Source organism: Dermacentor silvarum, chromosome 8 (assembly GCF_013339745.2).
Source record: "Dermacentor silvarum isolate Dsil-2018 chromosome 8, BIME_Dsil_1.4, whole genome shotgun sequence".
Taxonomy (NCBI): Eukaryota; Metazoa; Arthropoda; class Arachnida; order Ixodida; family Ixodidae; genus Dermacentor; species Dermacentor silvarum.
This window is the reverse complement of record NC_051161.1, coordinates 18,810,582-18,881,227: the sequence shown is the minus strand read 5'-3', so window position 1 is coordinate 18,881,227 and position 70,646 is coordinate 18,810,582. Positions and strand designations below refer to the sequence as shown.

At 45.2% G+C, this 70,646-nt stretch overlaps 5 protein-coding genes across 8 annotated transcripts in view; all 5 read right to left on the bottom strand.

Annotated features, from left to right (window-relative positions):
• Window positions 1-902, bottom strand: part of LOC119460740 (ADP-ribosylation factor 4) — a 19,819-nt gene extending 18,917 nt beyond the window's left edge. For both annotated transcript variants that reach the window (XM_049672714.1, XM_037721814.2), the window contains exons 1-2: window positions 687-902; window positions 149-339 (exon numbers count right to left, since the gene is read on the bottom strand). In XM_049672714.1, coding sequence (XP_049528671.1) covers window positions 149-339; window positions 687-753 — 258 coding nt within the window. In that variant the 5' untranslated portion in view covers window positions 754-902. The remainder of the gene's footprint in view (window positions 1-148; window positions 340-686) is intronic.
• Window positions 903-13,637: 12,735 nt separating this feature from the next.
• LOC119460737 (ras association domain-containing protein 1-like) lies at window positions 13,638-30,740 on the bottom strand. Of its 2 annotated transcripts, none has more exons than XM_037721809.2 (9): window positions 30,397-30,740; window positions 29,845-30,019; window positions 29,268-29,520; window positions 28,053-28,174; window positions 26,234-26,335; window positions 24,322-24,506; window positions 19,847-19,959; window positions 19,422-19,531; window positions 13,638-15,545 (listed from the first exon to the last, which is right to left on the bottom strand). In XM_037721809.2, exons 2-9 carry the CDS (start codon window positions 30,016-30,018, stop codon window positions 15,327-15,329), a joined length of 1,278 nt encoding a protein of 425 aa, XP_037577737.1. In that variant the 5' UTR covers window position 30,019; window positions 30,397-30,740; the 3' UTR covers window positions 13,638-15,326. The 2 variants fall into 2 exon arrangements, with proteins under 2 accessions (XP_037577737.1, XP_037577739.1); XM_037721811.2 differs by having other exon boundaries at window positions 30,533-30,740.
• A 1,307-nt stretch (window positions 30,741-32,047) lies between these two features.
• LOC119461974 (phosphate-regulating neutral endopeptidase PHEX-like) lies at window positions 32,048-34,348 on the bottom strand. The gene has a single exon (XM_037723334.1). It carries the CDS (start codon window positions 34,346-34,348, stop codon window positions 32,048-32,050), a length of 2,301 nt encoding a protein of 766 aa, XP_037579262.1.
• A 1,289-nt stretch (window positions 34,349-35,637) lies between these two features.
• On the bottom strand, window positions 35,638-55,924 carry LOC119460736 (medium-chain acyl-CoA ligase ACSF2, mitochondrial-like). Of its 2 annotated transcripts, XM_037721808.2 has the most exons (16): window positions 55,609-55,924; window positions 52,162-52,330; window positions 50,921-51,049; window positions 49,657-49,710; window positions 48,723-48,841; window positions 46,345-46,392; window positions 44,964-45,081; window positions 44,390-44,482; window positions 43,968-44,116; window positions 40,817-40,908; window positions 39,199-39,275; window positions 38,316-38,423; window positions 37,045-37,190; window positions 36,243-36,384; window positions 36,028-36,138; window positions 35,638-35,765 (listed from the first exon to the last, which is right to left on the bottom strand). In XM_037721808.2, the coding sequence occupies exons 1-16, from the start codon at window positions 55,707-55,709 to the stop codon at window positions 35,646-35,648; spliced, it is 1,776 nt and encodes a 591-aa protein (XP_037577736.1). In that variant the 5' UTR covers window positions 55,710-55,924; the 3' UTR covers window positions 35,638-35,645. The 2 variants fall into 2 exon arrangements, with proteins under 2 accessions (XP_037577736.1, XP_049528159.1); XM_049672202.1 differs by lacking the exon at window positions 46,345-46,392 and having other exon boundaries at window positions 55,609-55,923.
• Window positions 55,925-58,323: 2,399 nt separating this feature from the next.
• The window catches only part of LOC119461973 (medium-chain acyl-CoA ligase ACSF2, mitochondrial), a 27,203-nt gene continuing 14,880 nt past the window's right edge, over window positions 58,324-70,646 (bottom strand). Inside the window, exons 5-11 of the mRNA XM_049672361.1 lie at window positions 69,249-69,296; window positions 67,906-68,044; window positions 66,521-66,769; window positions 61,382-61,527; window positions 59,091-59,232; window positions 58,869-58,979; window positions 58,324-58,623 (exon numbers count right to left, since the gene is read on the bottom strand). Coding sequence (XP_049528318.1) covers window positions 58,504-58,623; window positions 58,869-58,979; window positions 59,091-59,232; window positions 61,382-61,527; window positions 66,521-66,769; window positions 67,906-68,044; window positions 69,249-69,296 — 955 coding nt within the window. The 3' untranslated portion in view covers window positions 58,324-58,503. The remainder of the gene's footprint in view (window positions 58,624-58,868; window positions 58,980-59,090; window positions 59,233-61,381; window positions 61,528-66,520; window positions 66,770-67,905; window positions 68,045-69,248; window positions 69,297-70,646) is intronic.

Sequence of the window (70,646 nt, the reverse complement as noted above, 5' to 3'; positions counted from 1 at the left end):
GAAACGCCGCTATTCCGAGTGTTTCCAGCAATGAAGTCAAAACTCGAAGCGACGGACGTGGCGTCGCGCGGCAGATTCTCGACCCGGAATCAGAACTCGGTTGAGATGTTCTGACCAACGGAGTTGGCGAACGCCGCCGTCAGCTCACCTGCGTGTTTTGGAAGTAGTGTCTCCACAGCGGCCGGATCTTGTCCTGTCCTCCGACATCCCACACGGTGAAGCAGATGTTCTTGTACTCAACAGTCTCAACATTGAAGCCGATGGTAGGAATGGTAGTCACTATTTCACCGAGCTTGAGCTTGTACAAGATAGTCGTCTTTCCAGCCGCGTCGAGGCCAACTGTAAACAACCGAGCGACACAGTAAAACAACAGTTTTTAAAGCACACACGCTCAGATTTAGTTTAGTGCACGGGCAGCAAAAGGAAAAGTTATATCGCCGCAGCGGCAGCACCACAGTCTACTTTCCATTTTATTCATTCAGCAAGTATGGGCCTTCGCCGGTCTAACATTGTCAACACAACTAGCTCCGTGGGCTTGTTTGAAACGCTAAAATCCATGACTGACGTTAGCTGGCAATAAGCGCTTTGAACGAACTCACTGGTAGGTGACATAAATGTGTTCCTTAAAATTAAGGAGCCTACAAAAACATTAAATCCTTTAGGCCTAGAACACTGGCGACACTCACCCATCAGTATACGAACTTGCTTCTTCCCGAAAAGACGTGAGAACAAAGATGATAACGTGAGTCCCATAGTTGGTCGGTTATCCGGGCTGACCGTATGCACTTCACACAACAAACACCACAATTAATAAGGCAACCGCTTGAAGATTTGATAGAAATTGTTGGTTGCCACGTCTCTGTCGGGGCAAGCGAACAGCGCAGGTGTGACGTCATGAACGTACCATGAGCCTCAACTTTCTCCTCGACAAAACGGCCAACACTTTGGCGGCGCTGCAAGCCAGTACGTTATAAGACCCCTAAAACCTTTATTATTATTATTATTATTACCATAGAGTTTCATAAAATAACGTGTATTACCACTTTGCAATAAGCCAGATACATAGAGTTTTGTTATAGTAATATGAAACTCTATGGCCAGATAGGTGCGGTCGCCATAATCGTCTTTCAAAGAAATAGTATGCAAGTCTATTTGTGCCATATATAGTGTGTACTAGAACGTGGTCACTCTAGCCATAGCGTTTCTCACTAGAACTCTTATGATTTATACAGCCAAAGCACAAGGCTTGAAAACAAAACAAAATTCACCGACGATTATGATACTTCCTAATGCGAAATTTGAGCGCAGCTGCATACGTGTTTTCATTTTTGGCGCGGACAATCCGTATCGTGTGACACGTTGCAAACGGAGCGAAGTGTGGCGCGACTGCCTCGCTAATCGGGAGGGTGACGCGTGGGCAAGATTCACAGCATCCGCCGCAGACAGCAAAAGCCAACGGTTAATACCTCCGCTCACGCAGCGCTGTTTTCATATATGGTATCGGTGGCGTCATACTTGAACAGACGACGCGCGCTACTCTGTCGCCATCTTGTAGCCATGGTCGCCGCACAGCCCGTCTTTCGCGGCACTACGATTTTCTTCTCACGCTTTTTCCATACCCTCCTCCTCGCGCCATTTCGCTATCGCTGTCTTTCATCCCCGCTGAGCTCCGTGTTCGCTCCGTCATCCTTCGCTGTGCTCGTTCGCTCGGTTACGCCGAGAGACGACGCGAAACGCAGGAACGGGCGCCAAGAGCTGCACTGTAAAAAAAGAAATCAGGCATTCCTATTTTGTTCGCGCCAGTTAGCGCCCACGCATTTAGGCACTGAAGCGAAGCTGGAGGAAAAAAAAAAAAAAACAATGCGAACAATGACGGCTGGTTTTATATGTTTATTGCTTGATTCTATAAATATAACCCAACTCAAAAAACAAAGAGAGAGGAAGGTTGCTTTTTTTTTTTTTCTCCCTTCCAGAATAATGACGGAAAGGTCATATAACATTCGTGTTCTGTCACGCGGGAAATTTTACTCCTCCAAAGGAGTAATGTCAGTGTCGCACCAGACAAATCTTCCACAATAAACCATTAACACAGGTCAATCTTTGCATCACAAAAATAACTGGCACAGGTTAACAGTGTCCAGGCACAGTCTCTGTGACACAAATAAAAAAAAAAAAGCACACTAGCTAACAGTAACAGCTTTTGTTATACATCACCTATAAGGTAAACAAATGTCAACACAACTGCACATCACAGGGATAAAACAACTTCGTGAGCAACATCACACACCAACAGCAGTCATGAAATGGTAAATATAAAATGCAGCATCCTGACTAGAACAGAAAAAAAGGGGGGAATAAAGAAAAGAATACCCAGCACATGCCCGAAGCCAACTATCAATCAAACCAAGTGAACATTCAACAAGTCCACTGAGCAGTGTGTACAAAGGACTCCAAGTCATTTTGTAAATTTCACTGAAGAGAAAGCTTTAGCTCGTGACCAGCAAAATACATCTGAAAAGCTGAAATGCTCTCATCAGTAACTGCTGTTGCATTTCATGGAAAAACTCAAATTGATGTGAATCTTGTAAGCAGACCTATTACTTTGGTCCCGAAGTTTTTTTAAAACAAAAATTGACAAAAATATAGAAAAAAAAACATTAAAGCTAGAAGCTTGACTATACAACAGAACTAGATATAACAATTCTTCAGACTGTGTGAGAAACTAAATTGTATACACTGGAATTATTTTTCTTTTGAATGTATCTAGTTTCATTCAAATAACTCCAGACATTGCATAACGGGAACATTTCAGCTTTCCTTATGTATATGTGCACTAAGATTAGAGGTGGCTTCAAATTAAATGTTCTCCCAAGAAATTTCACTCCATATTCAACAATAACACTGTCGCTATACACAGCCATCACATGGCATGTCACAATAAATAAATGAATTAAGAAAGCAGAGGTATAAAACCCATGTAATGCTAGTAACAATATGAGGCAGAAATGCTACACAGTCGACTTTCAATAATTTAACCACAGCAGGGCAGGTCAAACTGGTTTGCATTACCCAAACTACGTTCAAAATATACATCTCACAAAGGCTTATTCACTGGAAAATCCTTGTGATGGCAGCCAGTATCCATGCTTGCAAGCGATGTGCTGCGGAAGTGATCTTGGTGGATTGATGTGCACTGTGAAACATATTGGGCACTCTTCTCTACATGTGACAAAAAAAAGGAAAAGAAACCTGTGGCACGCAGCACTATTTGCACTTTGGCAGTGACTGGCCAGTGTTCCTCAATATCTTTTGTCAGATTTGCTGCTTTCATCCAGGGGGGGGGGGGGGGGGGGAAAGAACCCCCTAGTATGAAGCTGACGAAAATAGCACGTTCGTGCTTTGCACACTTTTACATTTACTCAAGTGCCAACACTACACAAAACCAGTTTACGTATTTTGATGGGTTACCATTAAAACAGGTTTTCTGCATTAACAGCATCGTACATTCATCGTGTGAAAGCACATTTCATGTATGACAGTACTCATTTTGGTATTTTGATGGGTTACCATTAAAACAGGTTTTCTGCATTAACAGCATCGTACATTCATCGTGTGAAAGCACATTTCATGTATGACAGTACTCATTTTGGTGGTGGTCTGAGTGTTTTACCATAAAACTCAATCACTTTCTCGGCCAATCACTTTCACAGACATAATTTAGTGTGAACTCACTTGAATAAGTCGGCAGACAGGATGCCCACTGCTCCAACAAGGCATTGCACTGCACGTTAAATCATGCAAAGGTGACAGTATCCCCAAAAGTGATTGACCAAGAACACATCTTCAGTGATACATCTCCAATGATAACTGCCGACCTGCTTCAAAGTTATCTGTCCCTCAGTGTATAAAGTGCAATAAAGCGCTTTATATTCACCTAAGGAAAGCATACTCAGCTTTCAACACAGTTGAACATGCTGGAAATTAATGAAAACTGATCCTGCCCGACGTCAAATGAGCGAAAGTCGACTGTGGTGGAAAAGAATGTTAAATGTCAACATTCATAAGTGAGCAGACGGTGTGTCAAACAGCATATAGAATGCAGGTATTCTAGAAAAGTGCACCAAATCTTGATTACAGTTAGCTACATCTCAATGCCAGCAGCAATACATACTCTACCTTATTCCTTCACAATACCCAACCACAAAATACCCAAAACCAAAATCCTCTTGCAGTTTGGCTAAAGCAGCAAAACAGCCTAGTGTCATTACGACACACCAGTCTACGAGGAACATTTAGTAAGCGCACCCCAAGTTCGCCACAACACTTCGCATTTATATGCAGCAATGGCACTAGAGTCGTTATAGAGAGAGCAAACGAGAGAGGAAAGTCAGGGAGTCGTTAGAGTCTATACAATGCATACTAAGCAGACAGTATCTTGGTTTTCACCACTGAAGCCATGACAGTATCGCACGTTTTCACTTACTGACATCTGAAAGGGGTACCTGACCCATTTAAAGACTAGAACCATTTTCAGACTGTTACAAACACCGAGTTCCATAAGAACCTAATAGAGGGACGTATGGCACTGCAATCACTCAAACATTACAGGAATAATGATATGCAAACACAACTTTTGAAAGACTGAAAACTGAAAGACTCACAAAAACTATGTGATAATTTCATTAACAAAATCTTATATAATGACAAAGTTATCTTCTGTTTCAGAACAATTTATTGCATGTCAATGTTTTAATCAAGCATACTAATATGTCTCCTCTCTCAAGCACGACTCTCCTAATTTTATTTTCCCGACTTGATTTTTCTTGCTTGGGCTTCATTTTCCCGTGATAGCACATGACTCACTGTGATAGCACATGACATTTTCCCGTGATAGCACATGATGCACATGAATCTGTTGACTTGTGAATAGCTCATTCCAAATATTCAATCTTCTGGCCTGATGGCATACTCGCTTCTGAACTAATGCTTCCCACATTGTTTCAGCTTGGTAGCTTTGGTGCAGCATTGTCACTTTACAGTTGTATAGTGCGGTAAAAGTTTCTTCTCAATTTCATAAAATGCTCCACACAACACTTTCATAATGGCATGGTGGTACTGTCATCAATACTCACCACCACTGGCTAAACCCTTAGTGTAAGAAAGTAGCTCTGACAAGCAAATCTCGACACAATGAACTACACAGTGTCTTATGTTGTATAGTACAATAATAGCAATAAATTCTGCATAGCAGGCACAAAATTTTTTGCATGTGACATCGTTGTTTCGACACCAGAAAAGGTGGTTACAAAGTTGTAGTTGCTATGCATGTAAGCCGCATCCGACAACTGTGCTTTTCATCATTCCCATGCTAGATGAAACGTCTCTCTAGAAAACCCTGTAAAAACTAGCACCGTATTTCCCTCTAGTGGCAATCCAGAAAAAGCAGAAATCGAAGATGCTATAAATTTTCAGGCCATTTTAGGCCAGACATGTGTCAGTATTGATTTCTCATCGCATCCCTGTAAAGTTCACTGACAGATTGACAGACACCCCGAGCTATGGCAAGGCATGATGCCAGATTTCATGTTACGCGAAGTTAGAAGTATTGCTGAATGCGACTGTTGCAGAATACAGCCCAGTATCAGTTCCAGGGCTCACTAATAGATCAGTAGTCCACTATCAGAACATATCCCATAATGGAATACAACATACGTTACACAAAAGGTATAGGTGTTGCTAAAAGTGAATTCTCCACAGCACAGCCCAGAATATTAGATACAGAAGTCAGTCTCAGGTCTACAGCCCCATTTAAGGATACAGCTCAGCACAACTCCCACATACGGCCAACTCCCACATACAGCCCAGCGATAGGCTCCAGTACCAAACAAATAAAGGTTTTCAATGCAAATCACAGCACCTGATAGCCAAGTTAAAAATGTTTTGCTATATGAAACACCGCTCAGCATAATGCGGCATAGTCACCGTGATGTAATGTCTCCAAACTGGCCGCTGTAGATACTGAGCAAGTCAAAGAATAGCGTAAAATTCCTTACAGGTGCTGTAGCAACATTCAGGCATCAATATAATACCAAAAGGGAGTTTTAGCATGCTACTACCATTCCTATCGTTGCCACTGCTGCTTTGGTCACCTGCCAGCTATGCCCAGCCTCAGTTAACCCACACTACGCACACACCTGGTGCAGTTTAGGTAGCACGCAGACATGTGGAAGAGATGGTAATGCTAATGATAATGCATTAGTAAAGCATTATAACTCTCTAAAAAATCTTCAATGACTATAGAAAGACAAAGCGCTGCTAATGCTAACACACCGAACACAGCAAACCTTTCATAAAAATAAGTTGTGAATGTTCAGTCTACAAAGATGGTACAGTGCTAGGCACTAAATGACATATTGAAGAATCTGCAGCTTCGCAGCCAAGACTTTCATAGCAAAAGAGAAGAATGCTGGCTCTCCCGTAATCGAGAGTAGATGTAGGCATGAAATGACTACCATATGGCGTCTTTTGCTACCTGTGGTGCCACCGCCTTCAACCGCTTTTCTTCTTCCAACAGTGCAGCGCGCTCAGTGTCTGTCACTACTTTTTCTTCTTGTCGCGGACCGCTCACGACTCACGGACTGCTGGCGTTCAAAAGAGCACAGGCAACCCTGTCTTAGTGCCAAAAGATGTATGATGCCCTCTATCTGCCTTTTGAATGTCGCTATTGGAAATGACAAAACTTCAGCGTACTAGAAGTTACATCTTGAGTGATATTGTGAACAAACATTAGAAAGAAATTGGAAGCAATATTTTTTGTAACTTGTTTGGGAAGTAACTAGCGTACAAAGGGTTGTACAAGGGATTGGGGGCCAGAGACCGCATTTTCTTAACTTTTGACTGGTTGCCTGGATGATCTCATTTTGGTCTCGCAACGATGCCCGGATGTTCTCGTTTGAGTGCCCGGATATTCTCGTGCGAGTGCCCGGATAACGGCTCTGACTTTTGGCTCAAGGTCACTTGAAGGTCGCCGACAATGGGAGCTAAAAGCATTTCATGCTTCATAATATTCTCACATATACTGAATGTCATGTCCCCACTGGAGACACGTAAGAATGCCTCAAGCGTCTATTTTATTCAGTAGATCCTCTTGAGGCAAATATGAAGGGACCTCTAATAATCTGTTACTCATTCCAGAAGTTCACTTTAGGTGAAAAACACTGAATATAATAAAAGCTAGACAAGGATATCTGAATGATCATCTTAACAAAGAATTCACTTAAACAATTCTTCTCAAAGGAGGTCATTTGCCCCAAATACCATTCTTAATGATGTGATGACACCTCATCCACCTCATCAATGAGTCCTCGAGCAATACACATAGGACATCATCTCTTGTGTAAATTCTGTGAAACTATGAAGTCTAGAAAATTTTTGTGCTGGTACCTTAACCTCTTTTATCACCAATTCTCTTTCAGTAGCTCACGCTGTCTTGGTGCTTGTAACATGTTCCACTGCTTTCCTCTACAAAAAAGCATGTATATTCAAGCACTCGGCTGTTATGTGCAACACTCAAGACAGGGTAAGGGCTCAATTTTTGATGCAGTACGTGCCCAGCAGTACAAGCAAACGATTAGCAACAAGGTCGCCTACTTTTTACAGTGACAGCAGTTATTAGCTAGGAAACGGTTTTGCACCATCCTTTCTGTACAGTTAGTGTCAAAATCTGATGGACCACGGGATCTGAGGAAGACCTTAATATTTCTGCAGCTTGATCACGCAGCCTGGTATTTGGATTTCTAAACTGTACTACTGTATGCAAACAACATAATACTGTATGCTTTTACTGGCTAAGGTCCCAAACTGCTTGGAAATTCATAGTTTTTTTTTTTTTCTCAGATCCCACGGTCCATATACTTTTGATGACAACTGTAACAAATGCACCAGCTGTACCTCTGCTTCTAAGCCTAACCCAATATTCTGGTTGTCTAAACTACATTTATATAAATTAAAATACATTTGGGGAATTTGACTTGCTCATGGTTTGACTTTTGCCATACACTGACCTCATAAAATTGAAAGGAACAGATAGTTCAACAGTTACAAATGCAGGCAAACCTGGAAATTAAACAATACCATCTATTCGTTTCCAGCTTGCTCATGTTAGAATTTATACTGATAGTAAATAAGCTACTCCATATTGCTGCATATGGTCAACAATGCCCATAATGGAAAATTTCACACTGGAACCACAGCCGACTAAACACTTAAAAGTTGACAAATAAAAATTAAAGATCCAATTTTTTTTTTTGCCCAGCAACACAAAGCATATAGTAGCCAAAATAATCTAATCAACGTTAGGATGGATAGTTGGGCGTGTTGGTTAAGCATGATCTGAAGTGAAGGCGCGAAAACGATGACGGACGAAGAGAGCACACACACACAGGGCGCCATGTGTGTGTGCTCTCTCTTCGTCCGTCGTCGTTTTCGCGCCTTCACTTCAGATCACGATTAATCTAATCACATCCAGCAATTATACTGAAGGTGCTGTTAACAACATTATGTTCAGCCTGCAAAGCTTTCTTTTGTATTTGTAATTGCAGGACGCTGAACATCCTGATAGTTAGGAATTAAAAGTAATTGAAGCCTCCAATCGAATGAGCACACAAACCATTTAAGACATATTGCTTCTGAGGCTTGCAACACTGTGCAGAATATCCACATCATGGCAGATTGCTCAGAGGCCGCACAGCTATTACATGATGTAAGTGCCCCATGTCAATGTAAAGTCATTTATGACAGGAAATATGTTTAAAGGGCTGCTAGCAGTAATGAAAACGGTGAAGAAAGTTTCATCAACCAAGAGATGTGATGCACTTAACCTAGATAAGGCATCCAGAATGGTACGTGGACATGCAGTACTAGCGCCTACTCTTCTACTGGGTACCAATGTTCATAGTTCTATGCAGCATTCTTCAATTTGAAAATAATTTTGGTTTGCCTACTTATGTTGCGCTAGACTTAAGCCAATGCAAATGGGCATCCTTCCTTAATTTCCTCGACTATATTGCATTTGGTCAGTTGCTGGTCCTCTCAAGACTGCAAATATAAAATCAGAAGATAAGGACTGATGCTACCGATGAGAAGCTACTACAGACCTCCTGCATGTTTGCAAGAAAGAGCACTTTACTAAGCTTGGTGACAACTTAAGAATTCAGTACTTCCAGAAAACTGCGCAGCACCTGTGCACCGATATTGAAAGAAGTTCGCCTCCGTGGCGACATCATGGAAATGAGCAAACGTGATTGGCTTGCGCATCTATCGAGTTCGACAGAGGTGTATTCATTGGTGTATTCTTAGCTTGTCACCGACTACAGCCACGGCCGGACTGGACATGCGCGCGCGCGCTTTCTCCTTACGGCCTTCTCGGTCGACCCGTGAACAATGGCATTCCCCCTCCATGAGCAGTTCGATGACCTGCCATGTGGTGGCGTCGCGCGCCCACCCTTAGGAGCGCGCGCAGGTGCCGCGCTCAGTTTGGAATGTTCGAGGAGGCCGCGACGTTGGTGCTCAGCCAGTCGCCATTCTGTGCCATGTGTAGTGCAGTTTCGTCATGCACAGAGAACTCATGTGAAGTTTTTCCGTCGGACATTATTTTGTGAAGTGATGTTAGACGTGGACTCAGCAGGGATGAACTCGTTGCGGTGAGTCCTTCATGAACGTTCGCAATATTATACGTAGACCGTGACACCACCTCCAAGACAATGGTCTACTGCTGCGTGCCGCTTTGCAAATCCCGGCCTGGGAAGACTGTTGGTGTTTCATTTCATCAATTTCCGGTCGACCAACAGCTGTGTTCAAACTGGAAAAGAAACATTTCTAGGGAAAATCTTATAATTAACGACAAGTCGGCATCAACAGTAGTCTGCAGCAGGCACTTTCTTCAACGCGATTATGTTGAAGGGTGCCGTATCAGAAAACTTCGTTCTGGCGCCGTGCCGACAGTCTTCGAGGATTATCCTTCTTACATGGCACTAAGCTCTAAAAAGCCTCGCAAAGAACCAACGGCTAGGGATTCTCCACCGCGGTCTCAACAAAATAAACGAAAAGCCGATGAAGCAGAGTCATCCCAAGACGTTTCAAGTGTGGAAGACCACACTAATGAGCGCACTCGAAGTGTTTTTACCCAGACCACCAACAACGACCGGCAACGAGTGAGTCATTACGTTTCTCTGGTAGCGAGGCTCCGTGCTCAAAATTCCTACTACCGCTCAAGGTGTGGCAGCCTTGCTCAGCAAGTAGCAGAAGGACAAAAACAGTTGAGCGCTTACCGTGAAGACAAGAATTGCGGCTTGGTGCGAGATATCGTCGAGGATTCTGACAGAGGAGAAAAGAAGGCGGCTTTCCTTTTGCATCAAATTCGATGTTATGGCGTAAAGCGCCCAAGCTACCCTGAAGACATCATAAGGGAATGCGTCATTTGGCGCTTTGCATCGCCGAAAGGATATGACCATGCAAGGGCATTTTTGACACTGCCCGCCAAGTGCACAATACAGAAATACGTTGGCCCTAGACCAACATCATCAGGAATGAGCGCTGCCATGAAAGAAAGACTGATTCTCGAGGCGTCGATGTTGAGCAGCAAGCAACACATGGCGTCATTGATAATTGATGAGGCTTCAATAAAGCCAAAGTGCTTGTATGAACGAAAGGCTGATACCATTTTTGGATTTAAAGACAGACCGAACGACGGCGCGCCCTGCAGCGCAGATGGGACCCTGGCAAATAGAGTATTGTGCTTTGTTCTTCAAGGTGTGACCAGCACATACAGAATTCCTTGCTCGTATTATTTTACCAAGCAGCTGAGTGGGAGGGACCTCTTCGCCTGGGTGAAAGAAGTCATAGCATCAGTGGAGTTGTGCGGATTTGTCGTAGTGCACATTGTGACCGACAACTACTCCGCAAACAAAACTATGTTCAAGCTGCTGAGAAATGGTTGTTCTTCTACAACCGTGAGCCACCCATTGGACAACGACAGAGTTATCTTTCTGAGTTTTGATCCCTGCCACATTCTGAAGTATATCCGCAGTCAGTTCCTTGAACGGACCCTTACTGATGGCTCGGGCACGATCACTGGAACGTTTGTCCAGCAGCTGTACGAGTTTCAGAAACACAAAACGGTGAAACTTGCAAGAAATTTGACACGAAAGCATGTGTACCCGTCAAATATGGAGAAGATGAATGTGCTCCGAGCCGTACAAGTATTCTCGCCACAAGTTATTGCAGCGTTGCAGCATCTGCAAGCAAATTTTCGTAGCGACCCAGCTGCAAGAACCTTCAAGGAAGCAGGCCCTACTATTGATTTTATGAAGAAAACAGTGGTTTGACATTCATGATACAACTTACAGCGGAAGTGACTGCAAGACGCCCATTTCACAGCAGGACGACTATCGATTGCTCTGGCTGGAAAATGAGTTTGTAAATTTTATGAAGAACGTCCAACAAAGATCGCTTGCGTCAGGAGGGGATGCCTTCACGGACGAAACGTTTCATGCATTGTTATTCACTACGTAATCTGCTGTGCAGACGACACGGTACCTCCTGAGCAGGGGGGTGTCTGATATGTATTGACCAGAACGTTCGATCCCATTGAGGCTGTCTTCGGGCGACTGAGGTCCATTTGTGGAGGCAACGACGCACTAGATGCAAGGGCTGTCACGACAGCACTTGACCACATTGTCAAGGAAAGCGGATTTTCAATGCAGCTCCATGCGCCAGACGTCGACGATGCCGAAAAGATGGCTGCACATGTACCTCAGAAGGTACTTGATCAACTGAATTGCCTAAAGGAACAGCAATCCAATATCTCACCATCGGTTACGTACTCTGGCTTGGCCTACGTTGGTGGCTACCTCGTGAAGCTCATCAGCGAGTATGGGTGTGACGCCTGCGTGATGCTGCTGTCAACTACCAGCAAAGATAATGTTTTGTTTGAGTTGGTGAAACACCAAGATAAGAGTGGCCTTCACTATCCCAACCCTAGGTTTCTTGTACTCTTGGACAATATCGTAAGCTTTTTTGAGAATGCTGTGCAACATCTACCCCGGAAGAACATGCACGAAGTGCTGAATTTGATTGTTACACCTTTCTTGGAAGATTCTCCCGTGCTCAGTTGCCCAGAAAGCCTCGACAACTGCCATGGCAGGCGATCGGCACATTTGATTGCTGACAAGTTCCTTCGGCTACTTCTGGTCAACCACGCAAGGTCTGTCACCGACAAAAACGACAAACCATCATCATACTCGTCCAAGCCAACGAGAAAGTATATTAGACTGTAAGTGCATGAAAATGTCCTATTCTTTGTATATAATACTCAAATAAAACATCCGTTCTTTTATGGCTATATGAGAAGACTCGATTTCTAACCTGCGGCAGTGTGTTCGTCCACCTAAGGCACAGGAGTAGGGCAGAGTAATCAATCAACGGCGTGACTGATAAGAGAATGTGCATCTGAAAAATTATCAGACCCCTTATATGACGGTATCTCTGCATTGAGTATGTAAATAAATGAGCAGCATTTTCAGTGATCCTACAGAAAAAAAAATCTTTTCCTAATTTAATTTCATTCACCACAATTTCTTCCTCGCAATACGCGGGATTTCGATAGATGTCATCATACAGAATTAAGAAGTCATCGGCGGATGCTACAACACTCATATGATTTCCTAAATTACACAGATCAGTGACTTCATAAGTAGTAACTATTCTAACGACAAGAGAAAATTCTTAGCCGACAGAATTGGCGGTAACTGACGCACGCCGCCTTGAACGAGCTTCAGTGCAAGGCGAGCGAGCGGCTGGGCAGGGGTTGGCCGACAGCGCCGCCGCGGAGCGGCGGTCGCAGATGGCAAACAAGCCCTTTCACAAGGCCGTAAGGGGAGAGCGCGCGCGTAGTCCAGTCCGGCTGTGCTACAGCATGCTGATGCCTGCCGTCTTGCCTGCTGAAATCACTTCAGCTGCTGGCTTGCACTGATCTGTGGATAGGGGCGATTTTTTGCTACCATAAGAAGGCTGATCATATTCTAGGAAGACTCATGAGAAGACTGTGATAGGTATATTAGCACAGGAAAATATTGCACACCATTCGAAGACACACCTTCTTGCTTTTGCTGAAAGTGCAATGTTCAGCACGATAAATTATGACCTTGGAAACTTGTAAAAGCGTGCCACTGTTGTGTCCTTCAAACTCCAAAGCTCATTTGCTTTCACTTATTCCAAATGTATTGCCCAACCTGGGAGATTTAAGGAAGATGAAAAACAGCTGACAAACTGCTGGTAGTGGTTGGCGACAATGGGCAACAATACTTATAACAGGTATATTCGAATTAACGAAGTTTCTCTACACGTATTCACACACAGTACGCTGCACCTAGGCCGTCGATTCTATGAGGCACAGTGGCACCCCCTGTGCCTCGGTCCTCGATTGCACGGGGTGCAAGGTAAGCTTGCAGTAACCACAATGCAATGAACCCTTGAACCTTGCAGTGAGTGGGCGCAGCTCGGCACACCACAGTCTGTAGCACCTGCACCTTTTCTACATCAAACAAATCTAACACTGCAGCACAGAGGTGGTCCATATGGAGAGGATTACGTGAGCAAGAAAATCATGCTTACTATTGCTCATATATTTCCCGAGAGATTGCCAAACCACCAATATCTTGCAGAGCAAATAGTCATTGTTGAAAAACAATGCTATGAATGGCTGCAGTAGAATGACCTACATTGCATTGTGGTTACTACCATGCATTGCGTCGATTAGTGGGTGGAATTTATGCTGTTTGCAGCACTGTATCGAAATTACATTAAAAAAAATAATTCTGAGGTTTAACGTCTTGAAACTTCACCTGAGGGCCGCTGTACTGGAGGGTGCCAAATTAATTTTCTAATTTACGTAAGGCAATGGTTCATTTTAGCATATCAAGTTTTGTGAAGTTCTGTTCGAACAGCACTCAAGCTACTTTATGGCACAAAGTAGCACATGCAGCATGAAAATTTTGCTCCAATGTTCCGCGGTAATTTTGTAAAATACCATAAGATCCTTCTCGGTATCTATTCTAGGCTTTAGAAACTTCAGAAACTTCAGTTAGTGACAAAACAGTGTTCATCACAAGAAAAAGAAGATCAATTACTATATATGGCATATATGGAAATGTACCAAAAGTAATGCAAAAGTGAGCAAGACATTTTAAATTAACTGTCACCGGTGATTAAATGACATGTGTGGGGAACACAAAACCGTGTTCTGATTAGCCGAGACTGTTTGATTGCAATTTCAGCTAAATAACATGTCTCTATTACTTCACAATACCATATTTGTGATCCTCCTATTAAAGCTTACATGTATGTAATGAAGGAAAGTTGTTTGCAACAACTATTGCATTACACAAATGAGATAAAAATGACACATCAAGTTAACTTCCTGTATTTTAGTAGTTTTTAGTGGTTTGCATGTTTCCTTGGCATTATATGACCAAAAAGGCTGTGTATTCTGTTTCTCTTATACACATATAAACATCTCCTTATCATAGCCCCAAAACCTTCCACTGTACTATTACTCAGACTAATATAACACGCAAGTTTTTGCAGTACTCTACCTACTTGTGGCAGCTAAAGATTAGGTCAGTAAAAAAAAAAAAAAGTAACAAAGGAGAAGGCTGTACTCAATTTTGCACTACTTGCAGTACAATACTCGTAGATCAGGCGCCCAAATTCATTGCAAATGAAGACAACATAAATGAAGAGCCAACGTAATGGCTTTTCAACTGTGCATGTAGATGATGTCAACATTACCTACTGCTTTCACACACACACACAAAAAAGAAAAGAACAGAAGGGCATGTCAATGCACTAGGCACAAACAATATTGCATGCGAGAGTTTTGAAGCCCTTTTGCTCCAGTCCATCATCATCATAAAAAAAAAAAACTACCTCAAGCAAAAGGAAGCAAACTGTATGCAAAACGCAGGTACTACTATGATGGACTATTAAAAGGCTGAATGCACACACATAAAAAAAACAAAAAAAAAACACCGGGACTTAGTCTCACAAACGCCGAATAATGGTGCCAGTAGTCCTTGCTTGCAAAGTGTGGAACACTGCACGGAGAACGCCAAGTTAAAAACAAGTGCCAACCATCACCTTCTGAATTGGTGCAAGTGATAGCTGGATTGTACCATTCAAATTTCTGTCAACAATAGTACAACTTACTTGCCTACTGCATGCAAGAAAACTGCACAGGTATTTTTAACATTCTAGCTCAAACGCCAAAATCAAGAGCTTGAAGTGTTTCCTGTATACTCGGGCTCGTGTGCCTCAGAACTTGGGGCCTCAAGAACTTCAGTTCCGGGCTTTGGAAACGAGTCCATTGCCTCCTGAATTTTGGAACGCACAAGGTCATACTTCAGCTTCAGCTGGGTCAGGTACTCTTCCTCTTCGAGCTCCAGGATCTTCAGAAAGTTCTGCAGCTCCGGTATTGCAAAGTCCTCCCACTTCAAGTTCACAGAAGAAACAACAAATGCTTGAGTCAGCCAATAAGGTAAATTGGAAGGCCATCATTGCACGATCAAATCATACACGGCAAGATTTAAGTAAAAGTGAACTGCAGAAGTTTCCACTGGAGCTTTCTTATTCAGCCCCATTTCCTTTCAACCATTGAACATAACACTGCACAATGTGAAGCCAGAAATAGATAATGATTTGTATGGGAATACAGCATTTGCAACAGTTTCCAAGATACTCTGACACAAGCTGTGTTGTGAATCGTACATAACAGCCGCTTTCCACATGATTTGCACGAGATTCTGTAAAGCAGCTTCTATTTTCAACATCAAATTACACGCTTGTAATCCACACAACAAAAGCATGAAGCTACAAAAGGAACCCATACAGGCTACAAGCTAAAGAAAACCCATAACACAGAGACAACAAATTCCCTGTCCCTGTAATGTGCTAGCCTCGTAGTTATCCCAGATAACAGAGTGACCACCCCAAAAAGGCACTGGTCCTGTGTTCTATCCTCAAGCCACGACAAATTTTTCTTCAGCTGCGAATCTTTCTGAGAAACCCACACGGGCTTCCTTTGTAGCTTCGTGCCAAAGTCGGGTGGATGACAATTCTTCCTTTTCATAAAGATTCCACCTTGCGGATTTCTGTAGAACTAATATGCCGTAACACACCTGACACGTGCAACGTCATGAATGTCATCGTCATGTGGTAACAAAGCGACGGCACCCATTTATTTTAATGCAATGCAGCCCTACGTTCATAATGGCAGGCATGTTATGCAGGATCATTAGTTCAGAAACGTTTGGCACTGCAAGCATTTAACCACTGTAGAAATTATGAGTGGCAGTGCATCACTATTAGAGGGGCCCCGCAACACCCTCACAGTGAACAGCAGTTATGAGCAAAGATGCGAGACGATTTTGCATTTGGTTGTTTTTATGCCTTGGTTCAGATGTGACACATTAAATTGACATAGACATTAAAAAGGCAGTTAGTGGCATGACAACACTTGACAGGCATCTAAGACAGCAACAATGTAGGTTTATCAAGATCATGTACAATTTTCTAAAGATATTAGTATGTGCTAAACAAAAAGTAAAGGTCTCACAAAAATGTTTGCGTTTCACTACAAAATCTTTTTTTTAAGGTGCATTTTATGCTGTTAAAGGAATTCTTGTACACTGCACATAACAGCTTCAGCATATACAGCACCATCTGACACATGAAGGCCAAACTCTGTGGTAACTATTGAAAAGGGGTGCCTAACAGTGCTGCCAAGTACGCCTGAAATTTGAGCGAGAATTGCGATCAGTGAACACAGCAGATGGCTATGTAACCGTTGAATTTTTACTGTGCCGGTGTAATTCTTCCAAACAATGGAGCTTCATGCCTTCTATAGAATTGCTCCAAATCAGCCACACACAAGGTTTTTATTGCGATACCAATTATATGGACACTCCAAGCAAATTTTCACTGTCATCATCGTCGTCGGCGTTCGTGTCGCCTTGGGGCTCCGCTTATATTTAAGTATATGTATGCTATTTGCTTATCCATGCCGTATATGCAGGTTATATTGCTACACTATTAAATTACTGAAGTTGCTCATACCAGGTCTTATGTTCACTACATTATTCCTCAGAATTTAGACAACGGCAGCCCACAAACAAATGTCATGAAACATAACATTCACGGTGCATGCCTTTTACCTTAGATCTTCTCAACCTATTAAATATTAAAAGTGCAAAACAATATCAGCACTCAAACCCAAAAGTGATGTAATTTTACTTGTGCAGCTCTTTACAGGCAGTGTATGAGCATGTCATTACAGGCCCTACAGGGTGTGTTGAAAAGCTTTTTTAAGGGTGCCAGAAATTTTGGTGCACCCGCATATGCCGCATCCGCGTTAGTCAGGCCCGCGTATAGTTACACGATCGTCCGAGAAGTTCAAGCACAATGCTAAACCTTGTTACTGCTGTCAGCGCTTCGGCCTTCGGGCGTAACTGCCAATTTTTCTTGCTAGCTTCATGCAACGAATTTCTGTTTAGGCAAGAAGAACTAAAACTCCCATCTCATATTACTCAAATCAGTCTAATTATAGAAACTAACTCATAAGCAATGTCAGTAATAGTCATCTTTATTATAACGAAGTCACATCCAACATGAAAATACACTCTTTATATTCGATATTTGTTACAGTTGAATCTCGATGATACGAATCTCACGGGGTCAAGAAAAATATTCGTATTAGCCGAAATTCGTATCATCGAAACGGAATTAAAACTAGCCAAATGCGTGGATCAGATCGCGAAAATCGCGAGAAAAAATCGATTTTTGAAAACCATGCGTTTCGGTATCTGCAACGCCTAATCTACGCTGTATCAAAATGGTTAGGCTGAAAACGCACTAAAGGTGCCCGAAAAAGATTAATTCGTCAGTGCACAGGGTGAGAAAACAGCTTTAAATCGCACAAAATCACCGCAGTTCACGGAGACATATCTCATATTTCTCGCCATTGAGTGCCGCCATCTTGGTATCGTTCGAAAGCTCAAAGTTTCGCTGTTCCGCTTCTTAATTCATCCGTAGTCGCTATCTTGTAACAAACGTAAAAAAAAAGAAAAAAAAAGGAAGCGCGGGTCTGCAATAGGTAGTCACACGGGCCCTCCGATGAAAGCGGGCCTCCGATTGGCTGCCGTGCTGAAAGGCGTCTCTCCATTGGTTGCTGCTGTGACAGGGGCAAGATGGCAACCACAGTTGTCTGCTTCGTAAACCACGCCGGCGTCTTCACTTGACACGCAGAATTCGGATTACTGAGAGCTCCCAGGTTAGTGATGGATCGTTGCTCGTTGGAGAAGAAATTTTGGACGAAGCACGCCTTCGGAATACGGAAGCGCAAGCCTCCTACGGCAAGAAAAATACGGAAATTAGCAGGAGAAGCGGAGGTGCACCCGATTTAACGTGCCGCGCTATCTTGCACCATGTGACTCCGGCAGCGAAACAGACAATCGCCCTGTGCCATCGGCACCGATAACGCTGTCGACGGAAGACGCGCCAATGGAGGCTTCCGTGCCTCGGCGTACGGCCGCGCGAAGCAGCGGAGATCGTATCTCGGTCGCTGTGACTAGGCAAAACGGCGCAAACACAAAGAACGTGCAGCCCGAAGCGCAGCAGCCACTCCGTCCGGCCAATGGCACGCAGAAAAGGAGGAAAAGCACAAAAGCAACAAAAGCGCCACTGCTTCAAACTCTTCGCGCCCAGTCGTGGCCTCCGCGCTGTCCGGCGCCCGCGTCCGCACCTCCGCACCAAAACAGAAAGGGAGAAGCGCGTGACTGCGCGCTGTTTTCTTTCACGGCCGTCAGTGGGGCGGCGTTTATTCGTATCAACCGACGCGGATCGAAAATCAATTCGTAACAACCGTTCCCTAGCACGTTGCAAAGTAATGGGGCTCAGCCGGGACTACAGAAAAATTCGTATCATCCAGATTCCACTGTATAAGCACACTTGCTAACAGTGGCTGAATTTTTTTATTTTATTATTATTATTTTTTTTTAATTTCTAGATTTACTTATATACAATGGAACCTCGTTCATATGATTCTGCGTAATACATTTTTGGGATGATAAGTTTTTTTTCTTCTTTTCCCGATAATACAATTTAGTTGGATAATACGTTGGATGATACAATTTTCTAATGATATGCTTTATTTTCCGGTTCCCATGAAGATAGTATCAACGAGATTCCACTGTATATCCATTCATTATATTGAGCCTGCTTTGGTGTTGCTGCCTTCCTTGCAAGGGCGTCACTGCTACCACACACTGTTTCATGAGGTTAAAGAAGAAGACATAAGCACATATGCTTACCTCTATATCACTATTGTCATTTTCCTGCAGAACAAACTGCCTAGACCGACTGTTCCAGTCCAATGCAAGCCAAAGAGGTTTATCTGTATCCTGAAGTTTCCTAAGTTTGACTGAAACAATAAGAAAGGAGAGGTTACTTTTTGTGTCACATCAAACGCTTTACATTACAAAGGACTCCATTTACTGACTTGAGGCTTTACTGCCTTGATGTGCAAATCACTAGCTGCGCAATTTATGAGCAAATCACTCTTATGACAACACAGTAATTTTAGCAACAGAAGTTAAAAGTAGTCAGTAAAATGTTTAAAGGTGCAAAAACTAGCTCAGTGCCAAACTTGCAATCGTTATGGCATAGAAGCGCTGCCTCTCATTCCGAACAAAACCAGAACTAAAAGAGGCTTATAAAGATCCGTGACATCACTTACCTTCACCGGTGCTTTCGTCGACTTGACTTTCATAAAGCGCAAACTTCCGGGGATTGTCTGCTACTTTGAACTTCTTTAAAAGGGCCACTATCAGCTCTCGCACAGTATATTCACTGCAGGAAATAAATACAATTTGTATGACATCAGTGCTGTTCCTAAATTCACTCAAGAGTTCACTGATGCCCACACCACGACAAGAAAATGTGACTGCAGAGACAAAAGATTGAGTGGAGATATAGCAGCACATTGAAAAGTCTTGTTCAGGAGCTCATTCGACACACGTCCGGCCTCTTCGGGGAGTAAAGTACAAATGATGGCGGTCTGGAGCAGACCACGATTACTCCAGACCACCATTAGTTGCACTATATATACAGTAGAAACTCGTTCATACATCTTGGAGACAAACGCGAGAAGAAAACGTACCCACCGGGAAAACTTACGATCTGAAGTCACCCAAAAATTTTACAGACTCAACTCTAGTTGACGTCTACAAATCGCTGTAGCGCGAGATGCCAATGTGTGCCGAGTTAGTGCAGTTTGAAGCGGCCTGAGATGCGCGTTGTCGATTTTGCTGCTTCCGCAAGCTTACATTCGCACTCCCCAAATTCAGCTTGAGTCGGCAGCTTCTTCTAGCGGGGCATTTTGGCGAGAAGTTTTGGCATGCCCACTCGGCACGAATCATTGCAGCACAAGACGCCAATGCGTGACGCCGGCATAGGATGCCTAAGATGCCTAAAAAGACGTTGCTGACAGAGCCAAGGTAATGTTGTTTGCCATAGGTTGGAGATGCTCAGGTTAGTTTTTGAATTCCGTCTAATTACATAACTAGCCTTAATTAATTAGTCAACTTCTCAAATATTATAATTAGAGGAAAAGTGTCAATTAGAAAATTGTAGAGCAACATAAAAAACTCCCAACGCAGCTTTCTGTTGCTCAATATGTGCTACAAGAAAGTGTTTTTCCGAGCGTGAAAGAAGCCCGTGAATACACGTAAAATTGCTGCGCGACTGGCCACTCAAGGCACTTTGCACGTATTTGCGAACTTCTTTCATGCTCGGAAAAACACTTTTATGTAGGACGTATTGAGCAACAGAAAGCTCTATCGGGAGTTATTCATGTTGTTGTACAATTTTCTCACTGACACTTTTCGTCTAATTATAATATTTAAGAAGTTGATTAATTATAGAGACTAATTATATAATTAGGTGGATGGGAGAGCTCTTATAAGCTCTCCCATTCCCTCTCTACATCTACCACGTGACCGGTTTTGCACACTTCACACAAATACACTTTTTTTCCACTGCGATAATCCTAATGATATCGCATTAGAAGTCAAACAGTGCTATTTGCTATGGCCTCTGCAAACTCGATTAAAGGGACTGTCTGCCACTCAGAACACGTCTTCAGAATGTGATGGGAATGAGAAGATTGTGTGTCACAGGCACGAAAATGAGCGTGCCCTTATTCCATAACCAAGGAATTCTATTTTTAATCTGGCCCTGAAATTGGGTGTAAAAATGACATGTGGCATAGCTCGACAGTGAAGCAGTGTAAACCAAACTGGGTACTGTCACAGGGCATGCCAGTATCATCACAACACCAGTGTAGGTATTTCTTGCCACTATGTGCCTGCTAGACCGCCGCAGGAAATGCTTGGATTTTGGCAGCAGCACCAATAGAAACATGTGGAACTGCAGGTGATTAAGAAAAAAAAGTAAACTAATGATTTATGTAATTGATAACGTGCTGAGGATGGCTATTAGGGTCATAATTTCAGTGTTTAACACAAAGTAACTATTCCTCAGAAATCCTAAGCACTTCCAGTTTCTCACATTTACCAGTGTGGCATTGCCATCACATCCAGTAATCAATGTTGTGGGTGTCTTGTAAAGTTTCAAGAAGAGACTACGCAAATAAACAAATTTTGTTTTAAAAATTTCTAATTGCTTTTCAAATAAACTGCTGCCTGTTTAGACACTTCGAATGGTAGGCTTTATATTGCGCTACAAAATAAAAGGTATTTGAAAAACGGTAGACTGTTCCTATAATATACATAAGTTTCACCATAGGCCGGTGTAGCTAAAGAGCATGAGACAAAACCAGGGCCTTTTCCACATAGCTCGGCCTGGCTTTTTCCAGCCTGCTTGGTCACCATCACCACTACACAATAGCACAGTCGACCTCCGTTAATTCGACTTTGATGGGACCAACACAACGCTCAAATACACCGCTGCTTTATGTGGCAGTATTTAGGCAATTTTAACGCACCCATGAATCAAATCCGCAGCCAGCTTTCATGAGTTCAAAGTAGAACACAATGTACATACAGTACAAATCTACTGTGCGCCTGACTTTATAAAAAAAAAATATATAGAAAGCCTTTAATTCTGGCAAATGGGAAAATATAATATCTGCTGAGTTTATCTCACAGAATGGAAGTTTTATTTACAGTTAATACCTATCGTCGTCACTCTCAGGTAGCTATTTATTACTATGGGCCACACATTGTTCTCCTTGTGGTCCATTGCATTTTATATTCCGCATTCCTTAAATGACTCCACAATAATTGCGAACGGGATGGTGGCTCACACCTAGACTAACCCCTTTGCCAGTTGGTCATGCAATGCAAGACTCTGACACATCGATAACATGTGACGCAGCTCTAATGTCGCTAGCTTAGCACGTAAAATATAACGTAAAAACAGCGCATTGTAGTCTTGTCGCCAAGCTAGGCGACTATACCTACCAAGATCCTTGCTCTATGCCTACACAAGAACTTGTTCTGTTGCCATCTTGTAATAACAGTGGCAATGATGCTGGCTCTGACAAGTTGGCTGTTGCCAACGCTATGAACACAGTTTCGGAATTCCCTTTCTTTGAAAAAAATATGCTGCACATTGAAAATACAGTAATGATTCAATGTGAGTAACCGTTTTCGCTAGAAACTCTGCCAAGGGCCCATTTCAAGCAACAGTTAGTGTGTTGTCAATGTATCCAGTTTCTTCTAGCACTGCCAAAGCAAACACTGCACCCATTGGGGTCACGAGTGGGGCTAGGCACATGTGTGTTGAACAATAAAGTTCGAATTATCTAACAAGGGTCAGTTTCAAGATCGAAATAATGGAAGACTTGGGCCATAAAATGTATGGGCACTGGTCAGGACTGAATGAAGGAAAGTTTACCGCATTATGCACTTGAATAAAAAAAAAAAAAGGTACCCAATAGCAATGCTCCACTATTCATGATCCAATGAAAGTGGATATATTAGAGCGCCATTGCACAGGGTGGCACACTATGAATGCAAGTGCATGGCCTGAGTTATCAGGAAAGGTTGACGCACTGCAGAGCTCAGATGCAAGACATGAGCTAAATCATTTGCTGCCGCTGCTGTCCGAGCTTTGGTTGGGACTCATTGCCTATCAATGCCAGCAGGAAACAGTGGTACGAAATAATCTTTTCTTCCAGTGGTTCAGCTTAGGGACTAACAGAAGCATTCAATGACGAAATCGATGCTCACAGATGGCCTCCTTGATTCGCAGCTGCTGCCATTCGAGTGTGACTTAGGATAGCAGTTGCATTTGATGCTATCTGGTTATGACATTATACCCAGGCACCCAATGCATCACCGTATACTTTATAATGATAGTTTTTCATCTTTGTGTTCACTTGCTGTATGAAAAAAGAAAAAGATGCAAATGAAGGTACTAAATGCCCTGATCTCGACACTGCTATAGGAGCTGAGGCATCACAAAACTCCATTTTGTGCTAACAACAAATAAAATCAATATGCTCAATTAAGACCGCAGGGTCTTTTCAACCGTGCCGTTAGAATTATTATTATTATTATTTGGTGCGAAAACATATACACTTGAAAGAAAGAAAAGGGAAAGCAAGGAGCAAGCTGGCAACTGCCACAGGAAGGCGCACAACGCCTGCCTACTCTTCAGAAAGGAGGGCACAGAAACATAGAAATGGGGCATAAGAAGAAGGAAAGGAAGAAAGAACAAGATGACAGATCACAAAGACTAAAGTAAAAAAATGACAAAAGATGGAGTATAGCCAGTCACTGCGGGTAGGCCTACTAAAGGAATGCTAAAAAATAAAGGAAATTATGTCTGAAGTCTTGTCACTCGCTAACAAAAACTAAGCTACGAACGGGAAGCCAAGTTAGTTTCTTCTGGAAAATCAAGGAGAGCGCAATGAGCTCGATAGCGTTAAGACGCACAGCCACTGGGGTCCACACATTCATTGAGGCTCGTACACCACAGGCCAAGGAGATGATAGTCTTTCAATAGCAATGTGTGCTGTGCAGTGAAAGTGGGACACTCCAATATCAGGCGCTCAAGTTTGTCACAGCAACTGCAAGATGCACAGGATTGACTTGTCTCAAGAGAAACAGTACATCTAGCGTCTTGATTTTTCTACGCCTGTGCTTCAAGCAAAGCTTTTGGTTTGATGAAGACCCCCCTGCTTACCTCGTAATGTGAAGAGCCTTTATAGTGTCCCTGGGCAGGTAGAAGGAGGTAAGCGTCTTTCGACCACTGTCGTCATCCTTAAGGATGTTGTAAATGGACGGAGGTCTTGTTCCTGCTACAACGTTGATAGGACGCATTAGGTTCATGCGTACCCTCACGAAACCTCGCACAGACCCGTCTTCTTGCTGCATTCACAGGAAATAAAGAGTTCACAAGCTTCAGCATTGGACAGCTTACCAGCGCACAAACTGGAATTAAACAGCACAAACTGCAAAATGCCACCTCTGTACAAAATCTGATCATGAATGAGTCAGTGGTTTGAAGAGTACAAATGCATACCTGACTTGACTTATTTACATAACATTCATCACATGCTTATGACACCGGTATGGAACTTCTGATGATAAGCTAGTTATTGTTTTGCACTGCCACAGATCAACAGTCTGTGCTTCAGCAGGTCACAAGAAATGACTGTGGCCATTTATACTTTTGTTTACATCGTTGTGCACTCTGCATATGGGAATAAAAGGCCTCTAACCAAATTAAATGAAAAATATTGTTGTTTCATCATCATCATCATCATCAGCCTATATTTTATGTCCACTGCAGGACGAAGGCCTCTCCCTGTGATCTCCAATTACCCCTGTCTTGCGCTAGCGCATTCCAACTTGCGCCTGCAAATTCCCTAACTTCATCATCCCATCTGGTTTTCTGCCGACCTCGACTGTGCTTCCCTTCTCTTGGTATCCATTCTGTAACCCTAATGGTCCACCGGTTATCCATCCTACGCATTACATGGCCTGCCCAGCTCCATTTCTTCCGCTTAATGTCAACTAGAATATCGGCTATATATTTTTGTTTACTGGTGCTTTAATGCACTGCTCCACAGCAAGTGTTACACAAAAACCACAACTGTTATACAACAACAGCAAGTGTGCATGCTGAATGCTCAATTCATACACACAAGTGAGAGATAATATGAAGCAGGATGTTTTCAGTCCATTTTTGTATCGTATCACATGAAAAGTAAATGCGAGCCAGCTTGAACTTATAGCCTGCTGATCCAGTGTAACCTAGGATGTTGACTGCAATGTCTCAATTGGCTGTATGTTCTCAAGTGATTTTTTTCTGTAGGCAACATTGCCGTTTTGCATTCTGACAAATGTTTCAGGTGTCTGCTTATTAGACAGCAGAGCCCTTCACTTGTCTGAAACAAGACATTTGTGATAGCATTATGAACATGCCCCAAATATCCATGAGCATCAAAGTTTCAGATTATTAGTAACTATAATTTACTCTTTTTTTTTTTTTCGTAGAGTGAACTCCAATCACAGAATTACCATGAGAGAAAGCATGTTATGGCTACAAGAATATAGCTGACTTTTGAAAAGGCACACCAGACACAATTCACACAGCTTCTTTCTTTAAAACTGAAACATAGCAGCTTTAGCCACAGCTAAAATTAGTGACATACACTTAATTATTACTGCTGGTAGCTTTGTGACAGAAGCCTAATTACCACCTTTCAATATATTTGAAGCTAAGCACAGTGTCAGAGAAATAAAAAAAAAATTGTCTGCGTGCCTACAGATCTATTACCGTATATGTCCACTGACTTAGCATTTTCCCTATAACAGCAGGAACTTCAGCATATAAATTCTCTTCTCATTTAGCTTTGACAGCATATTAGAGACAAAGACAATGATGACTGTGGGAAAAAAAGGCTACAATTGACAAGTGCTATGGCTACCCATCAGATTATCAGATTACATCACTAGCCTTTGGTTTGCAGTGGACACTGATTTTAGCAACATTGTCTATAGCAACATTGTTCATTTCTCTTGCCACTACCTATTAATCAGCTGGTAACAAGTAAACATAAGGAGTATGAAAAATAAATGCTGTTCCTCACCAGAACCATGTCAAGTCCAGGTTCTTGTAGATTGTAGGATTCAATTCGTGACATGAGCTCATCTTTAGGGAGGTCCTCAAGAAACAATGGTGATATACGACCCTGTACACGACAGGTAAGCCAAAAAATTCACATGCCATTAGAAGGTCACCGGGTTAATTGCACATTGGTGCCGCATATGCAACGCATTGCCAAATGTCCAATAACCATGGAACTGCCACATCAGAGTCCAGCTTTTGACAATGTGACTGTGCCCCCCCCCTTCTTTTCTGCACTATTTGCCCTGCCACACATGCAGAGACTCTCTGGTAACACCTCTTTGATCAGCAGTCTATTTGTGGTTGTCCACCGGACAGATAGACCAATCAATGTTCACTTGTAACAGATGACAATGAATTTTACTTTTATACTACATGAGTTTGCAAATATAGTACTGAAGTATGTTCAGTGTACAGCAAGGAGCTACATCGACTGCATATAGAAAATAGATGCTTAAGAGGTTGCATTTGTTTTGTACAGCAGGAAAATGCCAGATACAGTGAATGAATGAATTCTGGGGTTTTACACTGCCAAAACCGACGATATGACTATGAGGCACGCCGTAGTGGGAGACTCCGGATTAATTCTGACCACCAGGGGATCTTTAATGTGCGCCAATGAGCGGGACACAGGCGTTTTTACATTTCGCTCCCACTAGAAATGCAGCTACCATGGCTGGGATTTGATCCCGCGACCTCGTGCTTAGCAGCGCAACACCATAGCCACTAAAAGATACAGTCATCTAACTCGATGTGATCATTACTTCAAATCCAAAGCCCACATACTTGACTGATTAAGGAGTTTAGATTTAGATAGCAAGCCTACACCATGGGTGTTATCAGCCCTGAACATAGCAGCTGAATCAATTAGGTGGGTTAGCCAAAGCCTGAGAGACATGTTACCAAAAGTGGAAGCCCATACTGCCAATAGAAAAATACAAGGTCTTAACACTACTCCCATTTTCTTAGTAAGACGAAATTCTGAATGCGTAATATTTACAGAGCAAAGGCACCTTGTGCCTTTGCTCTGTAAACATTACGCATTCAGAGTAGCTGCAACAGACACTGAGCATCAACCAGACATTTGCTATGTACACATAATTCCAAGGTTTAAGTCATCATAAACGTGCAAATTCTGATGCACAATATCGAAACAACCCATGTTATTAACAGCTCACATGGTTAATGCTTACAAGCATGCATCACTCAGACTTCTTCAGACCTGTTCTTTGTGCCTTTGCTCAGCAAACATTATGCATACTTAAGCAATACTCCAACTAGCCAACTTGTTTGCATTAGTCAATACTCCGAAACTTCTCATGCCCCCTTTGTCATTCAATTTGAAAGCACTGAGTTCCCGATTAAAGCTGTTACTGCACCACATACAATGGCAACCGTGGAACTTCCAGGGCTGCAAAACTCTATAGACTAACAGATGTATTAATAAACACAGCTCCACTTCAAACATGCAATGTAAACCTCATGGTTCGGAACGCAAATGTTAGTACACCAGCCGCACCACAGGCCCCTGTGACAGTGCTCATCACTCTAATGCACTGGCCTTAGAACTTCATTTCAATCCTTTCCTTGTGCAATGGTAAATATCTGCTCCGAGTTTTAACCGCAGTAATAATCACAACCTGCTCAGAGAAAAACAGAACTTTTTTTTTTCAAAAGTGCTATTAGGCAAACATGATGAGGTATTAATAGCCACTGTTGCTTTAATGCTTCCTGCACTTTGCCAGGAAGACTCCAAGGGCGTTCCAAGCAACAAAACTCACATTTCCTTCTTTTCGCTCGTCCTGCTTCTGGCCACTTAGGTCGGTGGTCTCCATTTCCCCGTGGCCTTTACAGTCCAATGCAACGAAGCTTCGACACCTTAGGTGGCAAGTAAAATTGCAGTCTGAAACAGAAGTACCATGGAGTGAGAATGGTATTCTGGGTAAGTGACCAATCTAACTACAGCTCTGAAAGGGTGAAGTCGTCATTAACACATTGATCAATCAACCGTCTGATTATTCTCGTATACATTAACCATGATTAATATTTTAGTCCAACTAGTTGGTTGAGATCACGGACAGAACCAGGCAAGTGTTGGGTGCCGACTCCCTTGCTTCACTTGCTCAACAGCTGCAACGTTTCGATTAATGGTACAGACGAGCCGTTCCTACAGCACTCTAACACAGTTTGCAGCAAGTGTGGAGCCCTCACGGAGCCCTAGAGCCTCAATTCCTCGATAGTACAACAAACAATTAATTATGTTGCCTTTTAATGGGACCAGTTCCAAATGCACACACCTTGTGCAGCATGGCTTCCAAAATGAAAAACGAGGACTAGTTACCTCACGAAGTGACAGTCAGTCTCGTAGTGCTGGACACCATTGACCCGTACACACACACACTATGACCATGCAGCAGAAAGCAGAGTCGGTTTGGCACTTGATGGGACAAGAGGGGAGGGGAAAGCAGGTTCCCCTGCATTTCCAAGAAAAGTGCACTTGAGTTGGAAGGGCCAATGTGGCAGCTTTAAGTGACACGGTCATTGCATGGCCTTCAGCCACCATACCAGGTTGACTGGCTTGCTTGAGTGGCCTGTGATACCATGTGACCACCACCTCTGTCTTCAGTGACGTGAATAGTCTCCTTTCTTACCTCCAAAGCGGTGCTGCACTTGGCATGTATTTCGAATTGGTAGTGTAAAAACGATTCGGCAATTATTTGTGGCAATTCTCGAGGCTGGGGCTTTGTACCATAATTATGGAGTCAAGAGCTACCCAAAAAAAAGGGGGGGGGGGGGGGGACACAATTTTTCCGTTAGTACTCCTTAAACAAAAACTTGTTTTAACAAAAGAAATTTGCTTACATATAAGCCCATGTATTTAGCAATAGTCAAACATGTGAAGCTAAAATGGTGCATGGTTTCTCGACCTAGGTTTACTTTGAGAAAGCACTTCTGCTCTTCGTAGTCACTTGTCAAGAACAGCAATGTTTGCTCACTTTGACACTGAAGTCCTTGCTGTAAACTGCAGGCTCCCCACACAAAGTCACCACACAAGTCACACCAAGTCGGATTCTTGAACACCACTGGCTCAAAGTCGTGGCCCACACCACTCTCTGTCGGGTCAATTTCAACCACTCCAAAGTTGGCAAGTTCGATGAACTCGGACCTGCGGAATGGCTGGTGCCTTGCAACTCTCGGGTGGTAAAGTGTCTTGTACGGTGTAGGAAAGACTGTCGTATCTTCACTTGGCTGAAAAATTAAACAGTGCAAATGTGTCTAGTTTTTTTATGTTGGTCAAAAGTAAGCACAACCATCTACATGTGAAAACTTATTGCAGATGACTTTACAGGAATTACTAATTAACCCCATAACTTATAGCTAATGATCACTTATAGTTATCATTAGCCTTACAGACAAGTAGCTTTTACATACGCATCTGCATAAGTATGTGAAGGCCACATACATATTGCAATAGGTTAAATCTGAAAAGACTGACTAAAGTTTGCAGGTTTCAGTCCAAAACACCCGGCTATGTTTTTGCATTGGCTACTTTATTGCATCACTCTTGCTTACCTTTGGTTTCGGTTTTCTTCGAAAAGGTATTGAAAAGTTGAAATTTTGCAGAAACAAGCTTGGGTTGAAGGTTTGCTTTAGCTTTTCTTGGTATGCAATGACCCTCTTCGGCGTTGAAGGCGGTGTCAGAAACCTAGGAGTGTGTTGTTCCCTTTGGCTCTCGGCTTTCGACATGCTGCGCAAGAAAACATCGACATTGAAGAGCTTGCTCAGTAAACATTAAACCGAACGTGTGTGCAACGGAAGTGTGCAAACAAGGTTTTGCACCCTACTCATTCACGTGCCACTGAGAGATCGCAGACCCATAACACGGCGCGCAACAAGCTCCTTAAAAGGATGACAGGTGTTCATGCTCAGCCGTGCAGAAATTTTTTTACGCAACGATACTGCTGTGCACCTACAAGCTTCGCCCAAAGAGAACCATGCTGACGCCGCAAACGAGCACCCGACATCAACAGCTCCCGTAGCGTGATCAGGTTTCTGCTGGTTGCCCCAAGCGCACTTCCAACTGGGGATGCAACGCAGCACGGGCTCGCGAAAGACGATCCTTACCTGTGCTCGCCAAATGCAGAGGCACGAGTCGTTTGCGCAGCTCGCGTGTTCCCGTACGAAGCGTGGACAAAATGCAACCGTAAACCAACTTCCAGCGCACAGATTAACGCGGGTTTCGAGGTCTTATCAACCGTACCTGATAGAGCTGGGATACCCCGTGCGTGGCCAACGAGGAAGCGTTTCGAGCACCCAACATTTTGAGAGGGGAAGAAAGTAAATCGCGCAAAAAGTGGTGCGAGGAGAAGCCGCAGATCCAGCAGTTTTACGCGCGTACGCTACGCAACGCACATCACACACACCAAACACACGCACACCACATCACCTCGCAGCTGGCGCCACCTGCCCCGTAGCAAATCAACAGGTCCAAAACAAAATACAAAGACGAAGTCCTTGGACTCTGTATCGGCTGAAAACAGCTGAAAATGGCAAATAGAAGGCTTGTATAGCCGAAGTTGTCCTTAAATCTGTAAAATCTTGAGCAATCACTAGAAATGACTGTGCGACTGAACGCATCATTTTATGCAATCACAAGCAAATGCACGTATCGAATTTCACAATCTCAAGGAGAAGTCTGAGAATTTCGGTTTCACTTCAAGCAATGCACTGCCACATCCCACTTGTATTGATTGCACTCTTCGCTAACTACTTAATTGAATGCGTGGCTGTGCAAATATCGCGTGAAAACAACGCCGTTGAAGCTCTTAGAGGCAGGGAAAATGTCTTGCGTGGCGGAATTAAACCGCGCGCACGATGCTCTTCAACGGGAAAGGTCGTAGGTTAGAAAACGATACATACAAGACTAAGTAACAAAACTTTGAATCTGAAGAAGGGCGAAAAAGAAGCTAAAGTGCGTTTTGAAATCAGGTCACATCTTGAATATCTGCATTCTACCCTTTTCTCCACGTACACAAACGGTAGGAAAGGCGCGAAATTCAAACAATGCGTGGACGTAAACGCCTTTTGAACTTCACAGCAAAGTTTGAGCAGCTGAAGTTTTCCATTGAAGCTTCCCTGTTGGAGTTTTCAATACAGTCTAAGCACATGAGATGGAGTTATCGGATATGAGTTACGGCGCCAGTGGCACTAAAGGTGGTGCCAAAAGGTTTTCCGTGCGCGCACGTGGATAATCGACGCTGACCTGCAGGTGCACCGGAATGGCAGGCGGGGAAGGGGTTACAGTGGGAGCAGTGCTCCCCACATTGCAGTGTAGAAGGGGCAGACCCCCCCCCCCTCCCCCCTCCTCACTAGACCTATAAACGCAAGTTAAGCCAGGGTTCCACGCACACACAAAAAAAAAAAAGAAAAAAGAAAGCAAAAGCAAAAAGAAAAAATGCGAATGCGCTATAAGCCCTACCCACCCCCCCCCCCCCCCGCCCCACACACACACACATCCAGACACGCACACAACACCTGGTAGTTCTCATTTCAATACATTTCTCTAAAAAAAGAAAAAAAGAAGGAAGAAAAACGCAATTCAATTTTCTTTTTCTTTTTCTTTTTTGAAAAAAGTGGTCGAAGGCAGTGAAGCGCAATAAGCATTCGCTAAAATACAGTTACAGCGGTTAATTGACTCGTACAAATTTGTCGCTTTGTGCTACTGATCGTGTTGCACGTATATTCTATGGAGAGCATATATTTTCAATGATGGTCATTATGAGTTGACACATCTCTTAACAGGGTTCATGAAGCTTCCAGCCGGGCATTTGAAGGCCTTGGAAAACGCCGGGAAATGTCGTAGAGGTCCGTTAACCCTATACCAGGCGGGGCTTACCGACCCTTGACCCATCCACTTGGCTAGGAAGTCGGGATTATTGTTCTCGCAGTGTCCAAAAGCATAATAAAGGAAAAACAGTTGCTCGTGGGTGTAAGAGAGCGCTTCCGCTAGCCGGAAAGCGCTGGATCCTCTCAAAGCCTCCGCCAGGAAGGCATCGAAAGCGGCAGGGATGGCCAAGAGATCAAACAAGTCCGACAAGGAAGTTCGTTCGCTGTTCAGCGACGCATTGGAAAAGGGAGACCGCAAGGAGGCGTAGTCTTGCTGCAAGCAACCTCGGATGTTCTCCAAGACAGACACCGGGTCCGTGGCCGTCGTGTGGAAGTAAAACGTGTACGCCCAGTAATATATGAACCGGTAGAGGCTGCGGTAGACGCGAGTGGCTACTCTTGGCACGTGCAACAGCTGGACCGACGCGTGGCTCGACATAACGAAGTCAAACACGGCCAGCGGTATCTCCAGGTTCCGGTACGGCGCTTCGAGGGACGGGTAGGTACGCAAAAAGCCTCCTTTCCAACCCGTCTTATACTGCCTGTACCAATCAGACGACAGCCAGTTTCGCCTCATCATAGCGTTCTTCAGCCAGTAATAGAAGAACGCGTTTAGCGGTGCCGTGGGGTTGCTGCTGTACATGTTGCTGAAGTACTTGTTGCGGAATGTCTTGTCGAAGAAACTGCGCGGCACGAGCGGTTCCCAGGAGAGAGCTCGAAGCTTCCTCAGTAGGCTGTCTTTGAACGCGCCGAAAAAACGTGAGTCATTGCGCACGAACTCGTAGAAGCTGGTGTTGAGGCGCTTCAAAAGCAGATCTCTCAGCGTCTCGTAGCCGAGCAGTTTGACGGAGCCGCTGTAGGCCAGTATCATCGGAACGTACGGTTCCATGCGGTCTAGCAGCTTGACGCAGTAGTGGGTGGCGGGTAGGTGTTTGGCGAACTCAGGCTGGTCGGCATACGCAATGGAGGCCAGCATGTTTCGCAGCTCGACGTTCTTGATGAACGGCGAGAGCGCCATGGATACGCGAAACACGATGTAATTGAGAACGTCCGATTTTTTCGGTAGCGTTCCCTGATTCGCGAAGCTGGATAGGTACTCCAAGCTCGTCACCTTGACCTTGTGTCCGGCGAGAGCGAGAATGCGATCCCCGAAGGCCCGATCCAACAGGATGCGCCATGTGAAAAGCCTGGTGCCGGGAAGGTTGGACAAGCTCATCGCACCGCAATGCTTGGGAAAAAGCATGCAGTCATGAGTGTGCGAGGTCTTTCGCTGGGCGAGGTCCAGTTCGATCTGAGCGACGTCAGTGTCGGCAACCTTGCCCATAGAGTGCATTAGGGCCTGGAACGCGTCGCTAAGGAATCGGTATTCGTTCAGAGGGCCCTGTAGTCTTCCTATCAAGAGATTGGGCTCTCCGATAACAGGCGAGAGGGTGCCATTGTTTTCGTATTCTTCGACGAGCGAAAAGTGGAAGAGACTATCAATGCCCAGGTGGCGGTGGAGGTCGCCCATCTTGGAAGACAGTTCATCGGCGCCAATTCTGCCAGAGCTGGTGGATAAGTAGGGCCAGTCTTGGAACCCTAGCAGGTAGAAATAGACGCTGCGTATGTGTCCGAAGAGGTCGTCGGTCGGGTTGACGCAGTTGTCGAAGAGCACTTTCACCGAGGGCACGACGTTGTGCTTCTGCGCCAACACGCGGGACATTATCTCGGCGTAACTGTAGAGAAGGCGGTCGTCGACGGATGCCCTGGCATCTTTGGGGCCGGGTTTGTTGAAGGCCATCCAGTTGGTGCAGGCGAACCGGTAGAAATCGTCGCAAGGATTCGTCGAGTTGTCGACGGCCTTGACGACTCTCTTGCCTTCCTTGACGCAGGCGGTCGTGCTGCAGACGTACGGCTGCGGCTGGGGGCGCGACTCCGCGGCCAGGGAAGCCATCTCTTCGCCGATGGATTCGCTCCCGTTCGTTTGCCGCGCCTCGTCTTGCAAGTCATCGGTGATGTTCACGGAGAGGTGGCCCGGCGCGAAAAAGGCTTCGAGCTGAGGGAGCGCTGTGACGCCGAGCAGGACGAAGACGACAGCCGTGAGGGCCGAAACGCCGACCCAGTAGCATCGCTTGTTGAGTATCTCGCCGAGACGCCGAGTGCCGCGGCTGATCAGCAGCATCCTGTCGGACGGTAACAGCGTTGGCGGCATGGTCGAAGTGCGGCTCCGAACTCGACAGGGGTGTTCTTGAGGCAGAATAGGGATTGGTAACGGCGTTCAATGGCACGATACTCGAGCAATATGTCAAGGCGTGCTTACGCTCAGCGAGCTCCTTCTTCTGTCTCGTGGCACTCGTGCGCGCGAGAGATGATGGCCTCTTCTTCTGCCTTCCCGCCTCCGCGAACGGAAGGCATCAAGAAGAGCCTGAAGTACTGGCGTGGTTTCTCGGATATTGTCTAAATGACGACCGATAATGTAACTTGTATGTACGATGGAATAATTTAAACCGTATTTAGTGAATGAATAATTACGTCTTACAATGTCACATACGAGGACACGGCGCTATACACATTCTTTGTTAATTAGCTAGCAGTCAGTAATGACGTTAACGACTACGACGGCGGTGGTGGCACATCATCATCATCATCATCTTTAACATAATGGTTCAGCGGAAACCCACTAGGTGGAGAGAAGTAATTAAAGGAAAAATGAGACGGCGGCTTTGCTTTAATTGTATCAATTACTACGATTGGGTGGATGTCTCTTGTTCCCTTTAATCATAATCTTTATCATTAGCCTATTTTTTTACGTCCACGCGGGACGAAGGCCTTCGCGATCTGGGATCCCAATCACCCCTGTCTTGCGCTAGCTGATTCCATCTTGCGCATGCAAATTTTCTAATTTCATCCCTCCGCCTTATATATATATATATATATATATATATATATATATATATATATATATGGTCGCTGTAAAATAAAGGCGGCGGATCTCCAAGCTGCTCATTGGTGGCCATTGCAAGATTGAACTAGGTTATCGATCACGTTATCCTCGCCACAATGCACATATCAACACGGACGAATAAAATTGAACCGTCCTTCACAACATTTCTATTAACTGTTTCTACACCCTATGATGGACGTTTACGTTTTGGGAATACTTATGTATACAACAATAACAACAGGTTTTCATATTTTCTTCTATAGACGATTTCTAGTACGAAGAAGCATCAATTCTTTTTGTACTTCTAGTTAATTTTCCGCAACATAAAGTATATAGGAACTGATGTTACTCTTCCTGTAAAGACAGCTATCAATACGACAAGATCAATACGACAATACGCATTTAATCACACTTCTTTCTTAAAATGATATCGCTACATTGTACTTAGAACGTGTGATTACTTTTTTTCCTAGCTAATACACTTTTCCGCACGATGCAATTAGACATTTCTTTTTCAGCACACAGTCAACAACAACAGCAAAAAGATGCGATTGACGTGAGACGTTCAGAGGTTTAATATTTTTCGACTCTCTTCTTTCATCTTGAACTTCCGTATCTTGCCCGAAATAGTTTTCGGAAACGTGTCCACAAATAAAATGTACTTCGGGGTCTTGAAGTGACTTATCTGTAAAATAAGGACAGAAATTAGAAGGTGTTCTGTAGTGGACAAGGGAGTATAATGAAAAAGCAAGCAGGAGTTGCACAAAACACAAATGCAAACGTAGGCTGCATTTGTGCTTTTTCTCTAACGGTGCTTTAAAACCAACAACGCGAATAGAAAATAAGATGCAGGCAAAACCACTGACTCAGCTGTGCTATACAAAGAGACCGTACAACGTGCGTGTACTAAAATACAACGAAAATTTTCAGTTGCTTCGACACTATACCCTTCCGTCACAGAACGTCTTGACATCTTTTTCGGTCAAGCTTTTTCCCTGCTTCAGCTTGATCCAGGCGCAGATTTCTTCGCCAAGTCTCTTATCCGGTACGCCGACAACCTTTTGGAAACGCAAACAAGCAAAAAATGCTTTGCACGTACGAAAAACCATAGTTTGCTACGGGCGTTTTGTGCGTCCAGAAAACCCTTAAAATGCACTATCACCTGAACTTCTTCGATGTCCGGATGCGTGTAGAGGAACTCCTCGATCTCGAGCGGGTAGACGTTCTCACCGCCACGGCAGATCATGTCTTTGATGCGGCCGCTGATGATCACGTGGCCGTCTTCGGTCATGATCGCTTCGTCCCTGCGCGATTTAAATATTTTTAAATACTTTCAGGCAGGCAGACAGGCAAGGCAAGGAAGGGAACGTAACGGAACGCAACTCAACGCAACGCAGAACAGAACAGAACACAACAGAACGTTCTTGACAAAACGTCGCTTTATGTATTGAATCATCACAATAGTAACTGGAACGCCAATGCATTTCTCCGCAAAGTTAGGGAATTAATATCTCGAAACTGGTGTCATTCTGAGAATTCGTTTCAAGTGGATCCGCCTTGCGAACTCCACGGCTAGAATTTGTAAATTGCAATATGGACCGTAAGGTAATTAGGTTAAAACTTAATTAGAGAATTTTTGTTGATTAGCATATTATGCATTTTTTTGTGCAAGTAATGTCCGCCTCTTTGAGTAGATCAGCTCATGAGCTAGAATTGTGCTATCTGCCACAGGCAACCTTTAAGAATTTTTGAAAATGTTCGCCGAGACAACTTGTATAGACTTAGAGAGCGGCCTAACGCTATAAAAACAGCTGCGTGGTTTTAAATCGACAATACTGCACGACGTTCACCCTTGGATTTACATTATGTTGGACGAAGGACTGACCAACTAAGATTGATTGGTCCAACTATATGCTGGTATACTCTTTAGCCGCCTATATAGTTCCTTGTGTCTTGACGCTTACCCGGTGTGATACCACTTGTCGCGCACCGCCTCCTTCGTCATGTCGGGCTGGTTGAAGTACTCGATGAAGACGAGGTAGCCGCGAGCGCACAGCTCACCGCGGGTGCCCAAGGGAACGATGTTGTTGTCGGTGTCCACCACCTTCACCTGCATGCGCCACAAAAGCACTGCACGCAAATCTGTTTACGGGAAGCGAATGGTTCTCGCTTCCAAGGGGTCCACCAGACAGCGTCACATGGCGTCATTTCTTTCGAAAGCATTAGTCTCGAACTACATTTTTGCCACTACATACTGCTACAGCATTGCACTCCGGAAAACGTGAAACATTTGTATGAATGGTGCAATCATAGCTTCTGTTAGGCGCAAGGCGGCATTCTGCTTAATCTTTCTGGTCTTTCTGATACCTTTCTGGCCATTAACTATATGGGCATTATGATCGAGTGAACTACGAACACGTGCACAATAATTTCAGGCAATTCGAGTCTATATATTTCTCATAAAAAATCGAGAATTTAGATCAGTTGCTCGATGAAAAAAAGTTACAGTGACGTTTCACTTCTTGAACGCGCGTTACGCGCAAGCGTATAAGACGCCGCGAACATGCACAGCGAACACCGCGGCGTCGAAGCAAAAACGGAAAGGGTGCGAACGCAGTCGCGGATGCTACATTGATCTCGATGGTGCGTTATACTTTATTCTATACTAGCCTTATCATCCACCGCTCACGGCCGGCTGATCCCGTTGATAAGGTGAGCGGACCGTCGCTCTGACCACTGACCAAGCGCGAAAAGCGCGAAAAGGCATTAGCATCGGAAAGGCATCGCTACAAAATACCGGCCCTGGTGTGCCACAGGGAAAATTTACACACGCAAAGAAGAGACGCGGCGAACATGCACGAGCACTGCGGCGTCGAAGCACAAACTGAAAGGCCGCGAACGCGGCGATTCTCTTCTCCCCCTTCAGGTTCCTTCCTCCTCCGGTGCTCGATACCTTCGCGGCAACAAATATAATCTCGCCGATTTGACAGAAGGGGCATCTACGCTTGCGCGTAAAATGTTTCCACTTCCTTCGAAACAGCTCTGGACAGGTCGCGCCGCGTGTTAGATCTACTTCAGATAAAATGTCAGCCGTTCATGCCGCTTCGGTATCACCTTACCCGCCAAGCAGCTCTCGAAACGCGAAATTTGGTTTTGACAGGCGTGCTCTGACGATTGTTACACTGTTTATCGCAGAAAAAGAAAAGAACGGTGTAAGGCGCGTGTCGGACGTTACCTCAACGTGATCTAGCGGTTTTCCGACTGTGCGAATCCATTTTTCCAGTGGTTCGTCGGAAGTGGAGGCCGTAATGACTGGGCTGCATTCTGTCGTGCCGTAGCATATCTGCAAATAAGTCGGCCTTGAAGGGAGGCCCTGAGAGAGAGCATGCCGTTTTATTTTGTAACAACAACTCTGAATATGTTAATCCTTTGGGACGTCAGTTTATACTATAACGATATCCTTCCCCCTCCTTGTGTACATTCCTTTGTTTTGACGCTGCGTTTCCTGGTTTTCTGTAAGGCGTGCCATGAAGGTGCACAGTGTTAGTGGGAGAAAAATACCCGGCACAAAGTTTAGCGTTTTGATGGCGTTCAGAAAATGGCGACGGTGACGCACGCAGTAAGGCAAAAGCACGGCATTCGAGATTAGTTTCATTACTCCGAGGGAACTGATGACAGTGATGACGGCAATCATTGTGGGGTATTATGAGACAGAAGTCAGTGTGCACTGATTACGCTCACCTATTACGAGAGAGAGGTACACCCGATAGGGTGTAAAATGTTCAAGAGTATACTCGTAAAATCTTTTTGCTCCCTTAAAGGGTTAGTTTTGGTCCGCAACAGTGGTATTCATCATCAACTTTGTGTTAATTTTGTTTATTTCTGTATGTTCTTGACGCCTATTGCGTCAAGAAAGCTATGACACTCTGATACGCGCATCGAATTTCTGACGGGGAAGTACCGGGCGCACAGCGTCAGAGAAATGACTTGCACGGAAGATTAATGACTTCTACCATTGCGACACAAAATTATGTCCTAAAGGGTGTACAGATTTTTTTAAAGCTGATATATAAAGACACCTCGCGGCAGTTTCAGCCACGTTCCACACCCATACGTACGCAAAGCCCTTTGGTGTTCAGTTGCTCCATGGAATTCTTGATCACTTCGGGTGGGCAGGGAGCACCGGCCATGATACCTGAAACACAGCCGGGCAGTACCACAGAAATCATAGAATTTTATAGACACTACACTCGAACGCAAGCTTTCAACAGTGCTTAACACGTCGAAAAAGGAGAGGACATCTACGTATATCAGCCGCACATTCTTCCCTTTAATGAAAGGAAGTATTGTTATTGTGCTCATGACAACTTTCTCCATGCCCGTGCCCCTTGTTTGGCACTGTCTGTTTTGCAATACATTTGCCATCTGGCCCAAATATGCTTACACATTGTGAATACAGTAATAACCATCTGGCGATGTATTCAGTGCCTTTTTCTTCTTGATTTTTAGTCAGAACAAATTTTTCAAACATCGCAAGGAGCATAGCACAATTCGGCCTGTTCCTGTGGATTATTCCCGAAGAGACGGAGGTTACTTACGCGGCAAATCGCGATTTCCAAGTGGCTAATTCAAAAAAGTTTCAGCAATGAAATTTTTATTTATTCACTTTAGTGCACGCGTTCCCATTGCGAAGTTGAAGCCGCGCAGTAATGAAGTCAAGTCTGCTTAGCAGAAATCCTAAGACTAGCACCACTTTCGAAATATATGCGTTCCCAAAATCTGTTGAAAGATCCATCAGCGTTACAGTTAAGATCATTCCCGAACTGCTTGATGCATACTTTTGGGAAACTGTTAGCTGGAATGCCAAAGTATTTCTTAGCACACTTTAAGGCTGGATATCTCGAAAGGGGTGCCAGTCTTAGAATTTCTAAGCGAACTTCACTACTCCTCGGTTTTTAATTTCGCAATCTCAACATGCGCCCTAAAGTGAATAATCAAGAAGTCTATTAGGGAATCGTTTAATTAGGTGCCTGGATACTGGACGTTCCAATTTTGCATACAGCTAATTTCCACCTACTCCATAAATGCCCCTTAAAAGGCAGAAAAACTATCTGCCAGGCGACAAAAAAGAAAAAAAAAAAGAAAGTTAAAAAAAGAAACAAAAAGAAACGCTATAAATGTTTTCTTCCGCTACTTATTGCAAGCAGCAACAAAATCCAATAGGTAAAATCCTGCTTCAATGAACAAATACGCAGTAGACTATACTTTAAGTTGCGTTTGTGTCAACGAAAATTAAGAGTACTTTTAGCTCCAGTTCTATACTAACATGCGCTAAATAGCGCTGGGTGACAATCCTCTTTGTTAGTATAGACACCGACGTGTATAAAATATTTCTTGCGGCTTCGGATGCAAAATAGGTATCACGTAGACTTCTTTTCATGAGGTACCGAGGTTTTCTGGTAACATTGCTATGAGCTAGTTGTCCTGCGGATGGAGAAGTTGCTTAAGTGTATTTCGACAAGACGAGGACGAGGTTATGTCGATCGTCCGCCATCTTTGTTGTTGCAACCCCACTTTCAGCCTCCTTGTACATAGTGTAAATAAACATCCTTTTCTGCAGATCTCCTTGTAACAGTATGCAAAAAGTTTTCTACACGTCTGTAATCCGCAAGGTACCGCATTAACTGAGCCGAGTTGTGCTGCGTATACTGTTACAATGCGTGACACTTGTTTTACCTTTGCGCACAGATGAAACGTCGTAAGATGAATTATTGAGATGGTGTAACAAGTCGATGTACATGGTCGGCGTTCCATAGATCACTGTACACCTGTATAGTGTCCAGAGAGAGAATAAAGAAAAAAGAAAAGCTTTATTGGCTCTAAATTTCACAGTGCATGAGTTATACCTAAGATTTCCAAGCTCTCGGTGCTGATTATGGGGCAAAATCGAAGGTGCTTCTTTTAACGCGATAGCGTTTACGGCCCCGTGTCGCATAAAATCCGGCGTCGGCAACCGGCGTGTGATTTCGGGTGGTGGAGAAAATCATTCAACCACATCGACCGCGCAGGCCCTCTACGTGGTGCAAGGTTTTGGTGAAAAAAAAAAGGAATTTCTCACAGTGAAATCCGTCATAAAAATGGTAAAGTACGACCATTCGGCGTCGGAGTCGCCATCGGATTGTAATTTGAATGTAAGAGAAAACCTAATACTGCTACGAGGAAACTCAAACACAAACCCCTTTTCCAGCATTTCTACCAGACCTGTGCGCGTCGGGGCAATGGCAAACAATTAATAAAAAAATAAAAAAAGGTGCTAGGGCCTTCCTATTTTAATATAAGACCACTTATATTGCCCCTAGAAAAATGTCTTTCCAGCAATGCATTTCAGTTTAATAGTGAAGCCGACTTTAAGGGGATCGGTGAAAGCTTGGTCTTTGTAAGCTGGCTTTCCCACATTCGATTTGCAGTGAATGAAACCTACTTGCCGTATGCGAGCGATGCGATGCGAACGGGTCCCGATAACGCTATCGCGTTCTACTCTTTCTAATCTTTTCTTTCCTTTTTTTCACATAAGTTTGCTGTTTTTAGGATGGTTCTTTTCACTACGTGTGTCATGCCTGTAAATTCGAAGTTTTCTTTTTTCTTTTTTTAAAGGCTACCAACGGTGACGGCTCTTACCACGTTGAAAGAATAGTCTTTATATAGGGTGTCCAAGCTAACGTTAGCAAAGCTGTTCAACAAAAAAAAAAAGAGATGTAAAAATACGGTGCGAGATACACTTTTAAGACCTGTGGTGTTCGGCTGTCAGATTTCTGACGACCAAGAACCATATGTTTTATAATTGTATCTTGCACCTTGTTGTTTTAATCCTTTTAACAGCGAAACTGTTCTAGCTAACCGTAAAAAGTCGCGCCTGCTTTCGCAAAACCTCGTCGAGCTATGACGTCAGTGCGTTGCCTAGCAGCCACCTCGCAGAGCGGCGTGTACCTCGTCTCCTCTCCGTGACGTGCAAATGTTACCTTGACATGGGACGTTAAGGAGAGGGAAGGAGAGCATGCGCGCGGCGCACGCAATGCTCGGGAGAGGAAAAGAGAAAATGAGAGCGAGATAGAGAGAGAGAGAGAGAAATTGTAGCAGCACCAACGAGGCAACGCGCAGAGCTGCTGCCGACGCCGCCCGCGTTTCCCCTTTTCCCGCGTTCGCGCCGGGGAAACGCAGGCGGCGTCGGCAGCAGCTCGGCAGGTTTCCACCAGCCACGCCACGGCAAGTGTGGAGGCGCAGCTTGGCCGTGACTTCACCGGGGAGATGAAGCTCGGAGCCTCCGCGACGGCGGCACAAGTCTCGTTGACTCTGTGGCGAGTACATGTAGCCTTGACATGGGATGACCAAAGAAGATCCGGACACCCGAAGCAGAAGCCGCTCATCTTGAAGCGCGCTCCGCGGCCAAGCGAGAATATGCGCGTCGGTGGCGAGCCGATTCGGAATACCGTGCCTAGCAGCGCTTAGCATTTTCTAGCAAAGCGTAGCCAAACCTTGTAAAACCTGGAAGAAGCTAGGTCGATCACCAGCCCCGCTGTTTACTCCAGCCTTGCACCATTAGTGCAAGCTGCCCACTTAAAAAAAAAAAAATTCGTTGAACAGCTTGGCTAACGTTAGCTGGACACACGGTATAGCCTCACATTAAAAAAAAAAAAACAGAAACAGATCCAAACGCATATTTATTACGCAGCGTTTTTCTGCGCTAATTTTATTCGGGACCATTAGCACAATAACCTAATCCTTTATAACTTCTGCTAGTTCAAAATAAGGCAGCAATGTTAATCACACCATGGTACTTTCGATATTAAATGATGTTTTTTTTAATATATGGCTGGTACCACGCGTAGCAGTTAGGTGCGCTGAGCACTGCACCCATGGGGCACACCACCCTAACGCTGAGCACATTACAGCATGATGTCATACCCTCCTGACCTTTATAACCATGACAACTATTCTATACTTATAGTTACTGTATATGCTAACCTTTGGTAGCATATACTGGAACTGTGCCCACATTGTATTCGTGGCGCCGCCTGAGTGGTTGGGGCCGCACTAGTCGGTCCATGTTAAGGTGCTGCTAAATGAAAGACCGGCTTGAGCGGAACTGGCTATCGCCACTTGAACGTTTGCAAAGTCTAAGCATTGTACTAAGTATGGATGGGTGGATAATATCAGCGGCCCCTTTGAAACGGGGTTGTGGCGGATGCTAACAAGGTCTGATTGCTTCTTTAACCTTTCTTCAACGCTCATTATCGGTCTTTAAGACCGATAGTTCTTTGAACAAAGCATCGGACCTGATAAAAGTTTATTTTAAATTTAAATTTATTCGAATTGACTGAATGCACTGAATTATATATTTATTCCCAATTCCAATTTATTCCAATTTATACCTGATAAAATTTATAAACAGTGTTCTTATAAATGCTCTGTTTGTCAAGTACGAACTATATCTACATGTCTTCATATATTCTTTCTTTTTCGTCAACCGCGCAAGCTGATATAGTTTCTTTTGTTTTCGTTATTATTGTACACTATGTAAGTTCAACTGCATTTCCTGGTCAAATCCACTATCTCGGCTACATTGGCTGAACAAAGTATTCTACTGCATTGCATTGAACTGTATGTATTGTATTATAAAGTATTGTACTGTATTATGTCCTGTGGCTTCGGCCACCAATATACTAACCGAACTACAGCTCGTGTACAAAGCCAACATATTTTTTACTGCATGGCATGCGAGCCTCACGCAGTGCCAAATGATCTATTTTATGAATTTCTTTTTTTTAAAGCTTCTGTGCGCAGCTGTACACGTGATTACGACGTCAATGACGAATTCAAGACGCCACACCTGTGTTTCGTGATGGCCTCGAGGCCGGCTACTGCGCTGAATCCGGGCGACGGCATAACGATGGTGGAACCGAACACGGCCGCTGCCAGGCTGCCCATGACGCAGCCGAAGCAGTGGATCATCGGAACGTTCAGGCATATTACATCGTCCTTGAAAAAAAAAAAGTAACCAGGAAAGGAGATACTTTCGCATTGCATACACCATGAAAAGTACGACAGACACTTTACGTTCGAAAACATATTTTGAAGCGCGGTATCAAGAGAGTAACGAAATAACTTATGACGAAATCCATAATGTAGATACAGTCATGGTTGCCCTGTACTTCCAGACTTTCATCTGGTCTTTAGCGACTGTCAATTGAGCTTATATTGCAGCATACGGTGAGTCTCGTATGCCATATATTTTATTTGAACAGCACTTACCCCGTCAAGCCCAACCACGAGTCCGCAAGAGTTGGAGTTGTTGACAATATTGAAATGCGACAGCAAGGCACCTTTTGGCTTTCCCGTCGTGCCCTGAGAAAGAGTTTCAAGAAATCAGCTGGAACACAGTGAATATGTTCCATAAGGGCAGAAAACTGGCCTATAATTTACGAAATTTGTTTCTCCCAGAACAGAAGATAATGGTGTTCAACCTATTCTTTAAGGCTGATTGACACTGCGCCGACACGAGAACGATTTTTGTCTGCCGACTGATGACGCGAACAGTTTACAGGACGGAAAACGCTGTGGCCAACGGTTTAAAGGAAGGAAAATGCTGTCGCCAACAGTCGGCAGACCGAAATCGGTGCCGTGTCGGCCTAGTGTGAATCAGCCTTTACTGTTAGGAGGACGACAAAGAAAACGAAATGATTCACGGAAGATCAGTTCAATTGATAGATAAATTATTTGATCGTGACATATTCCGATAGAAACACTGACGAAGCCTGTAAAGAAGCCTACTAAAAGTTAACGTTCGTGCAGATATCGCCCTATTAAGCACATATGGCTTACTCACGGAAGTAAACTGCACGTTAACGGGTGAGTCGAAGCGTATCTGCTGGGCTATCAAATCGACGGTGGCGTAATCCTTCGCGGTTGCTTGCGCCAGAAGGTCATCATATCTTATAGTCCCCCTGAAATAAGGAACATCGCGGATACTTTAAAAACATCTTCGTTGCCATTCGAGCGTAATCAGAAAAGTAGCTTAGAAAAGTAACACATACTGCGGCTATGGGATCAGGCAACGAGGCGAATGGGTGCGGTTGCTTCAAGCGCTAATAGTGGTGTTTCCTGGTGTGTAAAATCGAGCAATCTACACGATTATTGTTATGAGTAGTTTCCAGAAGCTTAATGCATACCGTGTCATGATAGCAATCATAAGTGTGCACACCATACGCAAAACAACTTCAAAGGACCTGGCATTTTGTACTTGTCTCTTTTCCGCGGTAAATGCATGCTCAAGCTCTCTAAGCCCAAGCGTACAAATACTGGCAAGTGTCTCAGGCGGCCCTAAATAATTTACTATAATATTGATATCTATGAACTATAGTTTCGGATTGGATAGGGACCCAGGAGGAAGGTCCGTCATGACGTCATGATACACTGACTCGCTCGATTCCTCCGATTGCTGCGGCTTCCACATGCGAGCGCAGCCTGAAGAAACGCTCGCATCACTATTGTTAATTTTTTTATTAACAACGTCATCATATAGCCTTTTAGGTGGTGTCCGAAAACATGGTGTCTATGACGTGTCTAGGCTCCGCAATCACTTTCGGTGCATACAATTAGAAAAAAAACATGGTCTTCGAGATCCGCTTCAGTCGCCCAGATCGAGCCGTCACTGGGGCGTGGATTTGGACACTTCTTATGGCTACACGACGCCGGCAAAATTTTGTCTTATAGGATGTCACGATAATGTCGGTCAAGCCAGGTCGCGCATTTAAAGACTAACATTGTATACTATCAAGTTAAGGTGTTTTACAACTATAAGTATTTTCCTAATCTTGACACTCGCTATGCTTTTGCGGGCAAGAAGCGTGCGGTACAGTTTCTTCGACCTTGAAAATATGTCAGTGCTCCTCTTAGAGAATTTAACAGACAGGTATTTATCTATAGGCTAACGCTGTGAACCGCACTCTTGGTACGACAGACCTTTAGGAAATAGTGGCCGATCGAAGGGAGCACAAAGTTCGTGTTTCTTGGTACACCGTTTGTCGCTGTACTTCGGCCGTCTGCTATTGCGTCCTTCCCTCAGCCTTCGTCTCAGTGAGGTTCACCGCATGTTATGCCTCTAACTATAGACCAGACTTTTTCTGAAATGGCCTGAAGTTAGCGCCACAAAGACTCGCATGCGAGCGACGAGAAATGTAGGCTGTCAAATACCAAGCTATGCTTACGGTTTTGCTTCGTCACCGAGCAAGATGACATACTTCAAGCGCGGGAGTCTGAAAAAAAGAAGGAAAGAATACCGTGAGACTGTTTGAGGTAAAACAAAAGGCAATACAGCCCTCTCTCGAAAAAAAAAATCATATGCTCTGTAAACCACATATCCAATGATCCCCATATAACATTATTATACAAGTATTTTATGCAGGGATCCCCTGTAAGAACCGATATGTTCTCATTGGCGATTATTTTAATATTGAAGTTATGAGACATGTTTTTTTAAAGAATTGATGAAACAGCAGCCGGCGAGGCTGCGTCACAGGGGCACAGTAGCTAAATTATACAAGGCATAGCCTTGAACTATTACTCTGCGAAAACAATGTGACAGCAACACTGCTGAGGCGTCACTATAGTGACGACAAACGACAAGCCAGCAGGGCAGCATGGATCAGGCTGATTTGGCATAATGACCTCCAGTACAGTAGCACCAAGGAAAATGCAGTTGAAGAGATTACATGAGCAGCTTGAATTGCTTTCCTAACCTAACCTTGTCGCAGTGAACCTAGCCAAGTAAACCGGAGAAATGACACACGAGAAACGTGTTTACGGCAAAGCGCTTAATTATTTATTATAGGGTGACACTTGTATGATTCCATGAAATGTCCACCATGAAACAAGCTTTGGTAGCGTGAATTGAGAAGCCTTAGACAAGAGACATTTCCTCCCCCCCCCCCCTTTTTTTTTATTCAGAGGGGGTTCTATCTGTTTGCCCATACCTGTAAGTACTCATATTTTTACAGGGTGTCCCAACTATCATGTACCAATATTTAAACATATGCAAATGCCACGTAGCTGGACAGAACCAAGGTAATTTTGTTTGCCGTCGCTTGGAGATACTCATATTATTGTTTTGCATTCCGCCTAATTACATAATTAGTATTCATTAATAAACTTCTCAAACATTATAATTACATATAAAGCGTCAATGAGAAAATTGTAGAGCAACATGAAAAACTCCCGATACAGCTTTCTGTTGCTCAATACGTGCTACATAAAAGTGTTTTTCCGAGCGTGAAAGAAGCCCGCGAATACAGGCAAACTGGCCGCGCGACTGGCCGCTCGAGGCACTGTGCGTGTTAACGCGACAGCGTTAAGGGCCCCGTGTCCCAGAAAATCCGGCGTCGGCGTCGGCGTGGCTGTCGGCGTCCGTGGCGGAGAAAACTATCCCGAACCACCCCGACCGCGCAGGCCCTCCGCGTGGCGCAAGGTGTTAGTGAACAAAAATTGAATTTCTCACAGTGAAATCCGTCAGAAAAATGGTAAAGTACGACTTAACCACAACCTACAGATATGGTGGCGTCGGACTGCAATTTGAAGGTACGAGAAAACATAATTATGTTACGAGGAAACTCAAACACAAACCCCTTTCCAGCATTTCTACCATACCAACAGCGGCGCGCTCGGGTAGGCTACTTGCGAAAATCTTATCCAGATGGCGCTCACATCCTCGGCAGGTCAAATTGTGACTTGGCCTGCCTAATGCGTTTTGGACACGCGCGCGCGTTGGGGCAAAAGCAAACAATTATTAAAATAATTAAAAAAAATGTCCTAGGGCCTTCACATTTTAATATAAGACGACTTATATTGCCCCTGGAAATATGTCTTCCCAGCAATGCATTTCAGTTTAAAAGTGAAGCTGACTTTAAGGGATTGGTGTAAGCTTGGTCTTTGTAAGCTGTCTTTCCTACGTTCTATGTGTCAGTGAAGCCCACTCAAAGAAAAATGGGATGCGAACGGGGCTCAATAACGCTATCGCGTTCCACTCTTAAGCGTCCTCCAATTTTTAATTTTTTATTCATTTCAACCTATGCGCTAAAAGGGCAAGGACGAGGTCTCACGACTAAAGGAAAATTTTATTTCGACAGGCGCCAGCTTTAAAAAGAAAAATTACAGTCACGGGACTGTTACAGCAAAGCAAACATCCATGCGTAGTCGTCTTATATCGCCAACAAAACATCACAAGGCGATAAAGGAACAACTGCTCATCCGGAACATATTGGAAAAGAAACTTCGTTTTCAGTCATTGCAATGGATGGCTGGCTGACGCATTGGTCACAGTCCCGTGACTCCAATTTTCCTTTTTAAGTGCTGGTGCCTGTGCCGAAATGAGATTTCTATTTTGTCGTTATATATTTCTCTGCTTGTGTCCTCGTCCCCTTCGTGCATTAGTTGCAATGAGTTCGTTCCAACTTGGCCAACTTGCAGTAATTCTGCAGGCAACAATGTTTAACAGAAAGGAGGACAGCCGCTCTTTCTACTGTTGACGAGCCCTTTCCGAAGGTCTTTGACGCGTACGCGAAAGAAATATGCCGCTCCACCCCGTACGTACCTCTCACACTTGAGTTCGCCCGGGTTACAGCGCTCGAGCTCGGGCGCTATCTGCAGCAACATGGAATAGTAGTCCTGGCGGGCGAACTTCTCCGACAGGATGACGGCCTCGCAATCGACCTGCGTCACGCTTGGTTAGTTCACCTAACATCGCGCTCAATATAACTTTGCCTAACTTGCGCAACCAAGCAGGACAAGGAACGAGAGTTTTTATGCCGAACCGTTGAGCGCTTTACCACGACGAGCAAGAGGGAAAGGAACATTGATATTACCATCCGAAAGGGCGCAGCTGATCAACAAATAGGCTGGACGTAAAGTTCACACGAGTGAATGTACTATAAGAAATACTACTCAGGACATATGCACACGTTAGGTTCGAATCCACTCATCACGAGGAACTGTTGCTTGAAAAAGGGTCCGTTGTTTCCTCTAATAATGCTAAGTGTTCCGGCTCATTAGGCGTCCCTACTTAATTAAACGTGCACCAGGTTTTAGCGACCAGGGCATTTTGCAACCCGTCCTTATTCGAATGCCAGCTTGAACCGGCATTCGAATCCCCACAAAAGTTATTAGGAGATTGGTCGTATTTCTGACTTTTTGATGCCTTCTATAGGCTTTCTATTGAAAGGCTATTCTGTATCAAGTATAATTTCTTTAAGGGATTCGCAACCGTTAACGAGCGAATATTCTACCGGCTACAATATTTCGCTGATATATGTGTTAATATCGCCTCAGTATTTTTTTTTATGTTCTCCACTAAAGGTAATCGAGTACGATTTCAATGCTAGCAAACATTCAAACTTGCGAGACAGTGGACGCGTTGTGCGATATTTTGAACGGTACAGTCGGCAGGCGTTGCGTATGCATTGATCGCCAAACGTATAACGTGCAGTCATGCAAAGAGTGATGCCTGGTAGGACACGAACGAAACTCACAAGTCTCAAGCAGTACTCCAACTCCGGCGCTTGATACGCTGTATTAACGTTTACCTGCACAAAGCAGCACGAAAAGGTGAACTGAGATAAAAAAGTTGCGGCGAGATTTTTCACGTATACATAGCGCTCGAACTGCAGCTCGATTCAGCACGGGGCTTAGCACATCTGTCAGTGAATAAGCTCTTCTTTGGACGCTAGACTATTTACTTGTTATTGACGGAGCCCACTTGACACCCATGGTATAGTTGAACACTTCACGCTTCTAGTTTAATAGAGCCCATTGTTGAATTAGTGGGAACAAAAGTAGGCGATAAATGCGGCTTGAGCAGCAACAGCAACGACGGCAAGAACGCCTGCCCATGCCCTCTTGTCCCTGTCCTCCCTGCTTGGACCACCACAGTTCTGTTCAAAGCCTGCGAGCTTTTAGTCTTTCGTCTTCTTGATTTGGTTTCAATGCAGGATTTACGCTTCTGGCAAGAAATTCCGAAATTCACTTCCGGCTTAAGAAGTTTGTCTTGACGTGGACATGGTTTCAGTGACACAATCCAAGATGTAAAGAACGCCAAAGTGAACATTAATGAAATACGGGGAACTTTAGCGTTGTATAATGTCTACTGAGACACACGTGCATCAATTTTACTTGCGGTTACAGAAAAAAGTGGTCGCAGTTTCACCTGAAAGGCGAAGCATCAATTGCGATAGCAAACTTGTAGAGAGCTATACGGAGTAATGATATTAGCTTTATCAGCTGTATAAACTTGGACATGCAGCAGCATCGGCAACACGCAGAACTGTTGTCGACGCCATCGGCGTTTTGCCCGCGTTCGCTCAAAATGCGTGCGGCGTTGGTAACTGTTGCCGGAGCCTGTGATATAAATAGGCACTTGGTGCCGCAGCTAAACGTCGCCTCCCTTCCCTCCCCCTCCCCCACGGCTTCTCGCGCGTCGGAAGAAGGTGCGTTTGCTCTACATATATGGTGATTGTAAAGGAGAAAAGAGACGCCTACTTCTGCAGCCCTTAAGCGAGCACGGCGCGGAACGCGCGTTTGTTCTCCGCCGTGCGTTCACTCCCCGTGAAAGACGCGCCCCTCGCGCCCTTTCACTCGCACATACAGCGTTCGGCGCGCGGCGACGATTTCTTCTCCAAATGACGTCATACGGAACCTCACGGCGACGGCGACGGCGACGCCGACGGCAGAAATCTGCTTTTGAGTGTCCATATAATTGCTATCGCAATAAAAAAAAAACGTTATTGCGAGACTCACAAGGATGAGACCGGCCTTGGCGGATGCAAACTGCACGACCGGCCACTCGTAGATGTTAGACGACACGATGCCAATCTTGGCGCCCAGCCGCAGACGGAGGGATGCCAGGGCGGCTGCCAAGTGGTCGACCTAAAGAACAAAGTGAAACGGGCGGTGTTATTTCCTAACATTGGTGGTAACCCTAGTAGACCATCTCAGCACATTTAACGGTACTTACGTCGCCACTGGCGCACATAAGTGAGGACGATTTAAAGGAACGCTGACTCTACATCTTTTCCCAGCCTCATACAAATAGGTGGTGTCCAAATCCGCGCCCCCGCGACAGCTCCCTCTTAAGACACTGATCTTTTTGAAAACTACGTTCTTGAGGACTGCATGTGCCAGAAGTGATTGCAGAGCCGGTAGCATGCGATTGACGCCACATTTTAACAGCAACGCTGTTTAACGGTCGTTTCCCGTCAGGTGTAACGCCGACATGTGGGCCGATCCTAGTGGTTGTGCAGTAAGGGTCCAAGCGCAATGGCACAAACCCCTGTGAACTAACGAAGCTGTTTAAGCTCGAGGATATAGTCCGTCGAGTGTACGCCACAAAACGTCCGCCTGCTCAACGAGTGTCCCGTTATTATCTCGTCGAAAACCTCCGAGCCGCCCCCAGAGGCACCGGCAACAGTCGCCAACGCCGCGCGCGTTCGGTGTGAACGCGGGCAAAACGCCGACGGCGTCGACAACAGTTCTGCACGTTGCTGGTGCTGCTGCATGTCCAAGTTCATACAGCTGATAAAAATACTGTCCTTACTCCGTATACCTCTCTACTAATTTGCTATCGCAATTGGTGCTTCGCCTTTCGGATGTTTATGACGATTATTGTTTGAGGACGAGATAAGCCCCAAAGGGTGTAAACATTTTTTCAGAGTGTAGTATTATTTAGTCTGCGGTACTCTGTTAAAAAAAAGAAAAAAAAAGGAGATCGTGATTACGTTGCTGCATGCTTGCTTGTTCGCAATGGGCATGCATCATCACAGTGCGCCGACACAAACTAAAACAAAGAATCGAGTGTCTGCTGTTTACGCTGACGTATGGTTTTGTTACAGTTTGCAGATATGCTCCTGAAGGATTGTCTTAGACCAGAGGCCAAACGAACCTGCGGTGAGGCGAGATCCGGCATGAACGTACGCAAGAACTAAGCACGAACAAGGTTCAGCTTCCGTCTGCAGAAAGATTCTGCACACATGTTCACTTACGTCGAGCTTGTACTGCACGTAAGTCTTGCTGATTTCTTGGTGGCAAGATATGATTGCCACGTTGTCACCCATAGTATCGGCGGCTCTGTCGATCACATCGCCCACTGTTAGCGGCAGCAGGGCGTGGTCGCCCGGAGCATGGTAGTAGCTGAGGCGGGAAGTCTTTCGCCTGCGAAATAATGGTGTTAACTTTTTTCCCCGGAATTCACCACGAGCAAGCTGGCCCCCAATTTCCTAAACTAGGCGAATGAATTTTCTCAGCGCTGAGTACATTACGAAAATTGTTGGCAACACCAGACATCACGTGCAACGTTGTGGAGGCTAGACAGTGGCTGTGTTCGCACTTAGAAATAGTTCGATGTTTTTTTACCGCAATAGTGTGATACTGTTCTTTATATAGGCTCAGTATGGACTGAAATAAAGCTTCAATCCTTAGCAACAAATAAACTGTGGCATACGGCTGCTGAAATGTTGTTTAAATGAAGTTGCTTTTTGTTGTTTTTCATTCAGGTTTTTTTTTTTATTTGTGGCCCATCGCGGGAAACTTCTATGACTTCACATACGTGTTCGCGCGAGCAAACGCTGTTGGCGCGCTGCCAAGCATGGACGAAACGCGCAGCGAAGCACTGACGGAACGCGCGGAGTGATACATTTTCGTGACCGAACTTCTTGCAAAGCCTCCACTGCATTGGCACCTGAGGTTTGAAACGGAGCATAGCGATAACACGTGTGGAAGGTGACACGCGAAGCAGATGAGCTAACCGGTACTATAAAGTGGCTTATGTCCGGAAGGACAAAACAGTGATCGCTTTGGACATGACTACCGTCATACAAACAGATACGTATCTCGTGCATCATTGCAATGATTTCTGTGATTACAAAGGATTTCAAGGAAGCCACGTGAACAAGGAACCGTGAATTTCTTGAAATCCCTTTTGGCACGAATGAAGTTCTGGTCAATTTCATTAGTAATAACTTGTTATCTGTAGCATCTTTGTTACTCACTGAAACAATAAAAAGACCCTTACTTTTTCTAGCCCAAAGGCGCAAGAAACATCAGGCACAGTAGGAAAGACTAAAATAACATTAGGCCATGTGGGGCCTACGTGGCCTAATTTAGGGCCTATATATCCCGATCTCAGAGTAAATGTGCCTCTATATTTGACCTACATTGGTATTGCTTTATATATATGCTGTTAAGTACGCTTCAAACAGAGTCGGGTGTCGAAGTGTTAAGGGGCTCAGGATAGCGACAAGACTTTTTTGCTACCTTTAGTGGTATTACTTGCCGACTTTCTGGCGCTTGCGGAGGTATTCAGAGTCGGCGTCTGTGTTGTCATTTTCGTTCTCTTTTTGCCCCTGTATTCTGCGTCTAGTGTTTCGAACCGTGGATTCGTTGCAGCATGTGTGTCCCCTCCGTCTTTACAGAATATACCAGGAAGCCTGATGGGGAGACCTTTGTAACATACTTTCAGCTTTCTCGCGCACGCTATATGACTTGCCGCACTGTTCGCATATGCAAGCTTCGCGCCAAGCGGTCTATCGCGACAGCATGTATTTTTGCCGTCCCGAAACCAAAGCGTTCTTAGCCCTGAACACTGGATCGAACATTGTGCATTGTTCAACCTGTAGCACTTCCCTATCGTCAGTGCGAAACAGAGGCACATCTAAGAATTTGGCCTTAAACACCGGTTTAACGCTGACAAGGAAACCAGATTTATGCTGGACTGAGACAAGTATTATCAAATACGCTAAGCCTATCGTATATTTGCGACTTCATTTCACCATGGAGCTGACACACTTTAAGCTGACACATTTTAAAAAGGCTGCACGATGCGCGCAGTGTGACGTAGCCTGAGATTGAGGCGGCCGCAGCTCACAACCAACGCATTTACATGGTGACTATTGCACGTGCGTGCATCACACGATGTCATATAGACGCACCGCCCCCACTGCGCACAAAAAAATCACAGGGTCTCTTATGTTATACCTAAGACGACTTGAGACGAAAGCCCAAGTGCCGATGCATTAAAGACGGACACATCACGTACACATCCCTCTTAATTAGCTTAGTCTATTTCGCTTAGCCATCCCTCTTAAGTCGCTTACTCATCCTCTTAATTAGCTTACTCATTCATTTAATTCGCTTAGCCTACTTCGCTTAGTTATTTTTCTTAATTCGCTGAGTCATACTCTTAATTCGCTTACTCATCCTCTGAATTCGATTAGTCTAATTCGCTTAGTTATCCTTTTAAATCGCTTAGTCATCAATCTTAATTCTATTGCCTTTAACTCGCCTGAATCATCCACTTAAATCGCTTAGACATGCCTCTTAATTCGCTTAGACATCCACGTAATTTGCTTTATAATCCATCTTAATTCGCTTTATAATCCATCTTTATCATCCATCTTGCTTGCTTACGGTGATATGAGTGCTTACGGGGCTATGAGTCATTGATGATGATAGTTTTTGTACCTTTCATGTCGTCGACGTGTTTTAGCTCAAGAACTTTGAAGGTCGACTGAACGATGAGACATATAAGGCTTTCGCCTTAATACGTCGAGCGCGTACGTTTCACATGGTTGTTTGATGCATTATGTCATCGTGTTCACAGGACAGAAATCACCAACCGCACTATGTCGACAGAGTGCGACTAAAGTGGACGTTTTCCAAGAACGGCAACCACATGGAACACATTTCCGACGCTCTTCCTGAGTGGTGTTATAGTGCCTATAATATACTTATATTCTAGGCACTGTAGTGGTGTCGCATGGCGTCGTCGCGGCCATTTTGAGTTGAGCATTGACCGCGCTGTTATCCACACAAAAGAAGTTGATAACGACCAGTAAGCTTAGGGCTTAAAATGGACTCAGACACATCAGGTGACATTGCGCCTAAAGTAAGCAGGAAACCAGTTTCACGCATGGAGTTGGTGTTTTAAAATTGTGTCGGGCATTGAAGTGGCGGCGTTGATAAGCCACTGGTTGTGTGTGGCGCGAGCCGATGATAGAGAACTACGTGTTCGAGCTGCTAAACGCCCATACTCCGCAAGATTATTTGCGTTGTCCCACTGGCGGCTGCGGACATGAGTGCGGAGAGGTTCCACGGGCGAAACCCCGAAACCGCTGCCCCTATCTCCGTCCACGGCATCAACAAATTTGCTATAAAATATAAGCGCACCTCGCACTAAAATTTTACAATCAAGTCGAAGCTGCTCGCTCCTGACTCGCATATAACTTAAATTTGTTGTTAGTTTTACCATTGTACAGTGCAATGTTCTCGTACTTTCGTTTGAATCTAAAGAAAGCGCTAATTTTCGCGATCGCCAAAGAAAGAAGCAATAACGGGTTACGCCTGAAAACCGCACCACAACCGTAGTCACCGGTGGGAATAGCTCCTAGCCGCCACGACAGAAAGCCATGCCGAAGATAAACGAATAATCTCACCTTGCGACGTGACCAACAGCTTTTGCTCGGCTCTCCAGCATCGGCCGGGTCACGGCTGGCGACAGCGTCTGCACAGCCCGCCGGCAGCACCACTGAAGCATCGTGGCACGGCAACGCTGCTTTCGATGGACCCGGCGGCGATGGCGCGCGTCGAACGAATGCCTCAAAAGTGAGGGTCTCGCTCACTCACGTGCAAGACTGTACGCGAGGCCGCGCTGTTCCGAAATCCGCCGTCGTGCGCGCGCCAAGGGCAGCAGACGCATGTATTTTCTTGGCACTTGACCACTACGGCGACTGGGCCAAAAAGCGGGGCAACGTCTTTTGGTGGGCCTCAATTAGTGCACGTACCCACTACGGAGTACTCGCGAAGAAGCGGACGATGATATAAATCAATGTAGCACTGTTATTACAAAAAAACAAAACTAAATTCGAAATAGAATCCAGGAAAAGTAATAATGCACAAATGAGGAGTCAGAAAAGTAATGAAAACAGACACGCAGTGGTCTATCGCGAAGTGGTTCTTTTCTCTATGTTGCTGCTGACGGTTGCTGTTGACGATTGTTTTTTTTTTTTTTTTTAAAGGGAAGCTTTGTTTGGCTGCATCCCTGCTGTCTTGCCGAGTAGACGCGAGTCCATTAGCAAGTACCACCCACTACCGACTACCACACTACCCACCTACCTGTTTATTTGGTTTGCACACATAAATGTGGCAGTAAAAGTATGACAACAGCTGTTTGTGTGCAGCTCTTTGCACACAGCTGGCAGTGGGTATCAGCCAAAGTTGGAGGCAAACCATGTAACCAACCAACTGCCACCACGAGGGGCACGACGCCTGCCGGCTTTTGAAGAGAAAAGGTACGTAGAAAAACAATAGCGAATGAAGAACAGGAGAGAGATGGAGGAAAACAAACAAACAAACAAACAAACAAACAAACAAACAAACAAACAAACAAACAAACAAACAAACAAACAAACAAACAAACAAACAAACAAACAAACAAACAAACAAACAAACAAACAAACAAACAAACAAACAAACAAACAGATCTAGAGAAACCATTCACAGCGCGAAACGGCAAAAACGAGAAAGAAGAGATACACGGACAAGCACTTGTCCGTGTATCTCTTCTATGTAGTTCTTGTTTCGCGCTGTGAATGGTTTCAGTATGGAATACCAACGTGCCGTCCTTTTGAAGATTTCGAGAATTGCATACTTCACCCCCCCCCCCCTCCCCCAATACCGAACCTTGCCTTGCGGGTACGGGGCAAGGTTCGCTATAAAAAAATTAATGCTTATAATCCGGTTATCCTGTTCCTGGTACTGCTTAGAGCCCTGGCCGTGAGTTACCTCTTACGCACGAGTCTAAATCAGTCCCTGTTCAGTAAGCATAAGTGAACGCGATAGCAAGGACTTCCGTTGCACCGAAGCATCCTCAGAAGTAGTTCTAACAATACGCGGGGCCAACATGTTCGTGCGACACAGCAGGCGAGGCAACTGCTGCTGTGCTGCGGAAACAGCGCCTTGGAGCCGTGACAGGGTGGACGGCGTTCGTGTGAACAGGCTTCCACAGTGAAAACAGTGCGACTCCGTCAGGCACCTCTCGATGCGGAAGACAGAACGCTTTCTTTTCACGAGACAACTAAAATAAATTAAATAATTGTTTTAGAAGTCGCGCATGCCCGAGTGTTTTCAAACAACAATAAGAAAGCATACCCTTCGGACGCCAGTTCGAATGGTATAGCCATGTGATACTCTTCTTTTTCAGCAACAGGAACACCAGCTTTTCTTCAACGTTTTTGGTAACTACTCATCTAACATGCAAACATATATTGCCCAAATTGGAAGCCTTCGGACAATTTTGCACAGACCGCATTGAGCCTTAATTCAAACTATTGAATGCACTGAACTATAGCTTCGTTAAAGCTTAATTATTGCTTCATTAACAACTCCTGTTTCAAAAGCGACTTCCAAGCTAGCGGCGCGTACACGTCGGGTGCTCGCTTTCCCGCTGCTTCTTTTACGCTGCTTCGTCCTGGCGACGCCGTCTCTCGGCACACGACCTCTTCTTTGACCGGGACATTTAATTCAGGCGCGCCGGTAGTGGGTGCACGAACACGTCGGTTGTCGATGCGGACGGCAGAACTCCTCTTTTCACGAGGCACCAGCTGGGATCGAACCTCTGAGGCCGAACACAGCTGCTCGATGCTCTAACAAACTACACGCAAGTTTGCCTGCGCGCGAAAGCTCGTGCCTCGCGAGGAATGGCGGTTTGAACCTACAGCACTTGGCTCACTAATTTCGCCTTGGTAGACATCGTTTCGTGTTTTTGTGAGGCAGCCAGAGCACCGATATTTGTTTGGAGAAGACATCCGGGCTCTCGCAGCTCTTCGACGCGTACGACCTGTCCGCGAGCTTTCGCGCGCCGGAAAGCGTACGTGTAGTTTGGCCTTGAGATCGGCCCAGGTCGTATAACGGAACAGGTTGTAACGTTTCCTCCCGGAGTTAAAAAAAAATAACTCGTAACGCCGTTGTCGTCGTTGTGGTTTTGCTTCTATCGTCACAAACAGGCTCGCTTCAAACAGAACTGCTTTCGCCGTGAGTAGCAGAATAATGAGTTGCGACGCTAGAGGGACATTCTACGCATGCAGATAGCCCGATGTAAGGACGAAGTTGCCGCTTCCAGTGATACAACGCTTCGTATGACGGCGACATGTTACTACGTTGGACAATCTACTGCTTGTCGGATATATCACTACAAGTTCAACTATGCCGTTTTCGTTCCGATGTGTATTTTGACAGGGCGCACATGTCTAAGTCCACACATGACCGGCTTGTTCTATTGCGCCTGTAATGCATTTAAGATAACAGAAAAAGCAGCGATCGACGTAGAACGTTCAAAGGTTTAATGTCTTCCTACTTTGCTCCCTCATCTTGAACTTCTGAATCTTTCCAGATATCGTCTTCGGGAAGGAGTCAACAAATAGAACGTACTTCGGTGTCTTGAATCGGCTGATCTGGAAAATGAGAACATAAATAAAGGAGATGTTGGTTGGTTAATGAAGAAGCGTAATTTTTGTCAGTGATGCCAGGGAAATAAAAGTAAGCTGTCATGGGGTTTCTACAGCATGGGATGCGTTGGAATAAGCAGCAACTAAAGCATATCTCCTATGCTCACATGACGGGCTATAGTGAGTGACACTAGCACGTCAAACACACGCACACGCGCACGCACGCCAAATCAGTGGATTCGACGTAATACTTTTCCGTCGCAGAACATCTTGATATCTCTTTCAGTTAGGATCTTCCCTTCTTTCAAGCTAACCCAGGCGCAGATTTCTTCGCCAAACCTTTTGTCGGGTACGCCAACAACCTGACAAAAACAGATTAGAAAAAGAAGGAAAAAAACAAAGTTCTTGCGCATACAAAAGTATACTTGTTTCAAAGATAATTCGCTCGCTGAAAATTCACAAGGCACCGTCACCTGAACCTCTTGAATGTCCGGATGCGTGTAGAGGAGCTTCTCGATCTCGAGCGGGTAAATGTTCTCACCGCCACGGCAGATCATGTCACTGATGCGGCCGCTGATGATCACGTGGCCGTCTTCAGTCATGACCGCTTCGTCCCTGCACGAATTAATATGAAGGTTTCCATGTGACAGATATCTCTAACCGTCATGTGCAGCTAAACATTGTTTATGGATCTAGTTTATTTGTTTCGTTGCTCGTTTGTACAATACTACGGGCTATAGTATCAAAAACCTTAGGAGTAATAAACACTAAACTCACATTTAGTGCGTTAAAACGCATATGATATTGTGAGGTGACAACCCGCCCCTCAATGGGCGGTTACCTGTGTGTAACGCGAATGTTTAAGCGTTAGCTGTGTTTCTGGCTAGTGAATCGGCAAACAAGCTCGCCGAATCACTTGGGCGTCTGGACTCTGAAGGTCCTGCCTCCTCCATGGCATTTCAGCGTAAAGGTTTATAGCGTTCTCGTTTAAACTACTACGCTCCTCGCCGATGCTTGATTGCTCGCCGGCTTTCTAGCATACACTGACGCAGCCGGCCGTGCAGCAAGGCTCTGCCGCCGGCGCTTCCGACGTCGTGAGGTTAAACACCACGTGGTTAGCGTGACGTGGCGGCAAACGTCCGCCCAGCTAGAGTGCACTAGAATACTAGTACACTCTAGCCCCGCCACCGACTCACGAAGGGAAAAGCGAGGCGTGACCGCGACGCGGCAAAGTTTAGACACTATACGCCTTGTGGGCTTATAGTTAGGGATGTCTGCAACGACGCTGTTAATTTATCAGCGTTCTAAGGTAATATAGTTTGCCTCGCTTTTACTTCTCAGCTATTAAAATATCAAATTCTGGGGTTTTACGTGCCAAAATCATGACCTGATTATTAGACGTAGTTGGGGGCTTTAGAATAATTTCGACCACTATGAGTCATTGGGGTCAACGTGCAGCATAATCTAAGTATACGAGCGTCATTGTGTTTCGCCCACGTTGAAATTCGGCTGCCACTGCCGTGATCGAAACCGCTATCTCTAGCTTGCTTTTTGACACTCGTAAGGTGTATCTCTGCTAATATAAGACTGTTTTCGGCCACGTGCTCTTTATTATCCTTACTTTTCGCACGCACAATTTGTATCTCGATAACTACAGTACCTTAATGTTATTAATAACGCTGCCGTATTTATTAACCTCGTTTTGCCCTACAGCTTTTCACGACACATCTGCTTTCCGACATTACGCAGTTAAAGTTTTACTGTCGAAAGATGCGTCAGTATATTTAAGAGCAACCTCTGAATACACAAGTATAAACTATATGCGTTAACTGCGTTAAGAACGCTAACGCAGAACCTAAATTCTCTGCTGTCCGTCATAGCGCACTTTTACCTGTTCCGGCAAAATATGGCCGCTCAACCGGACGTTACACCACCCTGTACGCAGAAGCGCGGTATCGAGGCGCCCTAATGACGCTCGTAGGGCAACGACATCTGGTGGCCTTACAGGGGACCAAGCTTTTCGACAGGTCATTGAACACTCTCATTGGTGAAAGCACCTTCTGGTGCTTCTCTCACCTCTCATGCTCACCTATCTTACTGGGAACTGGGCCAACGGCTGAAACTCAGCAACGAGCTAAGATAAGCTATAACGCTTTAAAACAGAGCGTTGTTGGATTTCAATATGACACATGAAAAAAAAAAAAAGGGAAAGGAAAGCTTCCGACCACAATACCCAGTACTAAGGTGGAGATAGCGTCAATTCAGCTGAATTCCTCGATGATGAGTCGCTTTTTCTATGATAAAAGCTTTATTAAGTAAGCCTATCCGAAAAATCAATATCCAAACAGATGGCGAATTAAAGTGAGCAAATTACCTAACATATTTACAAGGATTCAGTTCGGGTGTACACTTTATTGCAAGTTAACTAAATTGGTGTAACACAGCGCACAATACCCTAACAACCCTTTGAACTCCTGAGTTACTAAAGCTGACGGCAAGGATTACTCCAGCTATTTTAGCAACATAAACTACGCTACCAGTCCTGAAAACGTAGGCATATGTAGGCCGGTTCCCGTACTGTGTAAACCTTCTTTTTTTAATATTCCTTCGCTTTGTATTCGCTCCGCCAAGCAGAAATCTAACTTGTAATATAAACGAGGAAAAAGCACTTGAGCTATTTGGTTCATTGATCTTGTATATAGCTTCTACGGTTGCACGACGTTTCCATAAAGCCGCCTTTGAAATCTTGAGCCTTGTCACTTACCCGGTGTGATACCACTTGTCCCGCACCACATCTTTGGTCATATCGGGCTCGTTGTAGTACTCGAGGAATACGAGATAGCCGCGTGCGCACAGCTGTCCCGGTGTGCCAACAGGAACGATGTTATTCTCGCTGTCCACCACTTTCACCTGTACCATGCACAAGAACACTGCACTTGCGCATATATGAAGCAAGACCGGCAGTTTCGCTTCCACATATAAGCATTGCTTGTGACTTTGCTTCTGGTGCTTCTGGCTATTATGTTATAATCGGGGAAGCTTGGGATTTTTCATGTTTATTTGTTTTGAACACAACATTACTTAATGGTTTGGTAAAAATAGTCGGAGTGACGCCCGAAAGGCGAAGCATTGGCAGCGATACCAATGTATTAGACAACTATTAAGATTCGCAGTTTCATCCGAGTAGCAGTAAGCATTGGCTTACTAAATGAATTGACAAGTACGCGCTCGCAGGGAAACATGAGTACATCTCACTCAACTGCAAACATTCACTGCCACAATGCTGGCGTGATGAAGAACGCCGGTCTCGGAGTACGATTGCTTCGAACTACATCTCACTTCAACACGTGTTCGACACCTGAGATTAGGCGACATCCAAAATATGGGCGCTCGAGATGACAGCCATCTCGGCTCGCCGGATATTTTCACCCACTGCATATTACCCCGAGTTACAGTGCAGGGTCCGCGTATGCGCTAAGCTGCGCGGAGAGTCATGTGCAGCCACGGTCGGGGTACTATTTGTTCATGATGTCTTTCCTTCGCCCGGATGCGTATGTAACAATAAACGCCTTATTTATCTTGGATAATATATATAGAAACTTTATTTGGCTGGAAAATATTTGAAGTATAGCGGTGGTCGGAGCCCCTCAGTCCAGGGCCCCACTGGCCTCTGCCGCCTGCCTGACCTGGCTAATTAAGGACTTTTGTCCTGCCAAGTCGGAACGGGCGAGCTGTGCCTCCCACTGCTCCATTGAGATATTATTAGTGGGCCTATGAGGGTGCTTACTACACTCCCAGGTCACATGTATTAGTGTAGGTATGCCACCGCACCAAGGGCATGTGGCCCTATAGCGGGTGGGATACATGGCATTTAGCAGTTTTAGATGGGGGAATACCCCGGTCTGTATTTTGCGCCAATCGGCGGCCTCTTCCCCGCTAAGTTGTGGGTGAGGCGGCGGGTATTTTCTGCGGACTCCGCGCTGATGAGCAAGGATGTCTTTTGCATTTAAATTGATGGGATTTTGTGAGGGATAGTGTGAGGGGTTGGGGTTCGAAGAGGACGCCATCGCTCGGTTAGTAGACGCTCGAGCTAAAGCGTTAGCCTGTTCGTTCCCCTGTACCCCCGAATGTCCCGGGCACCAGAGTAGGCGATGGCGGTGGTTGAACGATTTGGGGATTATCGCGAGGCTAGCCGCAGTCACGTGCCCCTTAAGAAACATGCAACATGTCTCCCGGGAGTCAGTGACCACGACTGAGTCCCTTTCCGAACGCTCCGCGTGAGCGAGCGCGATCGCCACTGCTAACATTTCGGCTGAGGTGGGGGAGCCCGCCGTGGTCGACGCGGTAATTTGCTGCTGGCTGATCGCGTTCACGACTGCCAGGGCGTACCTCCTTTGGTAGCGCTGCCCGGTAGCCTCTGCATACGCAGCTGCGTCCGTGTAGTACGTATTGTACCTAGCGTTATTGGAGTACATCGATTGAATATGTTGTGCGCGTGCTTTGCGCCTTTCCTTGTTGTACTCGGGATGCATATTCTTGGGAATTGGAGCTACTGTAATTTTGGATCTCACCGAAGGAGGGAGAGGTACGGCCTCTTCGGTGAGATAAATCGGGTATGCTGGGATATTAAGTCGTGCCAATATTGCCCTACCAGTTTTTGTGAAGCTGAGGCGCTCCCTCTGTCGCATCAGAGTGGCCTGCCTCAGTTCGTCGAAAGTATTGTGTACTCCCAAAGCTAGCATGCGCTCCGTGGAGGTAGATTTAGGCAGGCCCAGAGCCGCCTTGAAAGCTGTTCGAATTATCGTGTTGGCCTGCCTCTCCTCTTCCCTGTTCAGGATTTGGTAGGGCAAGCCATATGTGATTCGACTAATCACTAAGGCCTGTACGAGCCTTAGGGTATCGATTTCTCGCATTCCCGCCTTTCTATACGTCACTCGACGTATCATTTGGGCTATGTTGTGGGTTGCGGATTTGATGGTTTTGAGCGTCTGTGCTGCTCTCCCGTCGCTCTGAAGCCACAAACCCAGGACTCGCATCGTAGGTACCTCTCGGACCATTTGGCCCTCAACCACAATGTTAATCGACCCTCTGGATTTGTAGCCTTTCGCGTGTATCCGGATGACCTCGGATTTTTCGGGCGCGCACTTCAGCCCGCTCGTTCGGGAAAATTTCTCCACCGCTAATACCGCGGTTTGGAGCGTGTATTCTTTTTCCCCTAGGGAACCTCTGCTCGCCCACAGCGTGATATCGTCAGCGTAAAGCGTGTAACCTAGGTCGGGTATCCGATCGAGATCGCGCGCGAGGCGACACATCGCCATGTTGAAGAGCAGAGGAGATATTATCGCTCCTTGAGGGGTTCCTTTGCTCGGCATTTTAAATATCTGCGATGTGATTTGGCCAATACTGATGCTGGCCTCGCGGTTGGAAAGAAATGCCCTTATGTAATTGTAGGTGCGCTCACCACAACCCGAACGTTCGAGTTCCTCGAGTATTGCGCCGTGAGAGACATTGTCGAAGGCTCCTTTGAGGTCTAGTGCTAGGACTAGTCTCTCGTCACCGTACGGAATATTGGTTAGAATCTCGTCCCTTAGTAGGAGGAACGCGTCTTGACACGATAAACCTGTGCGAAATCCTATCATGGAGTCTGGGAACCAGCTCCGCTCTTCCAGGTATCGCTGTAGTCTGCTGTGGATCACCCTCTCATAGAGCTTACCGAGGCAGGACGTGAGCGATACCGGCCGGAGGGTATCAATCGAGGGATTCTTTTTCGGTTTGGGGATCATGATTATTTTAGCCAATTTCCATTCTTGGGGCAAATCTCCCTTGGCCCAGTACTCGCTATTGAAAACCTTTGTTATTTTCGCTAGGGCCACCGAATCCATGTTTCGAATCATTGAATTTGTGATTGTGTCTGGGCCCGGTGCCGAGTTTTTAACTGCGGCTTGCGCCGCTTCGTACACTTCCGCGTACGTTATTTCTTCGTCTAATTTAGGGTTGGCCTCTCCCGCGTATGGTCTCGCCGTGTAGGGTGATGCCGCCGCGGGTGAGGGTCCTATGTATTTGTTCTGAAGGACGTCGACTAGTTCTTGATCTGTACCCTCGAAATTGTCTGCTATAATTTGGAGCTTCTTGTTATTCTCAGTACGTGTGCTCATTGGGTCTAGCATACTCCGGAGTATTCGCCACGTACTGGCCGTTCCCAGTGTCCCAGATAGGTTTCCGCAGAAGGTCGCCCACTCGTTTTTAGCTAGCTCGTTGGCGTGGCCTTGGGCTTGCTCTGCCAATAGAGCGATGCGTTGTCTTAGGTGTTTGTTTAGGCGCTGTCTTTTCCACCTCTTCACGAGTTTCCGCCTCTCTTCCCATAAGCTGACTAGGTGAGAGTCTATCACCGGCGCCTCCGCTGTGCGCTCTATGGCTTTGGTGGTGTCCCCGTGCACTTGTTGAAGGAATTTAGTCCATTCCCGCATGTTGGTCGGGGCGGTATCTGAATCCTCCTGTGCCCTCTGGAGTTTTCTATAACGAGGCCAATCGGTTAGCTTGGTGGTTCCTATTGTTCTACGTATGATGGGTGTGGAGAGCGCTATTCTGATTATGTCATGATCGCTTCCCAGGTTTTCGTCGAGGGAAACCCATTGTACGTCTCTGACATTAATTGTATATGCACGGTCGGGCGCCGTGTCTCTGCTCACGCTGTTACCCGTGCGCGTCGGTTTGCCAATTTGATTGATTGCCCGTAAGCACAAGGCTGTGGCGGTACGCTCGAGTAGGAACCCTTTGGGCGATGTTTTCGCGTATCCCCATAGTATATGGGGCGCGTTAAAGTCCCCCACTATCACCGCCTTATCCCTGGTGCCCGTTAAATCTTTTGTTGCCGAGAGAATTTGTGGTAGATCGTCCCCTTTGCTTTTGGGAGGACTGTACAAGTTTGTGATTATTGTGTGTGCTTTACTTCGTTTCTTTGGCATCACACTGATAACTATGGAATGAGTATCTCCCTCAATTTGTGGAAGTGTTAATAATTGAGCGTTTATAGACTTGCTCACCAGCGTGGCGACCTTCGAATTTTGGGGATCGCTCAGGGTGTAGTATCCCTGCATTTTGGCCGGCTTGGCTCCGACCTCCTGCAGACATATCACGTCCGGAGCGATTTCGAAGTTTTTGATAAACTGTCGGAGCGCTGCCGCTTTCCTGGAGAAGGAGCGGCAGTTCCATTGCCAGATCTCCAATTGTTCTGAATTTGTTATTCGTTGTGGTTTCCTAGTTTGATTAGCCATGTTGCCCAATCTTGTTTTATGCCCGTGACGTTTCCGCGTCCGAGCTATCAGATTCTGTTATGCAGTGGCTTATTTTAGCTTTTGCCGAACCCGCCCCAATCGCAATTGCGCGTTTTTTGGTCGGAACAGCCTTCGTGGCTGCCTTAAGTTGTTCTGCCACAAATACCTTATGTTTTTCAAAATCATTCGTGCATAGCTGCTGAAATTCCATTAGTTTTTGATTGACTAACGTCATCATGTCGTGCATGAATATTTTTAGGTTTTCCGTTATCATTGTTTGGATTTGCACTGTTGTTGTCTGCTCGTTATTTGCGATTGAAGTTGTCGGAGACGGCGCGGAGCCCGAGGTTATGTCTGTCGCCGCGTTCGTTTCGGCTATTTCTTTAGTCTGACGCGGCGTTTCCAGCTGTTCTATTTTGTTATTTAGTCGCGCCTCTAACTCTGACATCTGCTTCTCTAGTGACTTTCGTTTGCGTTCTTCTTCTAAGAGCTGTTCTCTAAGGCGCGCGTTTTCCTTTTCCAATTTCTGAATGCGTTTATCATTTTCGCCAGTGTTTTGTTTTGGAGCAGTGGGAGAAACAATCCTCGCCCAGCTCACCTGCTGTTTTTTAGGCAGTGGCGAATTCGACCGCTGCGAAGCCCTGGAGCCTGAGGGGTCCCTCGAAGGGGTACTGCTCTTCGCTGTGCCTCTTTGTGACGATCTGGATCTCGATCGGCGTCGATAGAGGTCCTCCTCCTCCGTCGACTCGAACCAGCGCCCCGGTGCCTTTTTGGTCCTCTGTTCCGACCGCTCCCGCGATCGAGACTGGTGAGTCGTCTTCCCGCGCTTGGCGGCAATCAGTTTGTTCGGGCACCGACGGGTCTCGTGCCCCGCCGCCCTGCACACGGCGCACTTTACTTCACATTCGTGTCCTTGTGGTGGTGGATTTTCGAGTCCGCAGCCCCGGCATATGTTCTTGGGGTTCGGACACACGTCCGAGCGGTGTCCCTCTTGCATGCACTCCAGGCACATTTGGACTGTAGGCCTGTACTCCGTACACCGCATTTCTACTCCCATGTAGTACACGCATTTGGGGCGCGTGCCGCCCGAGAAGGTGAGGAGAGCGGTGTTTGAACTTCCAAGCATTCGGGCCCTTTCGATGGTCACTCCTTGGGTCCTTACTCGCAGGTGTTGCTGGAGATCTGCTGATTCGGTGTGTGCTGGAAATCCGTGCACCACCCCTTTGTAGCTATCATCTGGATCCGCTACGTACACGTTGAAGGGGTGTTGTTTGCCTCGCAGCTCCATGCATGTTATTCGACGAATGACGTCCGCCACTTCCAGTGAGGGTGTGGAGACGATGATGATATTCGTCCCCTCTCGGATTCGCAGTATGAAGTCCTCTCCGGTAATTTTTCGTTGGTTCGGTCCGCTTCCTGGGATTATCGACCCGGTAGAGCGAATAATCGCTTGTGGTATTTCTGTTTTCAGGTATTCCTTGAGCATTAGTCCTTTGTGGGGTTTCAGTATTATTTTTATGTCATTCTTCGGTAATGGTGGTAGAGGCTTCCCCCTCGCCGGGCGCATGTTGCGACGACCAATGCCCGTTTCGCTGTTTTGCCCGTCTCCTTTCGCGCCGCCAGCTGATGGCCCTCCATTAATGTTATTCTTGTTGGAAGCCTTTTCCTTGTCATTGTGCTTGGCAGCCTCTCGCTGTCGCCGCGATAGAACTAACTGCCAGCCGTCCGTCGCCTGGTTGTGGGCGGCGATCCCCTGGCTTTTGCTAGTCCCCGCTTCGGAAATTCGTCTTGTGTCCCCGTTTTCGTCCGCGTTGTTATTCGGATGCGGGGGGGGGGGGGGGGGGTTATTTGGAGATCCATATCTTCTGATGAAGTCATCTCCTACGCTCGGTAGGGGCGATCCGGGTATTAGCAAGTGGGGCGGTCGCTCACGCGTTAAGCCTATCAAGGCCTAACGGGGCTTCCGCCGCTTCGAATTTTCAAAGTCGCGCGGGATGACGAAATAATCACTCACGGACTTGAACTTGGTCTTGAAACGCAGCTTTGGTCGAGTGGAATCCGATGGGATACTCGAGGCAGGTGCACTTGACGAGCTTTCGGCTAAAACGTTGATAGTCGGCGGAGCCCATATGATGTAGATGTAGATGTAGAGCCTTGAAGCCCATATGAATGAGCGCGTTCTGCCGGAACTTCGTCTTTCATAAAGATTTCAACATCGACAAGCTATTAAAGCACTTGAGAACCGATAAGGTGAAGTGGAAGCAAACTGTATGTATGCATGTATGTTTGTACATAAAGAGAGAGAAAGAGTTTAATGAAAGCTATATAGAAATTAATTAAAAATTTAATTAAAATATGGGGTTTTACGTGCCAAAACCATGATCCGATTATGAGGTACGCCATAGTGGGGGACTCCGGAATAATTGCGACCACCTGGGGTTCTTTAACGTGCACCTAAAGCTAAGTACACGGGTGTTTTCGCATTTCGCCCCCATCGAAATGCAGCCGCCGTGGCCGGGATTCGATCCCGCGACCTCGTGCTCAGCAGCCCAGCACCATAGCCACTGAGCAACCACGGCGGGTAGTGCAAACTATATTCAAGCTGTATTATACTATAGGATTATTCCAGATCAAGTGATCAAGCGTCTTTTTGACTTCTTGAAGCTCAGCTGAAAAAGTTCTCACGTATTTATGGCAATGGGAAACGGCATATAAATACCTATTTTTATTTTAGAAGATTTGCATTCTTTTGGAAAAGCTTTAATGAAATGGCTTATCCCTGTTTCCAGCTAAAAAAAAGAAGTAATTTTTTTTAGAAAACTAGATAAGACAGTCATGTTGTTATAAAGGTGTTTCTAGCGTCTCAAAGAGTCGATCTGGCAACAAAAGTAAATTGCGTTTAAAATAATTCGGTATTTCAGCATTTTCTGGCTCGGAAAGACTTTTGACTTTTCTCCAATTTTGTTTCAAAGATAGCGGTAACACTGCAGAAAAAAATTATCACATGCGCCACAAGCCCTCTAAACAAGGCCAGATTTTTGATAATACATGCTGTAATAGGCGACGCAGCTTTGAACACTTCAATTCGGCGGGAACTACTGCAGTACAACGGCCGAAGTCGTGCAACAACGCACCCTTGCGGCCGGCTGCATTTTCATTCGTCAACTCGCGCCCCGACTGCGTGCTGGCGTAACACGGACCACGAGATCGCAGGAACACCACGAGCGTTTAATATGAGGAAGCTTTCAAAACCTACTTGAAATCACCAGAAGCAGAGGTCTTCAAGGTGTGCGGGCTTACACGGACGCGCACTTAGCGAAATAAAATGGAAGATAGTTAGAATTACATCATGCTTACGGTTTCGCTTCATCTCCAAGCAAGATAATTTGTTTCAAGCGTGGCAGCCTGAAAAAAAAAAAAAAACAGAAAAAGGAAACGGTAATAACATTATAGAAAGCATATTGGTCACTAGGAATCCGAACATTCGGGAAGGGAAGGGGCATTTATGTACAGTGCAATAGTACCATTACTGACCATTCGTTCTTTTCATCCTGAGCTAATTAGGTAAGAGAATTTAATTAAGCCTGAAGGTTTCAGCCCTGCTACACGCATGGCTTGCTACCTTGTTTGCGTGGCATGTAGCGACAATTACGGAAATGTGCCAGTGTGATCTATAGGCACTTAAGCACGAGCCATTTGGGTAACAGCATTCAATAAAACGAATAAGAAAGTTACCATCGTTTTATATGCACCAAATGGCAACAGTTCTGGGAGCAAGTAAGTTGCCAAAGGGTTAAAAAAATTTTTTTTTTCACCGTTACGCCCCTCAGACTAGAAATGAGGTAGTCGTATGGTGAGACGTGCACTTCAACGGAGCGTGAACAATCAGGGGAACCGAGGGACTCGATTTTTCGCAACAACTACATGAAGCCATGACATACGAAAAATGGAGCATACAAATAAGCAGACACTGAAGCCAGTGAAAACATAAGCTCTAACATTGGCCTCATTGTCTGTTGATTTCATATTGATCAACTGTTCCTGGCAATTACATAGGGACCCTGCGTTGACCGCAGTTATATTTATTATTATATTTTTTGCGGATTTAGTGCTCTAAAATCTCTTGCGGTTAGACGAACGCGTGCCCAAAACGAAAGAAAGAAAGAAAAAAAAAAAAACAGAAAAAAACATGAATGTGTAGCAGTTTCGCCCGAAAGGCGAAGCATCAATTGCGATAGCATATTAGTAGAGAGCTATTCGGCGTAGGGATAGTAGTTTTATCAGCTGTATAAACGTGGACATGCAGCAGCACCAGCAACGCGCAGAACTGTTGTCGACGCCGTCGCCATTTTGCCCGCGTTCGCACCGAACGCGCGCGGCGTTGGTGACTGTTGCCAGGGCCTCTGGGGGCGGCTCGGAGGTTTTCGACCAGATCAGAACGGGAAACTAGTCGAGCAGCGTCGGAAGTCTTTACCACCTTCTCGCCTCGCAACGTTTTTATATAAATACGCATTTGGTGCCGCAGCTAAACGTCACCTCCCCGCCCTCCCTCCCGTCCCCCCACGGACTTTCGCGCGACGGAAGAAGTCACGCTTGCTCTATTATATGTATGGTGATTGCAAAGGAGGAAAGAGACGCTTAACGCGCGTTTGTTCTCCGCCGTGCGTTCGCTCCCCGTGAAAGCGCGCGTCCTTCGCACCCTTTCACTCGCACATACAGCGTCCGGCGCGCGGCGACGATTTCATCGCCGTTGAC

Bases quoted from the DNA above. Each gene is read 5' to 3' on its own strand.
- LOC119460736 (XM_037721808.2), bottom strand. From the start codon at position 55,709: ATGCTTCAGTGGTGCTGCCGGCGGGCTGTGCAGACGCTGTCGCCAGCC. The intron at 36,139-36,242 runs GTGATAGTGCAT...CGTTTCCAAAAG, and splicing joins CGGACATCGAAGAAGTTCAG to GTTGTCGGCGTACCGGATAA. The intron at 35,766-36,027 runs GTATAGTGTCGA...CTTATTTTACAG, and splicing joins AGACGTTCTGTGACGGAAGG to ATAAGTCACTTCAAGACCCC.
- LOC119461974 (XM_037723334.1), bottom strand. From the start codon at position 34,348: ATGCCGCCAACGCTGTTACCGTCCGACAGGATGCTGCTGATCAGCCGC.
- LOC119460737 (XM_037721809.2), bottom strand. From the start codon at position 30,018: ATGTCGAAAGCCGAGAGCCAAAGGGAACAACACACTCCTAGGTTTCTG. The intron at 24,507-26,233 runs GTGAGGAACAGC...CTGTGAATGCAG, and splicing joins CTGGACTTGACATGGTTCTG to CAAGAAGACGGGTCTGTGCG. The intron at 19,960-24,321 runs GTAAGCAGGGGG...TATTTCCTGCAG, and splicing joins AAGGCTCTTCACATTACGAG to TGAATATACTGTGCGAGAGC.